Source organism: Eubalaena glacialis, chromosome 3 (genome assembly GCF_028564815.1).
Source record: "Eubalaena glacialis isolate mEubGla1 chromosome 3, mEubGla1.1.hap2.+ XY, whole genome shotgun sequence".
In the NCBI taxonomy this organism is placed as follows: domain Eukaryota; kingdom Metazoa; phylum Chordata; class Mammalia; order Artiodactyla; family Balaenidae; genus Eubalaena; species Eubalaena glacialis.
In genome coordinates this window covers 36,000,572-36,070,074 of record NC_083718.1, presented here as the reverse complement: position 1 = coordinate 36,070,074, position 69,503 = coordinate 36,000,572, and the positions used below count along the sequence as shown (strand labels likewise).

General features: G+C 48.5%; 3 protein-coding genes across 19 annotated transcripts in view; 2 read left to right on the top strand and 1 right to left on the bottom strand.

Annotated features, from left to right (window-relative positions):
- The window catches only part of TMEM183A (transmembrane protein 183A), a 13,477-nt gene extending 4,824 nt beyond the window's left edge, over nt 1–8,653 (top strand). Inside the window, exons 4-8 of one of the 8 annotated variants that reach the window (XR_009700456.1) lie at nt 1,134–1,293; nt 2,182–2,362; nt 4,091–4,251; nt 4,795–4,855; nt 6,464–6,487. Coding sequence is in view for 6 of the 8 variants with exons in the window: in XM_061185529.1 (XP_061041512.1) it covers nt 1,134–1,293; nt 2,182–2,362; nt 4,775–4,855; nt 6,464–6,619; nt 7,953–8,138 (764 nt within the window). In the remaining 2 variants the exon portion in view is untranslated. Of the gene's footprint in view, nt 1–1,133; nt 1,294–2,181; nt 2,363–4,087; nt 4,252–4,774; nt 4,856–6,463; nt 6,620–7,952 lie in introns of those variants that run through there. The other 7 variants (XM_061185530.1, XM_061185529.1, XM_061185534.1 and 4 more) reach the window with 7 other exon arrangements.
- Nucleotides 8,654–22,968: 14,315 nt separating this feature from the next.
- PPFIA4 (PTPRF interacting protein alpha 4) lies at nt 22,969–56,909 on the top strand. Of its 10 annotated transcripts, none has more exons than XM_061185521.1 (29): nt 22,969–23,202; nt 25,231–25,332; nt 25,723–25,887; nt 26,202–26,276; nt 26,508–26,597; nt 27,173–27,364; nt 27,664–27,810; nt 28,106–28,213; nt 30,089–30,172; nt 30,469–30,600; nt 30,968–31,030; nt 31,721–31,812; nt 33,692–33,800; nt 35,359–35,567; nt 37,070–37,310; nt 37,784–37,819; nt 38,037–38,170; nt 38,474–38,640; nt 40,512–40,605; nt 41,099–41,180; nt 41,713–41,913; nt 42,616–42,678; nt 43,278–43,304; nt 45,053–45,228; nt 48,713–48,810; nt 49,560–49,735; nt 52,520–52,588; nt 56,079–56,256; nt 56,860–56,909. In XM_061185521.1, exons 1-29 carry the CDS (start codon nt 22,969–22,971, stop codon nt 56,907–56,909), a joined length of 3,594 nt encoding a protein of 1,197 aa, XP_061041504.1. The 10 variants fall into 10 exon arrangements, with proteins under 10 accessions (XP_061041504.1, XP_061041502.1, XP_061041508.1 ...); XM_061185519.1 differs by having other exon boundaries at nt 28,079–28,213; XM_061185525.1 differs by lacking the exon at nt 28,106–28,213.
- A 7,820-nt stretch (nt 56,910–64,729) lies between these two features.
- MYOG (myogenin) lies at nt 64,730–66,789 on the bottom strand. The gene is made up of 3 exons (XM_061185518.1): nt 66,319–66,789; nt 65,465–65,546; nt 64,730–64,851 (listed from the first exon to the last, which is right to left on the bottom strand). Exons 1-3 carry the CDS (start codon nt 66,787–66,789, stop codon nt 64,730–64,732), a joined length of 675 nt encoding a protein of 224 aa, XP_061041501.1.
- Nucleotides 66,790–69,503: the final 2,714 nt, after the last annotated feature.

The window sequence follows — 69,503 nt, the reverse complement described above, 5'->3', positions numbered from 1 at the left end:
AATTCTGATAGTTGTTTGCCTTCTCTTTTAGAGAGAGATTTAATGTGGGAGAAGGGGGCCCCAAATGTGGTAGGCTGAGCCTTAAATAGTTACTGGAGATTTCAAGAAGCGTAAGAACCAGAAAAGACGATGTTGTTTTAGAAGCATTGGTCTCTGCTATGAAGAACCTAATGCAAGAACCTGATTGAGTCATAGAGCTGCAGGAAGCAGCTAGAAAAGCAGAGGCAGCTTCAGGGAGGTAGTTGTAGGGGCTTTTTGCTCCGGAAACAGAAAGAAGAAAGCTGTGTTTTGGATAGCTATATAACTAAGTCTCAGTTAAAGTTTACGGTTAGCCCAGATTCTGGTATCTCTGTGGAGTGTGAATTTTTATTTGAACCTGACATGTATTGTGGACCTCAGGGTCAAGAGAATTAACACTAATGAGGTCTGAAGGAGGAAGAGGTGGGGATACATCATCACAGGGTATCCTTGAATACTGGATGCTTGTGGCCAGAATTGTAGATCAAGCTGACAATGAAACAAGAAGAAACCAGAAGAAAAGAAACATATCTAAGGCAATTACTGAGTAATGAAATTACACTGTAACTTACTTGGTTTTTTAAGTTAGTTTGTACTTTGAGGTTTCTTCATACCATCTTAAAATCAGTTTTATTTTTTAAATGACTGAATTGAAGAAAATGTTTGGTGGATGGGAACTGCAAGGGAAATCAAGGGCAGAATTTATAGTGAAAAGCTGGACTTTGGAGAAAACTGGGTTCTGTTTACCTTGAATACTTGCAAGGTTCTGTTTTCTTATAGTAAAATGGACACAGTAATACTTTCCTTATTTCCACTGAAAAATTATTATAGTTGAATGATATAATGTATGCAAAGGTACTTTGAAAACTTCAAAATAGTATGTAAATAGTGGTTAAATAAAGGCCTTAAGAACAAGACCTATTCACTTGGGCAACAGGAAACAAAAGTTTTCAGCAGCTAGAATAAGCAGGAAATGATGAGTTTGAGAGGCTTCCTTGGGTCTATTTAAACCATTTTCTTAACTGTGCAAGCCCTGGGAGAATTGAAATGATTGGGGATCTTTATATGTGCATATAATAGAAGGTCAAAAGTTATAGTTCTTTTTTCTGTTTCAGAAGATCTGGATGGGGCTGGAGGAGAAGAGTATCCCATGGATATTTGGCTCTTGCTGGCCTCCTATATCCGTCCTGAGGACATTGTGAATTTTTCCCTGATTTGTAAGAATGCCTGGACTGTCACTTGCACTGCTGCCTTTTGGACCAGGTTGTACCGAAGGTGCGACCACAGAGAGCTCACTGTGTTAGCTGCGTTGCTTATTTCTTGTTGTTTTTGATTTGGAGCTACTCCCTGGATGGTGACCTCTTTTCACTTTCTCTACTGCATGCCTGGGCATGAACCTAGCTTTGAATTCCTTGAGCTACTCTTTAATTTAAAATTGATATTATTAATTCATCTGGTAATTGTCTTCCCTATGGTTACCCACTTTTCTTCAGCGGTTTATCTTAGCTAGAATTTTCAGAAGTTATAGATGCCCATCGGTTTATCTTTGCAACTGGATTTGTTGTTTCTTAGATTTGCTAGTCATCTTGAAGTATCATATAGTCTTTGTAGTTATGCTGCTCTGTGTATAGTTGTAGTGGTGAAGAGGGAGTGAATGATGTGATTAGTAAGAGGGCTAACTTTTGATGCTGGGTTAGAAGTGTAGTGAAGATTATAAACCGTCAGTAAGAATGTGGTGGAAGGGGATGGTGAGGTATCAGGGAGTAGAGAACTTTCTGAGACATGTGACAAGAGAACTTGGTGGATCTTCCCCAGTGCAGGTTCTTTTTGAGCAGCTGAAGTATATTGTACTGGTATAAAGTCAGAGACTTGCCCCTTTTTTAAAGTGAAATAGTGAGGATTTAAAATTTTTAAATGAATAGAGAAGTGCAGGATTACAAGGTATATATGAATTGGGTTTTGCATAGCAAAGACGCAAAAGTAGCTAAGAAGTGAAGGAGATAGTGATTTGTGTGTGTGTATGTGAGAGCACTAGGGACAAACTAACTACTGGCCAGTGGAATAGTATAGTAAAATTTGTACTGAGCCCAGGAGTCCTAGGAGACTGGCTTAGAGCAGAAGAGAGAGGTCACTTATTGGTAGGAGTAATGTGTCATGTTTTAGGCACTACACGCTGGATGCCTCTCTGCCTTTGCGCCTGCGACCAGAGTCAATGGAGAAGCTGCGCTGTCTCCGGGCATGTGTGATCCGATCTCTGTACCATATGTATGAGCCATTTGCTGCTCGAATCTCCAAGAATCCAGCCATTCCAGAAAGCACTCCTAGCACATTAAAGAATTCCAAAGTAAGTGACAATTAGTGTTGGGGTTTAACAAATGGACTCTTGTATAATGGGCCTGTTATCATGGCTTGTTTCCAGCTTCCTTGATGGGGTGGTCTAGGGCCGTAGGTACCAGGCTGCTAAGGGACTAATGTAAACGTTCAGGGCTCGTGGGTATCTCTTCTCCAAGACATTCCTGCTGTGCTGGGTTGGCTGATGTTATCTTTACCTTGAAGCTTTCTTGTGCTTTTAGCATATTCCTTATTCTCTTTATTTTAATTTATTTTCATGCCTTATACATTGGGTCACTTTAGATGGTTTAGATGGTTTGATGGTTTGGGCTAGGAAGAACACAACTCAAATGGTAGATGTAAACTATAATTCTTAAAAGGTGCTTTAAATCATGATACAAAGATATAAAACAACTTACTAATTTTCTTTTTCTAATGTGACCTTGACATCTGGATTTCCACTTTCTTGTTAACCTTAAAAGATTCTGGTGTAGACTTCTTCAGCATTTGCAAAGTGCCCACTATTGCCAGGCTCAGGGGTGGGTTGTTTCAGAGACTATAAGGTACTTCCGCTCATAGACTTTAGCCCTCTAAAATTCTTCCTGTGTTCTAGGCCATTCCTTATATCTTGGGATTTCCCCAGTAGTTTATATTTGTACATTGTATTCAAGGTCCTGGCATTCTTCTGATTTGTAAGTAGGTCTATAAGCCTTTGGTCCATTCTCTCCTTTTTTCTGCCATAATGAAATATCTAGTGAACACACCTTTGCCAAGCTAGACTAGTATAGCATATATGATTATTTAGGCAAGTTGATGTCTCGGCCTTTTTCTCATTCAACTAATACTGTTGTCTAAATTTTGTATCTTTTGAGTTTGTTAATAATTTTTATTACTCTGTTCCTACCCAAAGTCTGGTGTTCTATAGCACTTCCTATTCTCTTCTGTTTTGTTTTTATGCTTTGGATGTTACATAATGATTCTTTTCCCCTAGTTCAGCTCTAGTGTGATAACATTCTACCTGATACATATTGATTAAAAGGGTACTGTTGATTTCAAGATCATCATGGTTCCCCCCAGGGTTGCAGACTGAGGTGGTCAGGGCCATTGGCTGAGCCAATTTAATGTCACACTAGCTGATGGACTTAGGGCAGGATTAGAATGCTGGGTGAGTAGAATTTCATTCCTTCTCCTTGTAATATGAGTGGACAGTGTATCATTTCACATTTATAGTTTTTCTCCCCCAAAAAACATTTGATCGTATCAGGTGAGGTGGGGATCATCCCAAAGCTAACCATGCTAGGGGTGAGTCAATTGTTGGGAGCAGAGCAGCATTGGGCAAACTCCTCATGCTTGACACATCCTCGCGGCTCCAGTGCACAATGCAAGTGCTACTGCCTAAATCTAAAATACCCATGTCTTCATATTCTTATAATTGTATATTAAGTTTTTTAAGTGGACTAAAAAAGTGACTTTTAAGTGGCTAAAAGTCAAGGTGGTGATAACTAAGGTCTTAATCCAGACAGGAAGGCTAGGCCACCTGTCTGCTGCTTTTGTGCCTGTTGTTAGAGATCTTCTGAAGAGGATGTGGGACCTGCAGTGGCAGGTGTCCCATGCATGGCCTTGCTAGTATAACCACATCGCATGGCATTCAGGAAGTTGCCAGCATGCCTAAAGGAAGTTGTCCCGTGTTCCTGGACTCCACCTTTTCGTATTTGATTCTCCCTCTCTCTCTTTTCAGTAGCATAGCTTGTGTGGGACACTGGAGCCGTTGTGTTGGCAGCAGAAGTGTTTGCCCCTTAAAGCCAAGCCCATTATTTTTGATGGAACAGCAGGACGTACAGGGCATGTCTGAAGGGCAGGACAGCTGGCACGGCGGACGACCCACCCCTTATCCCCTGGGAGGTACTTAACTTCTTGTGTTAACCCTAGCTGTAGCCTGACTTTCCTTGAGGGGCTTACTCTAGACTGAATTCAGCTCACCTCTGTAGTTTCCATACCGGCTGTCTGCTCCCAGAAGGTCCTGAGTGGTTTGCTCCTATTACGTACAGGGCTGGCTGTCTCTGCCTGCCTTATGGCTTTGTTATCATCTTGTCTGGTGGCTACTGGCTGCCCTTATATTTTAATATAGAGGAGTGGCCTGCTGAATCAGATAATGCCCCAGTCTCTAGAGACCATGTTTCTGTCTTTAAAGATGAGAACAGTAGGGGTTGACCTCAATAGCATCTGAGGTTGACTTATATTGGTACCTCTTCTCTTTACTGAATAGTCTTGGGATTGTCTCTTTTCATGTTCCACCAGTGTCAAATTGTGGTGGTGGTGCGGGGGAGGTGGGGGTTTTTATCCGTGCCAAAGTAAAATCTCAGCATTGGGACCGTGGCTGGCTTTAGAGCTAGCAAACAGAAAGGTTATTTTTATTTTCTTACAGTGCTTACTTTTCTGGTGCAGAAAGATTGTTGGGAACAGACAGGAGCCAATGTGGGAATTCAACTTCAAGTTCAAAAAGCAGGTGTGTGCTTTTATCATCTCTGTTTTTCAGGTAATATCTTGCTCGAATTTTACTAGACATAAAATTGCCTCATTAAAATCAGATAATATATTTTAAAACATATAATGTCATGAAAAGAAAAGAAAGAACTATTTTATATGAAAGAGGCACAAAGATTTAATAGCTTAATGCAAAGAGTAAACCTTGAGTGGATCCTGGATTAATGAACAAAGAGCAATAAAAGACATTTTTGGTACAATTAAAGAAATTTGAGTATGCTCTGGATATTAGATTATATGAAATTATTCTTAATTTTCTTAGGTGTGATAATGTTATTGAGGTTATATATAAGTGTCTTTATTCATGTTGAATAAGGGTAGAATGCCAGTGTTACTTTCAAATGGCTTTGCCTCCCCCACCCCAAGAGTTCATGTGTTTTTTTTTTTAATATGTGAATATACATAAAATGAGAGCTGAGGTGGAGAGAAAACAAACGTGGCAAAATATCCAATGGTAAAGGGTATACAGGAGTTTATTGCATGGTTTTGTTAACTTTTCTATATATTTGAAGACTTTAAAAGTGGGGAAAAGGGAAAAACTTGTTATAACAATGTACTGAGGTTATTTGGCTAAGAATTTTCTTGTTTTTCAAAGCAAATGTATTTGTAAACAACAATAATTCATATGGTTTTATATCTGAGGCAGTTTGGGCAAGCCATGGGGAGAGGGACTGCCAAGAGTCTATTTATAAGAAGAGTAGATACTATTGCACCTTTGTCTCTGCCTTTTTCTTGGACTGTACCTGAGATCTTGGCTACAGTGAAGATCTGTTCTGCATGTCTTTACTTCTTGTCCTCAGCAGCCTCATTTCCTCCATCTGTCTCCCCTACTTAGTATCTCACTGAGGTAACACATTACAAATAAAATTATAGTTATCCCTCACTTGATGACAAGTGTGTTCCAGATAAGTTTGTATTTAAAGTAAATCATATTTTTACATTGATTTTTCAAAAACACGGTTCTAGGGACGAATTTTGGCTCTGATCATTTGCTTTTAGTAAGATGTCCACAGTCTATGATATCCATTAGATGTTGGTACAAAGTCCACCATAGCACCTTTCTGGGAGGGAACTGAGGAGCAGTCTTCGCAGTGTATACAAGCTAAGACCAGAACTGCTGCAGGAAAGTGAATGCTAAGATTTCCTCTAGCTCTGAGAGTTGTGACTCTTGTTTTATGATGCCTGGAATTAGATGGCCACTTCTGCTTCCATCCCTTTTTGTGCAGCAGATGTTCTTTGGAGTCTGACAAGTCACAAGGAATTTGTGATCTCGCAAACATTGGAGAGCCTCTGATAGAGCTATAAGTTTCCATTTCTTGCCAGATGGTAGGAAACACCATCTAAATGAAGCACCCACTGTCACATTTCTCATCCAAATGTGTTTCCATGTCTTTCAAAGGTCAGATTTTCCTTGATCTGTATAGAAACTGATATGTATATTAAAGAGAGAAGAGATAACAGAAAAATGGATCTCAGCAGCTTTAGTTAAGCCATAGCATTTTCATTGGTGGAGTCTTAGAACCATAAACATTTCCTCTAACCCATTAGAGTAATTCTTAATTCTCTTCAGTCCCCTAGATTAAAGAGCAAGTGTATGGGAGGATTGCAGCCTCCCATTCAGTACGAAGATGTTCATACCAACCCAGACCAGGACTGCTGCCTACTGCAGGTCACCACCCTCAATTTCATCTTTATTCCAATTGTCATGGGAATGATATTTACCCTGGTAAGTGGAGACAGGATGTCATCCTCAGCTCTTTCATAGACTCTCACTATACTTAGGGTTTGAAAGAAATTTGTAAATTTAACCATTGAGGAAGAAATCTTTGAAGAATAATTTTAAACAAAATCTGAAAGCAGACTTGTATACTAGGAACAGACATATTTGTGGAGAAGTTAATTATGTCTGAGAATATTTTACTTCTGTTTCCTTCTATATAGTGAACAATGTTTTTGCATCTCCTGTGTAGTGCTCATTAATGTTTGAGAAACATTATCCCGTTAAGGTTAATGATGAAGCTTATACATGAACACTGTATGTCAGGACCTGAGGCATGCATGTGGTATCATAAATGGAATATTAAAATGTAGGGTTACCAGCTCTGTCTTTTGTGTGATGCTCTGACTATTCAAGGTTTAGCTAAGAATTAGATTAGTAAACAACAAATATGCTTCTGGTGTATTTTCCATGTTTTTAACATTTTTAACTGGATTGGCAACTGGAGAGTTCATGTAATTTATCTTCTCTGTATTTTAGGCTTATGTTCAGAGATATGTTTCCCCCTCCACATTGAAAATAGCTTTATTCTTTTTTTAATGGTAAAATAAATAATTCATACTTCATGTGAAGAATTTAAATAATACATAAACACATTGAGACAGTGAAGGTGACTTAGACTTGTGCTATCCTATAATTGCAGTTAACTTTTGGGGAACTGTTCTTTAATGTATCTGTTAATATATATTCAATACATGTATACACCCACTCTCTTAAATAATTTTGTGTAATTGAGATTATGTCATATATCTGTTTTTATTGTAAGCACCTCTCATTAAGCCACATTAATGACTTATTTATATACTTATACTCCATATACTTCCTACTCGTAGAATTCTATACAGATTTACATATACATAAACATATTTAGAGATTTTGTGGTTTATTTTCCAAAACAATGTGATCAGATCAGTTTCATGCATCTTGCTTAACTTGCTCAACAATATCTCATCAGAATCCCTTCAAGTCATCTCTTATAGCTCTAATCCAGTTTTTTAAAATTGTCATTAAGGTAGTCTTTGTGCATGTATCCTAATTTGTTCAGCCATTTGAGAGGCTTTCTTTAGCACAGTTTAAATATATGAAGCTAAGAAAAACTTATAAAAATCACCCTTAATTTTTAATATCTTTGCAAAAAAAGATAGTATAGTGCTGTTGGTATAACTAAGAGATTATTTTGTGGCCTAGTTCATGTCAGTTGTCTAGATTGTCTCATTTTAGAGTGAGTCATAGGAAAACAAGGTTGTTTAATTTGAGTACTGAATTTATTTTTCCCTCCCAGTTTACTATCAATGTGAGCACGGACATGCGGCATCATCGAGTGAGACTGGTGTTCCAAGATTCTCCTGTCCATGGAGGTCGGAAATTGCGCAGTGAACAGGGTGTGCAAGTCATCCTGGACCCAGTGCACAGCGTTCGACTTTTTGACTGGTGGCATCCTCAGTATCCATTCTCCCTAAGAGCATAGATACTGCTTCCCATCACTGAGGGCAGCCCTGAGCTAGGCCAGTCCATTTGTAATCAGATTCCAGTTTGGAAGGGGCAGCTGGATTGTATATCTGGTCAGTAATGCACATGCTCTTCAGGTTTCTGGGGCTCCTGCTAGGGGAAGGAGAAGGATTGAATCAGGAGTAAAAACATTATGATTTATAAACATATTTTAATGTAAAATTTTGCATTTGAAAAGTGAAACCTGGCCCTATTTTCTGTGTTAAACCCCATTTGGTGCTACTGAGTTTGTTGTTCTTTATTCTTTTATCCCAGCCAAAGTGGATGATCTCGCTTTAGGGGAAAATTAAACTCTTAAATCTCCAAACAAGGAAATTTCAGCATTCCCTTATGGATCAGAGTAACCTTAGAGGCCTAAAATTGTTGCTACTGTTGCTTCCAATTTAGCTGCCCCTCAAATTCAAGTGAATATTTCCTCTTCTCCCTTTACCCCTCTCTAGAAATAAAGCAGGTGACAGGGTTTTCATAATCTTATGAGATTGACTTGTGTATCTTTCTTTAAAAATATTTGTCACATAAATATTTTTTTGCCAGTTTTGGATTTTAGGTATTTTTTTTGCATGAAGCTGATAGTAATGATAATTTTGTGCTACACTAGGAACTTTTCATAATATCTCTAGTTCTCACAATGCTGCAAGGTAGGTGATACTATTCCCATTCTCTGGCTGAAAAAGCTGAATCAGTGACTTACCCAAGGTCATACTATCCAATAAGTGGCAGAGCCAGAATTCTGACCCAGGTCCTTTTGCTGTGCCACAATTAAAAAGGTCAGTCTCATTATTCTTGTGGTAGATGGTGGCACAGGGGAGCAGGCAGAGTGTACATAGATAGAAAGAGTAAAAGGGTGAGTAAAAAGTTGATTGTGGTATACCTTATCCCTAATCAGCCTTAAAGGTATATAAGATTGATGAAAGAATCTTTTAAATATGTGTTTCCAAGTAAAATGTAAAACAAATCAAGACAGTTATTGCAGGAAGGATAGTGATATTTTCATTGAATTGTTAGGCATTTATTATGAAGGTCATTAAAAAATTGCATTCTCATATTGAAACCAGACTCCTGCACTATAAGAATTTAGTGACTCCTTTGCTCTGCTCTGCCCTGTGCTGCCTATGAGAGCTTGGCCTTTTATCCCTGCAGAAATGCTCATGTTCTCTTGGTGAGAGGACTTGCTTATAGCTTGTGTACTCTGAGAAGAGGATCATGTTTTTGTTTTGTTTCTGCTAACAAGATAAGTTTGCTGCTTGTCTCCTCCCACCTGCCCCCCACCCAAATTAGCTAGGGAGCTGGATATTAGCTAGAGGTGGGCATTACGACCATATTCTTTCAACATGAAGATCTCATGGGGGTAGTTATTATCATGAGCTTGACTGCTAAATTAGTGTGTTGTTTTTTCCTTACCATTCTCCCTACCCCCTGCTATTTAAAGAATATTCTTAGGAAGCATCTGCTTAATACAGCTGCTAACAGCTAACCTTACCCTGCACTGAGGGTGGTACTAAAGCTGTTCACACAGAAAGTGAGCCTGGGTCAGTGAAAACCAGAATTTGGGCAGTTAAATGATAAAAACAAAAAAACCCTGAACAATAAGCACCATCTCTACAATCAGAAGTTGCCTCTTTGAGGCAGGAGGAGAGAAGCACACAGTCCCTAGTTCCCTGAATTAAAGATGCCATGGAGCAGAAGGGAGTTGTCCTGGTGGATTTTGTGTCCCCCATTTAGGAGTTACTTTTAGAAGGGGAGTGAAATAAATTTGGCTTAATAATTGTGTTCTGACTGAACTTCCTAGTTTTTGTATGAAACTCCATGGTATGATGATATTGCCTCAGCTGTTCTTTTAGTATAAGATTGACAAACAGTTGGTAAAGTATGTTATCAAAGGTTATCATGGCTTCAGCCTTCCCTCTGCACTGACTGAGTTGCCTTTTCTAGGATGATTCCTGTTTTATTAGTGAAAGGATATGAAGTGTCTCAGGCATTTCCTTTTGATGAGAACCTGAAACTACCTGGAGAAGAGTTGGAACTTTCTGGACTGCTTTTGTAAAAACTGCTTTGTACTTGTCACTTCCTTAAATATGTACCTTGATTTTGCTCTAAGGGTCAGACAAGCAAAATATTTAGCTTCATTTCTTACCCCTCAAATAAATCAGAATTACTCAGATTTTCCTGCCTTCTACCAAAGATACAAGGAAACTAAGCCAAAAGGTGAATATATTGGGGGAAAGAAAAAAATTAATTAATTAATGGTTATATGTGCCACTGATCTCAACTACAGCATTTGTTGCTGATACAGAACATGTGTGTGTATAAGTCTGTACACATGGCATGTATATAAAAATCCTTCACACTTCTAGCAGTGTGTACTGGGTATTGTAAAGGGGCACTGTGATGATACTTCACAAACCAGATGGGAAAGATGCATTAATAGCCACAGGTGACAGGGTAAGGAGCAATTCAAGAAAATGTACAGATTTAACCAAAATTTGTCATGAATTTTGGCATTGAGACTGTCTTCATACTATGTATATATAATAGACAAACATTTCATTTTATAGTAAGTGTTAGCACAGCCAAATACCTGAATTCAGGCAAGCAACACAATTCACTGAAGTGCACCCTATGGAAATGTATCTGGATTAAGTTTCTCCACTTAAAAAATGGGTGCAACCAGAGTAAAAGTAGTAAATGGGCGCAAGGGAGTGTGAAAGGTGACACCATTGGCAAACAATTACAAGGCCAGTACTGAGGCCAAATTCGAGAGCAGGTGGTTAGAGACAAAGGTAAGTTCAAAGGGATATGTGCTGTACCTCACAGGGAAGGAGGCAGGACTCCGCTGGGCTCTGAAACTTTACTGGCGTTGGGTAAAAACCTCGGCTCTCCGCCACCTCGTAAGGGACCCTCCGGGCAGAACCAAGATGGCGCGCAGCATCAAAGAGGCTCCTGTGTCACGTGTGAGGGAGCGCCGGGGGCGGAGGCGTGGCCTCGAGGGAGTCGGTCAGGCCCCGCCCTTGAGGTGGGGCCAGGGACTGTCAGTAGAAGGAGGGGGTGGGACCTTGAGGAGGGGCGCCACGGCGCTGGTGGAGGCTGCATCTACGTCCGCGCCTGCTCGGCTCCCTAGGACGCGTCGGGCTCCCGGGGTCCGGGGTGGCTACTTGCTCGGATACGAGCTGCCCGGCCTTCAGTGATTGCAGGCAGGTGAGCGTCCAGAGCCCGGGTTGGGGAAGGATGCCTCTTTTTCCCACTTCCAGCTCCCCTCACAGTTTGGGGAGGGGGTCTCAGTCTAGCGGTTCTTGGGAAACAGCATCTTTTTACTCAAATGTGTCGTCTCCTTTAGACTTCGCTACTGCTTCTTCTGCCGCCCCTCACCAGCCTTTGCAGTGCCCTGTGCCCTTGGAGGTGAGAATGGGGGGGGACGATGCCCGATTTGCGGGGAGGGCGTGGAGTTCGCCTTCAGCTCCATCAGCTTGGGGGAGGGGGGGCTGAGTTGGCAACTCTCCCGGTGGGAACTGGATGGACTGCGCCCTCATTTCCCCTCCAGGAGAGTCAGAGAAGAAGCGCCTGGGCCAGGTCCGCTCCTTTGGCACAAGAGGTACTGAGGTCTTCGCTCTTCCCGGGGGTCTTATTCCTTCCCACGTTGCTCATATCACCCGTTCTTAATATTGCTAGCTCTCCATTCCTCGAACTGCCAGTCTCAGGCTGTGCCAGAGATGCCCCCGTCTCTGCAGTGCCAGGGCGGTGGGGTGGAAGGAGCGGCCAATCCGAGGTCTGGTGAAGGTGGGGTTGAGGGTGGGCGCAACCATAAAAGAGTGCTGGAATACAGATTCCTGAGCTGGGAGGGTGGGAGTGGGGAACTGACTTTCCACCACGCAGTAGGGATGTTTTCCCCGAACAGTTTGGTGGTGGGTGGGAAGAGAGAGGTCCGGTTGAAGGACTTGGAAACGAGGTGTGGCTGGGTTTTTTGTTTTGAGGAGGAGGGATTGAGGACAAGGTGCCACCAGGTGCTAATGTCACCTTTGAGGAGAGGTATGCTGGTAGAGGGGTCGGGGAATTGGGGCTGCTGTCCTATGTGGTGAGCAAGTGGTTAAGGAGGAGACTCTGCTTAGCATGGAGATGCCCTCCTGGCGGGAGCTTAAGGGGCTCCTCCAGTAGCCACGTTTCAGGTTCTTCCCCCAGTCTTCCCCGTTGGAACTGGTACCTAGTACTTTGTTTGACATCCAACAAACATTAATTGGGCACCTATTTTAATGCCAGACACCATGCTAGGTGCTAAGTCTTCTGAAGGCAATTTAGGGCTATGGAGCACCTGAAAGGTACACACTGTTAACAGCTCTGCACACCGCCAGCCCCCCCTCCCCCCCCCCCCCACCAGGCCCAATTTTGTTACATTGCTATTGGATTAGAAAAAGCCAGAGCCCTGTCCACATCCTTTCAAATAACTGTCTGAACTCGATTCCAACCCATCCACCCCCTACCACTATTAATCAGCAGGCAGTCCCAAGGAAAGCTACCTTAGCAAAAGGAACAGTTTGAATGATTTCCTTTGGCTATTTTCTAGGACTTTGTCCTGAGGTGTGAGGAGGCTGCCTGGGATAAAAGGTATCTCAAGATAAAAATGAGACAATGAATGGCACAATGGTTATCGGGGGCCAAGAATGCACTAGACACCCAGCACAATGGGAGACACCATCTCTGGAAGATAGAAGAGTGGGGGTGGGGGGATGTGAAAGGGAGATCTCGTCCAGTGGTATCTGGGCATGTGCAGCTGAGCACGTCATGATGCCAGAACTGTGGTATGTATAAGGAAGGTCTGGCAGATGTGTGCTAAGGAGGGATTGGAGGGGCAGGGCAGGGCAGGCAGCCAGGCTGCTGGGTCTCCTCTCTAGGAGATTGCTGAAATCTTAGAGCTGGAAAGAGCTGTCAGGGATTGCTTGTGGATCCTTTCAGAGAGAGCCTCTGAGGATAGCAGGGTGAGAGCTAGGGAGAGGAGCAGGGCCAGGGAGGTGGGGGCCAATGGGGCTTTAGGATATGGGGGAGATATCTGAGGTCTTTCTGTGCCAGGGATACTCTACTCTGGGGCTTTAGGCCCTTGGATGGGTTGACATAGAAACAACGTGTGGTTTCTGAGCGGTATGGAGTTGTGTGTGGTGTGTGTGTGCTGGAGAGGAGGAGTTGGTATGGAGCAGGGAGGACTGAGTGAAAACTGCCTCAGAGTCTAGGTCCCAGGTAGGGAATTGGGAGAAATGGAGGGGAGGGAGTGGGGTCAGAGGGAGGGGTGAGTGTGTACTGCAGCCACATGAAGTCACCATACGTCCCCCCTCTGGCCTGCTTGCTCACTGAGCTGTAATTAGCTCTGGAAGGCATGTGGTGCTGGCTCACAGGAGTGTGGCACTTGGGATGGCCAGCAGAGTAAAGAGTACTCAGAGAGGTGCTGGTGCTGGGCGAACTCTGAGAGGGGGTGTTTCTAGGGGACCTTTGCTGAATTGGGAGTGGCCTGTTAGGAACTGAGAATGTCATGGGGAAATAGCAGTGGGGGAAGGAGCTTTAAGCCAGGATAGTATGAAACTCCAGGGCTGGCAGAGCCTGAGGACTCCCCTCTTATCTTCTGGCCGCTGGCTCACCAGTCACACAAGAAGCATGATTGCTGCCCAGCTCATTGCTCTGCTTTCAGAGAGCATTGGGAGCTGCAGCCCCCCACCTCCCTCAAGTGTCTTCTGTTCCCCCAGGTGAAGTCAATTCTAATCCAGAGCAGCTTCTTGCCTGTCAGTCAGGGGCTGAGAGGCCTTGGCTGGGGTTGCTTCATTCTCAAAGAGCTGGAGGAGAAACTATCACCAGTTAATTCAATTGGTCATACTCCAAGTGGTGCTCAGTGCTGACCCCCAGGCTGTGCCAGAGACTGAATATTTGATCACATGCTACTCTGTATTGCTCCCAAATGATTACTTGTATATCTTATGTTCTTTCAAGTAGACTGTGAACTTCTTAAGGGTAAAGATTGTATCTTACTTGCCTTTTGTATCCATAACAATTCCTAGCTAAGTAAGTAAGCTACTACAGCATAGGAAATCTACTCACAGTAATCGTTGGATTGAATTAAAGAGGTCTGTCTTCAGATCCCCTGGGTTCAATGAAACCTCCTTGCAACTAGAAATATTTAACCAGGAGCAGAGGATCCTCTGGGGACCCAATACAGTGGTATTACATCAGAGGGAGAATTAGATTCTATAGGCAGTGAAGTGAAAATTCCTAAATCTCCCATAAAGCCATGGTATGTGGTTTAGGTTTATAATTCTGAATAATAATACTAATGTACAGATATAGTATATATTATAGAGTAATTATAAAAATACATAATGTATACAATGATTTAAAAGAGTATTTAAGTACAAGTATAATTTTGTAGTTAAGTGTCAGATGAAATAGCTGGTTTGCATTTAGAGGCCTTTATTGCTCACTTTGCCCAGCCAGCGGAATTTTATTTATTCTCATAAATTTATTCTCATAAATTAAATGCATGTCTGATGTGACTTCATGGCCACTGTCTTCAGATAGATAACTGTCATTTTAAAGGGGAGATAGGTTTCCATTTAATTTAAGAAAAACTTCCTTAGGACAATGAGGGATTCCTCATTTAGTAGTGAGCTCCTTATTCCTGAAGGATAATCAAGTAAAGACTGAACTGTCAGGGATGTTGTGGAAGGAGCTCCCTCCCAGGGTGGGAGGTTGGCCTGCGTGACATCAGAAAACCTTTCAAGCAGGGATCTGCAGTTCCAAGTACGGGCAGGGGTGGGCGTGGGCACTGGATGATAGAGGTTCTTGACAGCTACTACAGAAGAGAATTTTCCTGTGTTTGGCTTAGAGCAGGGGTCCCCAACCCCCAGGCCGCAGACAGGTACCAGTCCAAGGCCTGTTAGGAACCAGGCAGCACAGCAGGAGGTGAGTGGCGGGCCAGCGAGCGAACCTTCATCTGCCGCTTCCCGTCGCTCCCCATCTCTCACATTACCACCTGAACAATGCCCCCGCCAACACCGTCCGTGGAAAAATCGTCTTCTACGAAACCAGTCCCTGGTGCCAAAAAGGTTGCGGACCGCTGGCTTAGAGGATAGCTGCTGAGAGGAGGGCCTGGGAAGTGCAGCCAGGCCAGGAGCTTGGCATTGACTGTTCCATGAGGAGTGAGCATTCTGGGAGACTTAGGGGGTGACCACCGCCATCTCTAATGCACACGGAGCCCTGGGCTCGGGAGATTAGGCAGTGCAGCTCTGATGGATGGTGGTAAGTAGAAGGGTAGGCTGGGACCAGTTCCTTGACCTCAGCTCACACTAGGCCAGTTGTGGAGTACCCCAAAATTTTGGCCCTTGTTTGGGACAGAGCACATGGAACAAGTGGAATTTTCATTCCTTCATTATTATCCTCATCCTTCCCTCCTTTCCCTCTCATACATTCTCACAGAAATTCAGGACCACATATACACTTATACTCTTTCATGACCAGTGATACGCTTTCATGATCATGCACACACACAAAGCTCTCATGGCACCTGTGAGTTCTTATGAACATACATGATTTCATGACTCCCAGATGCATTCTCATGACTGCACACACACATGCATTCTCACGACCACAGTCGTATACCATCATGAGCCCTGACATACACTTATGACCACACACATCCACACACAATCTCACCGTTATACATACCCACTCATGCTCTCTCATGCACATGCGCTCAGGACCCCATTCTCATGACCATACTCTTACACACACACACATATGCTTCTCTTTCATGATTACACATTTACACCACAAATTCTCATGACTATGCACTTACACACTCTGTTGTGTGAATATATATGCCTTCCCCCACGTTCTCTCTGTGTCATAACCACATATAGCCCCCATACTTTTGTGACCACATACGCTTACACACTTTTTGTGGTGCCTACATTTCTCTGGGCAGTTCTGTGTACTCTGGACCTTTCACACCCCAGCACCTGGCAGCACTCCCTTCTGGTGTTCCTGATTACCCCTGAGCAGTTCTGTTTTCTGCTATGTGACAGCTCTCTAATCTGATGGGCTGACCTACTAATGCAGAAACTTCTGAGCAGTTTTTTGTGAACACCAGAGGACCCATATTCGTCCCACACAGACCTCTAGTTTGAAAGATTTTTATCCTCCAAATAAATGACATTTATTACTTTGTTTCTTCTTTTGCAAACATTATTTGAAGACATCTATAAGTGTTAATCAATGGCTCTGATTAACAGAAGATGGTTAGGGTTACTGTACTTAATGATGTAAGTTCAGCAAAAGCCAGGTCCTGCCTATCTTAGCTTTTGTAAATAAATGATCTCTACTAGACATTTAGAATGTGGGTCCCCAGTGTCACCTGTGTAGCCTTCCCAGGTTTTTTTCTCTGTTGCATTGATGTGCTGCCTCTCTGAGAGAACATGTATTTATTTTAGCAGAGGTCTCTGTAGACAATACTTACCAGGGATCTTCTAACCTCTTTTTAGGCTTGGAACCCTTTTATACAAATGAAACCTTAATCAGATGTCCAGTAAAATTGACAGACTTGGAGTTGATGAGATTAAAGAAAGGAAAGAGAGTTCAGAGCCCTTTGTGTCTGTCTCACCTCTTTCCCCTTTTTTCGTCCCGGGCTGCCCCAAAGGTACTCTATCATAAAGCCCAGTTTGCAAATCCCTGGCTTAATTTAAAGAGGTAGTTGTGATGGCTGTAATTTTGGTTATTTTAGAAGCGGAACTATTTTGGAGGTGCACAGAGACTTGCAGTCCTCCTTTCCCCACTAGCCTTTGACATTAGTCCTCCTGGGGTGGTGAGAATGCGAGTAACCATACGGCTAGGCATGCCCGGGGCAGCTGCAGTTTATATCTGTGTCCTGGTGTGGTTGTTAACAGTGCCTCCATTCACTATCCTGGTTTGGACAGAAAGTTGTTTGCTTACCCAAATGATAGGCCATGTCTTAGCAAGAGGTCGTTCATAACTAACTCCTGGGGAGCAGCTGGAGAGATGGGCTTCACAGATACGGGCCCAGAGGAACCTGTCAGATAGAGAGGCCTCTTCCTGAATCAACTGAATGTGCCGACATTCAGAAGTTGAGTATCTGGGCTGGCAGTCAGTGCTAACCTGTGCCTGGGTAGCATTTTATACTTTTCAGAACAGTTTCATGTCTCTTAACTCCTTTGACCCTCATGACACCCTGTAAGATCACTGTATCGTGTTGTGTGTTATGACCTTCATTTTCCAGATTTGGGAACCTGATGCCCAGAGAAAGTCTAACTGCTGGCCTTTTAGGGGCCCAGGTAACTGGATGATTTAGAAGTGATTTGTGGCCAGCAGTGAGAAACTGTCAATAAAGCTTTTCCAAGAGTGTTTTTCTCTTGGAAGGCTTACTGTAGCTAATATAGATTTTTAGTTTTCTTATTGTAATTGGAGTGGGCCCAGCCTTGAGGTGCTTCAGGAGCCTGGGGTGCTAAGAGTTAACACTTACTGTTTGCTGGACACTGATGTCAACACTTTGCATATGTTAACTCTAGTAATCCTCACATCAGCTATGTGAGGTGAATATTATTATCATCTCCATTTCACAGATGAAGAACTGAGGCTCAGAGAGATTAGGTATCTTTCCAGAGTCACATGTCAGTGGAGGAGCCAGCCCATCAACCTGCTCCAGAGTCTTCCTTTCAAGGCAGGAGTGGCCTCCATCTTTCTGTAAAGAAGCTTTAATTTTTCAGAGGGGAAGATAAATGAACCTATTCCCAAGCCTTGAGTCAGTATTTTCTATTTTAGAGTTCCCCTTCTTTAAAGTTGGTCAGAGATGCACTTCCCAGAATGACTCTGTCACATGTATCCATTCAGCTCCATGTATGTTAGGACCATGGTAAGTGTTGGAGCATCCAAAGATAATTAGGTTATGGTTCTCACCTTAGAGTCTTCAGATGAGTCTATGTTGCACAAACAGAGGGAAAGGCTGTGCTGGGTCAGTGGAAGAGCCAATCTTATGTATGGGGGGGAATCAGAAAAGGCTCCATGGAGAAAGTGGTATTTAAGATGAGCTTAGAAGGGTGATCAGGAGTTCCTTAGACTAACATGGAAAGGAAGACTGAGGCAGGCCAGGTGAGGTGCTAGAAGCTCATGAGCAATAGGTGGGCTCTGGGAGCATGACAGTGAGCAGAGCTAGGGAGTAGCAGGGGAGAAGGGGCTTGACTGGGCTTTGGAGAAGAGGATGAGTGAGGGCAAGTCTTCTTGGGATGTTGAGCTGGATAGGGAGAGGAACAAGGGAGGAGGAGAAGCTTCTGAATTAGAGGGAAAGAGAGGTGGGGAGCGAGACTTCATTCCACTGGGAGGATGGTATCTGAAAACCCCACAGGGTGAGGGGAGCTGAGGGCTCAGAAGAATGTGTTCTGTAGTTCCTGTGAGAATGTGGTATGGTATGGGGAACTCAGGCAGTCTCCTTACAACTCAGTATGGAGCCAGCTAGGCGGTAGAGGGAGAGAATTGGGTAGGTGGTAGATGAGGCTTTGGAGACAGGTCACTTCCAATGGGGAAGTGGCTGCCTCATGACCATGATGCCTGCTATGCAGAGGCCTTCGCTCAAGCTAGAGGAGGATCAGTGGAGGAGGGCCGAGGTGAGCTATCCCTAGGCTGCCATCTCCCTGGATGAAGGCGAGAAGGGCTGGGGCCCAAGTGCCTTGGCCTCTTGGAAGAAACACGACGCCTGAAGGAGTCATGTCCACTCCCTCTTCCTCCATCCCCTACCCCTCTTTGGAGTCAGACTGGAATTGAATCCTAGCTCTTCCTCTTACTAGCTGTATAGACTTGATTACATGACTTAAGTCCCAATTCTCACATCTGTGAAATGAGAAGAAGAATTGTGTCTTCCTTGCAAGGAATTGTGAGGATTAAAGTAAGTTAATATATGTCCACTGACAACACAGTGTCTGGCACATGGTAAATATTGAATAAATCATAGTTGCTATTGTAATTGTTATTATTTTCCTAGATGACCACTTCCCTCCCCATTTTCTCAGGTCTTCACCCTACCTCCAATTGGGTGGGTATCTGACCTTCCTCTTTTACCTCTTTACCTTGAAGCGCCCACTTTGTGTGGCTCATGGCCCACTTAGACTTGAGCACAGCTCCTGGAAGCTTTGCCCTGGCCCTTTGGCTTCTATGGGAGCTGGTAGCTTTGCCTTTGCTGAGCTGTCTCACCATGGTGGGGCCTGCCATCTGGCAGGGCAGTGGGGAGCCAGCCTGTCTGTGTGTGCGTGTGGCCAGCTAGAGCATCAGACCCAAGTGCCCATCCCTCCTGTTTGTTAGGAAAAGATGGGGGTGATTTTTGGGGAGCCAAAGAGGCCTCAGAGTCTGCCTCTTCTGTGTTTATAAGCCCAGAGGCCTGGTTTTCATCTGACCCCTCCCTCCTCACACACACATAAGCTCAGTCTGGAGCCCTTCTCTGTTGTGTCACAGCCTGCCCACACTCCTCACTGGCAAAACCCCTCACATACGTTTGCTTTGGGGGCTGGTAGCTTTCGCCTCTGAATCAGGACTTGTGAGTGTTACTTAGAAATTACGCAGGAGTTGAGGAGGCTTCTGTTAGGCTGAGATGATAATTGCGCTATTTAAAGATGGCCATGGAACCAGAAAGAGCCAGGCGTCCCGACGTGGCTGTCTTCAAGCTCCCTTCTGCTCACCATGCTTGTGCAGTTTGTGGGGACAGGGATAGGAAGTCCTGGACAGTCATCTCAGGGGCATCTGTCTGGCATACATCTCTGGCCTCATCTTCAACCTGCTCTACATGATGCCAGTTCACTAGGGGAAGTGGAGTCGCTACCTGGCTCTTGGTTTGGAAGGAGGCTGGGAAAGGGCTGATGGCACTGAAGCCAGCTTCTCAGTTACCAGAATGACTAGGAGGATTTGAGGAGGCCAAGTCAGACCAAATAGCCAGCACATCACTGTAGGCAGCCTGAGGTCCTATGTTTCCTTCCTGAGAACTTTCCAACCGCTTTCCTATAAGGAACAATAAAAAACCCACCCACAGGCCCACCTTTGCCCACTACTAAGGTAATTCATACTCCCCTACAGTTGTGGGGTGCTTTCTGCTTTTCCAAACTCTTTATCCATGATCTCATCCCTCTGAGGTGGACTAAATAAGGGTTGTGGCTTCTGTCTTACAGTAGAGGCCATGACAAGCCCAAGGTCACTCAGCTGGTCTGTGGCAGAACTGCAGCTCAGGTGTCCAGAGTCCCCGCTCTGGGCTCCTTCCTCTATATTACACTGCAGGCTGCCTGGAGATCTGTTGGATTGAGTCCCTGGGCTCCTGAGCACACTATACTCTTCTCCAAAAGACAGCCTCTGCCACAGGGACCCCCTTCCCCAGACTGGCCTTCTCTTCTGCTTCTCATTTCTTCTTGGGATGGGGGTAGGGGAGTGGGAAGAGATGAGGGTCTGGCTGTTGATGAGCTTGGAGAAGTATGATGGGGCCAATGTGGCCTTTAAACCTCACGGATTGGAGCTTTAGGGTGAAGTGGGTGGGAGAATCAGAGGACTTGCTGTTATTAGCATTAGTGAGATGGCACCTCTGGCAAGACTGGGGTAGCAGGCCCTCCTGTCTGCTCCCAGCTGCTCTGTGGGGCAGCGATGTTGGGGTAGGGTAGGGTGCAGACCAAGGTGCTACTTTTCACCTCTTGGAATCCTGCCCTTTACGGTGGCTGTGCGGCTTGGGGAATGGATCCCTGGATCAGAGTGTGTATCCAGTTTCTGTGTCTGGGAACATGTGTATGTCCTAAGTCTCCAAGTTCCTGTGTCTCCCTGTGTGCATGTGTGGGCACGCCCACATGCTGCCTGAACTACTGGGCCCTCTGGGAATGGCTGTGGGTATGAGCTTGGGAGTTCTCAAGCTGGCACTCTAACTTTTATCTTATCCAGGCCCAAGTTCCTCCCCAGCCTCACCTTGGCTATCCCCCATTTCTGGGGGAGGGGATAAGAGGATGACAGGGGGTTCAGGTAGAAGAGACTTGGCCCGTTTTTAGTTCCCCTGCTAGGTTCAACCCTGCCACAGGCCAGAGGTTCCCTGTGTCTGACTTTTCACCTCACACTGGGTCCAGATGCCGCCTGTCCTCTCCCTGACCCTCCCAGTCTGCCTATTGCCCAGTCTGCTACCTGAGGGGTGAACAGGAAGCTGTCCCTGTGTCTCCCAAATGGGGATGGGGTAGGGAAGGAAGGAAAGCACCATTTACAGGGCTTCTCTGAGTGTTCATCACTGTGCTGGGTGTCTCACATCCCATCTCTCATAAAACAGGAGCTCTGAAGACAGCTCCCTCTGAAAACTGATTAAGGTGGTAGCCTTCCAGCAGTGAGCAGGGAGGTTGGAACCTGAGGGCAGGCAGAAATCCCTAGCTGCATGCTGCCTTCCTCGGTTCACCTTCCTTTGCTCTGACCACTGGGCTTCCCTGTGCCAGGCTCAAGGCGTTACTGCCAGGCTGTGCACATGCTAACCACCCTAGCTGGTGACTTCTGACAGTGCCAGCATTGGGCAGTTACATGGAGGGAGAAGATTCCCAGACATGAGCAGGGGCCCCACATGGAAGCCCTGCCCTAGGAGAGTAACATCTCCCCCACCTACCAACATCAATCCTTTACATCATTCTGCCTCTGCTCCAACCCAGAGGTGGTAGGCCATGACTTCAGAATGGAAGCCTGCTGTCTGCCAGGTTTCAGGAGTAGGGGATGACTTGAGCCAGAGCCTCCTCCCTGAATGATGGACATGGAGCAGGTCAGGGCTGTCTGCCTGCCCCAGTGTCCAGCCTGTGCCTTTTCAAGGAGCCATGTTGTGCCAGTGGTCAGGGTAGGAGCTACTCTCTCCCTGTTTCCTATGAACTCAGTAGTCCATCCTGTATGGGACTCATACCCACTAAGAGCCCTTTAACCCCTTCTGTGCTTGCCTTGGCCTGAATGTGGGGGAGAAACCTATGGGGTGAGGCAGGGACCCTATTTCCTCTCCTCCCACTCTCAAAGCCCCAGGTCTCAGGAGGACTCTGGGCAGCCTTCCGGCTGCTCCCTTGCCGCTTACTGAATTATTTCTATATTTGGCCAGCAAGCCACATGGGTGGGGGAACCACTCCACTGCGGCTGCACTTCTGACAGCTGTGGGTGGGGGAAGCTGGTGACAGAGACTACAGCAGTGGGCATGTGCATTTCTTGGGAGAACTAAGGAAGGCACCATCTGAGTGAGTAAGCCCAGAGAAGGGGCACGTGCCAACTCCTCACCCTCTTCCCCCACGTTCTGGTCCAGGTTCCTGCCTCCTCTCCCCTCACCCACCTCCTGGATGCCCTTCTCTGCTCAGCTGTTTCTCACAGCAGTCTCTTCTCCAACAGACCACTGCCCTCCAGAAACGATGGTTGTCGCTGGACCCAGCTGGGACTCTGCCAGGCTCCAGTGCTCAGTCTAAGGAAAGGGCCCTCTTCCAGCCCTGCTCTCCCTGTCTGTCATGGCCACACTCAGCTGCTGCCTGCTTGCCTGGGGACATAGGGCATCCAGCCCCAGCGCTGAGAGGTTAAACCAGGCCCTCTCGCTCCATTTCACAGGGGCACTCTGGGCACCAGGCCCCTTTCAGACCGAGAGCAACTGATGCCATGGGAGAAGCCCCTGCCCATCTGTTCACTCACCTGGCACTGCCTGCTCTGAGACCCCTACACGGGTCACCCTGGAGGTGCCAACCCTGTGAACCCCTCCCCTGTGCCCTGACACTGAGAAGGCCCTGCCCACCCCCACCATGTGTGAAGTGATGCCCACAATCAACGAGGGGGACCCCCTGGGGCCTCCCCATGGAACGGATGCTGACGCCAACTTTGAGCAGCTGATGGTGAACATGCTGGATGAGCGGGAGAAGTTGCTAGAGTCCCTTCGGGAGAGTCAGGAGACTTTGGCGGTGACACAGAGCTGGCTACAGGATGCCCTGCATGAGCGAGACCAGCTCCAGCGCCACCTTAACTCTGCCCTTCCCCAGGTAAGGCCTGATAGTCTGCATCTCCCTCATCCCCTTCCCTCACCCAGCCTTTCAGAGCCCTCAACTTCTGGGCCCTCAGCTCTCTTCATCTATTAGCGTCTCAACAAAGGGAATTCACAGAGCATTTACTCTCCTTCACCTTGCTTCATAATACTTTTCCCTGTTACTCCCAAGCTCCTCAGGCTGAAATTGGCTCCACCTGGAGAAAAGGATGGACTTTGATGCAGGAAGAAAACCCAGCCTTAGTTGCCAACTGCAGTGAACCCATGCAGCCAGAAGGTGGCAGGCTGTACTGGAAAGACACCTCCACCTTGGCTGCTCCTCACCAGTGTCCTATTCTTGGAAGTGGTGGGTGGCGAACCACAGAGAATGGAGATGGGAGAAGCCTTAGAGGTTATCTAGTCCATCTCTCATTGCACAGATGAAAAAAACAAGAGACATCACATGGAAAATTATAGGCAGAGCTGTGATACCCCTCTTATTCTCCTCAATCAACATGACTACTAGCAATAATAGTCACCATTTATTGTGTTTTCTGTGTGCTAAGCACTTTGACTGGAATTTCCTTCACTAAATTCCACAGCGATGAAGTTAGTGCTGTTATCGCCATCATCTCTAATTTACAAATGATGAAGCTGAAACTTGAGGAGATTGGTAAACTGCTCATGGCCACCCTGCCTGTGGGGGTGCTGCAAGGGTTAGGGAGGCAGCCCTGAGGGGCCACACTGCTCAGGACTCAGCTCCAGGCCCTCTCCCCACGTGTGGGGAGAAGAACCAGAGTGGCTGAGTTTCCTACCCAGGGTCCAGAAGGGTTCGGGGGGCAGAGTCTTGTGATGCTTTGTAGATAGGAATATGGAGCCCCGGTAAGGAATTGGGGTGGGAGATGGGCCCATCCTACCCCACTGTGTTCGGAGCCCTGAACAAGCCCCAGGATGAAGGAGTCAGTCCCTGCCCCCAGGGAGCTCGTACACTAGAAAGGAGATAGACAAGAGCCCAAATGATAAGAAGAAAATGTGGAGGAAGAGAAGAGGGGGCCCCCAAAGGATTGTTAAAACAGTGTCAAGACCTAAAATAGCTGCCAGATAATTGATCCTCAGAGCAACACTTGAGGGAGGATTGTCTTTTGGATTAGAGGTTCAAAGGGGTTAGGTATCTTGTCCAAGGTCACAAACGGGCAGAGCTGAGATTTGATCTCAACCCCTCACTGGGAGCTTCATGAGGGCAGGGATTATGTCTTTCCTGTTACCGTGTTTCCAGTGACCAGCACAGGAGCTGGTACATGGTAGGTGCTCACAGTGCTGGTGTTCTTAACAGTTTTCAGAGGAGGGAGGAAGCCTTCCACTGGGAAGTCTGGAAAGGTCCCAAAGAGGTGTGTCCTTTGAGATGGGCTTTGAAAGATCAGGTGTTGACAGAAGATTGGGCTTTCAGGGGTGGGGGGAGCCCACTGAGCAAAGGTGTGGAATTAAGAAGTTTACTAGTGACTGTCAACAGCGGTTACCCAGGTTGACCAGGTCTTAGGGTTTATGGAAAGGAACTGTGAGAGAGAAGCTGGAAACCAGGATAAGAAGTTTGTGTAACAACATTGTGCTTTGGGAGATTACCCTGGCAGCAGTGTGTCAGAGGGGTTAGAGTTGGGGAGGGACGTTACTAATGCCAAACCGGAAGTGACACTCCCCTCCATCCACTTCTAAAGGGAAATGTCACTGGATTGTTGGAGAAACAGAAATACAAAATGGGAGGGAGGACATAATCAGGTTATATTGGTGGCTGGAGGGGGAAGGGGCTGCAGGGCTGACTTGGTGAGTTTCTCACTCTTATATCTAACTGTATTCCCTTGCACCCTACTACATACTTGGAATGCTTCCCCTCTGGAGAAGCACATGCTAGTAGTATGGATGGATAGGGATTTTTCTGGGGACAGTTGGTGGAAGTAAGGGACGAGTGAGAGGATCCCCCACTGACTTGGGCGTGCAGGATACTGCTTAGGTGGTGGATCCCCAAGCACTGAGGGGCCTTGGGGGTTTTCAGGAATTTGCCACCTTAACCCGGGAGCTGAGTATGTGTCGGGAGCAGCTTCTAGAGAGGGAGGAAGAGATATCAGAGCTGAAAGCAGAGCGGAATAACACGAGGGTAAGTGGGGTGACCTGGCGTGTGTTTGTGCTTTGGGGGTGGGGGGTATGACCAAGGGAGCAGGCATGGCCAGGGCCAGCACATCCCCAGCCCTATCCTAACCTCCTCCTGCCTTATATTCTGGGGTGATAGTCAGTTTGTTCAACCATCAGTGCTAGGCTTTTCACCTCTAGTTCGGGGTCATGGGAAAGGTCGGGGTCTTGGGAGAGAGGCTAGGGCAGGTATTCAGTTGGGGCAGCAGCTGTTTACCCACATGGAAGTATTTCACCATTCTAACAATGGTACACATGGCAGTACTCGTGTCTGCTGGGTGTTCATGTGGACCCTGCTTATAGCCCCTGGGGCATAGGCTCACAGCCCTTCCTCTTGCCCTCCCCTTCTCTCTGCCAGTTGCTTCTGGAACATCTGGAGTGCCTAGTGTCCCGTCATGAGCGGTCACTGAGGATGACTGTGGTGAAGCGTCAGGCTCAGTCACCTTCAGGGGTTTCCAGTGAGGTGGAGGTGCTGAAGGCTCTCAAGTCACTGTTTGAGCACCACAAGGCCCTGGATGAGAAGGTACCTAGGCTGGCCCACAGCCTGCCTCCACCCCCAATCCAGCCAGGCTTCCCCAGAGCCTCCGTGCATCCCTTCTCTGAGATTTCTGAATCCTGTGTTTAGGGAAAACTGCCGTCTAGCTTCGTAACTGGCTCCCTCCTACCATTAATCCAATTTCCAGGTCCTCCTATTAGGTTCCCTCTTAGAAGTTTGCCTCTTGGCAGGTCCTTCTCTTTGCCTTATGCTCAGTGGTGGTAGACCAAGCCCAGCCTTCTCCAGCTTGAGTCCAGTGGGGTCCCTGTTTCTTTCTTCATCTCCCCTTTTATCTTGGACAGGTGCGAGAGCGGCTCCGGGTGGCCCTGGAGAGAGTGACCACCTTGGAAGAGCAGTTGGCGGGTGCCCACCAGCAGGTAAGCTGCTTGCCCTCCCTCCATCTGTAGACTACAGCTCCTGGAAGCCAAGGCTGGTTTACCCCTTTTCCCCACTCTGTTCCTCATCAGATTTCTCCCCTCTGTCTTAACTGGAGACTGTTAGCCAACAGGAGACATCTCTCTCTAGGAGGTGGGAGACTTGGAAGGGTCTGGAATATATAGGAGGTTCTCTTCTCTTTGACTCACTGCCCTGGGGACTGTGCCCTACAGGTGTCTGCCCTACAGCAGGAGGCAGGGGTTCAGGATGGAGTGGCAGAAGAGGAGGGGACTGTGGAACTGGGACCGAAATGCCTGTGGAAGGTGGGTCATGGGGAGCTGCATAGAGGGGACATGTCTTACCCCAGACAGGAGGTGGGGGCCCTGCCCTGCCTTAGTGCAGTAGAGCAACTGCTTGAATTAAATTTGGAGCTTTCGCCAATGTTACCATCTCTCTTTCCTGCTTTCCCCTACCCCATCTGCAAAGCAATCTACAGATTTTTGTTTTAGTGCCCAGTACATACACTGCTAAGCATATAATGTGTTTGTCCACTTGAATTGTTAGGTGCCATGTACCTAAGAGATCACTTTTCTTTCTGAGCCTCTGTTCCCCTAGTCATGCCCCTTTCTAGGTTACAAGAGGCTGAAATAGCAGGTAAAACTAGAAATGATTATTTTTCAAGAGATACACAGGAGAGTGAGAGTGTTCGGTCATTGTCTGGAATGAGCTTCTGGAGCCCAGAGGAAGAAGGGTGTACCTGGAGGTGTGCTCTAAAATTGAGGGCAGAGCTGTGATCTGCTCTGGTTGTGCTGTCCCTCTTCCCACCTCCCCAGGGCAGGGCAGGGGAATGGGATGCCCAAGGCTCTGATGACTGACTGATAGTTCACTGTCTCTGGAGCATGACGCGGGCCAGGTAGAAGAGCTGCAGGAGCTCCTGGAGAAGCAGAACTTTGAGTTGAGCCAGGCCCGGGAGCGACTGGTCACCCTGACAGCAACTGTGGCCGAACTTGAGGAGGACCTGGGCACGGCCCGCCGGGACCTTATCAAGTCGGAGGAGCTGAGCAGCAAACATCAGCGGGACCTCCGGGAAGTGAGCAAGGGCCTGGGCCTGACCCTATCTTTCTGGGTGCAGGTATTTGGCACTCAGGAAGGTAGCTGCTGGATGTCCTGGGTGTAGAGGGAGAGCCAGGCAAGGGCTGAGGAGTGTTAGACTGAACACTTGGTAGGGTCCAATGTGGGGAGGAGTGGTGGGAGGGATGGATCAAGGTCAGAAACTGATAAGGTAATGTGGAAGAGATATAGCCAGCCAGATTTGGTGGGGAGGTGCGGACAGGATGAGGGCAGGAAAAAGATGGTGACCTTCATCTCATCCTCTCCTGTACCGCTCAGGCTCTAGCCCAGAAGGAGGACATGGAGGAGCGAATAACCACACTGGAGAAGCGCTACCTGGCTGCTCAGCGTGAGGCTACATCGATTCATGACCTCAACGACAAACTGGAGAATGAGCTGGCCAATAAGGAGTCCCTGCACCGCCAGGTAACTCCTGCAGATGGGGTTGGGGGACACTGTACTTGACCCTGGAGGTCCTAATGATCGTGCTGGAACCTCCCCTTGGTGGCCCAGGAGACCTGAGGTGCTGGTCACCTTGGGAAAGGGAAAGTCAGGTATCTCTGGGTAGCCAAGAATCAAGATTGCCCCCTGCTGCTTCTGACCTATCACTTGCTCTCTACTGAGGATGGGCCAGGGGGTGGGGGAAGCTTCAGTGCTCCCTCTTGACTCTTCTCCCCACCCCTCACTTTGCTAGTGTGAGGAGAAAGCCCAACATCTGCAGGAGCTGCTTGAGGTAGCAGAGCAGAAACTGCAGCAGACGATGCGCAAGGCTGAGACGCTGCCAGAGGTGGAGGCTGAGCTGGCCCAGAGAATTGCAGCCCTCACCAAGGCAAGTGGGCCAAGGGCCTGGGAATCTTCCTCTGTTCCCTGCTTCCTGAGCTCTTATGTAGCCAGGCAGTGAATGGAGAGAGTGGGAGGCACGTTGGGCTGGGGGCCAGGAAACTGCTTCTCATTGCATGACTCCAGGAAACACACTTTGTTGTGTCTGTCAGATGGAAGAGTAATCCCTGCCCTCATCACCCCACAGGGATGTGACAGTCCCATAAGAAGGGATGTAAGAGTATTTTAATAAGTAGAAGAAACTGTGCTGATGCAAAATATTTTTATTATCATTTATACCATTGTAGTTAATACTTCCTTTTGGGGGGCTCTGAAGTGGAAAAAATAGGACTTTCATTTCTGGAAAGGTAAAATCTGAGAGGAAATATGATCAAAGTTTATACGTCTCTGAATGGGGTGGGAGTTTAGGCTGAGCATATCTTTTTTTTTTTTTTTTTTTTGTCAAATTGAAGCATTCTAGATCTAGGAACCATCCCTAGCTGTTTGAAGGCTTCAGCTTTTGGACAAATAAAAGGGAATATAATTTTACCCAATGGATAGTTAACTTCATGGAGGTATGCAGGCTGAAAACATCCTAGGTCTGGAAGAGCTATGTAAATGCATGGACATCTACATGTGGTGGCTTAATCAAGAGAATTTAGGAGTGTTTACAGTGGGTCGGAGGCTTTCAGGGGTGCCTCATGTGGGATCACCATAGCTACCCACTCAAGCAATGGAGAGAAGAAAACCAATATTTAGTAAGCATCAGACCCCAGAGCCTCTGGAGGATAGAGGCTGGCCATTGTGCCAGTGTGGCAGCTTGGGGGCTCTGGGGATGGAACCTGCAGCCTGGCTGTACCTCGGTAGACTCAGGACCACGTTTGCTTCTGCCACTGACTTGCTCTGTGACCTGGGAAAAGTCACTCCCTCCCTAATTGGGTGTCTGTGTCATTATCTCTGTGATGATGTCATCATCTCTATAATGATGGGGTTGAATTTGGTCATCTCTAAGGCCTTTCAGGCCCCTAGGAATGAAGGGCAGAGTTTAAAGTGCAGCAGAAGACATTATGTGTGGGATGCTGAACAGTCAGGTTTAGTAACTCTCAAAACTGACAAGAAAGGATGGACTGAAGTGATTAATATGTTCAAGGGAGTCATAGTAGAAGGGCTTTAAGGAGGGATTTCCTGACTGTAAGATGTGTGATTGTCTGGAATACCTTGTCAGAAGAGGCAGTGGGGTCTCCATCTCTGAAGATGCATGAATGGAAGGGGAGACCACTCCACTCAGGCTGGTTTAATAACAAAGGTAATCACCATGGCTAACATTTGTTGAGTGCTTATTGTGTCCTAAGTGTTTGCCATGGATTATCACCTTTAGTCCTTGCAATGGGCATAGGTGCTGTTACTACAACTGAGGAGATAAAGGCTCAATAGAGGTTCAGTAACTTGCCCAAGGTCACACAGCTGGGAAGGGAGGGAGCCAGGATCTGAACCAGTCTGGTTTGAGTCCATGCTCTTAAGGGCAATTCCATCTATCTGGAGGCATAGAGATTTATGGTCGCTCATACTTTCGAGTGGAGTTTTTTTCTGGAAGCGTAGGGAGAATTTAGCCTCTTGAGCTGCCAGCTCCGGGATGTTTCAAGGCTAGCCCTGAGCAGGAAGGAGAGGGTGTGGGTGGGGGGAAAGCGGCAGGGTTGGGGTACTTGGGAAGAAAGGCAATGGTGGTGGCAATTATGCTCCAGGATGGTAAGTGGAGAGCTTGGCTTCATTGGTCCCTGAGGCCCTGATTCCCAAGGGCCGCTCTGGCACCTGGATGCATGGGATACAAGGTCTGAGCAGGAAGGCAGATGATCTTCAGGCTGCACTGACCCATTCCTCCCTCCAGGCTGAAGAGCGGCATGGCAACATTGAGGAGCACCTGTGGCAGCTGGAGGGACAGCTGCAGGAAAAGAACCAAGAGCTGGCAAGGGTGAGCTTACTGGGCCAGACTCTCGAGCCTCCTCTCAACCCCAGGGCGGCATCCCAGGATGGTCTGTGGATAGGGAAAGGAGGAAGAGTGAGAGCTAGGGAAGGACCTGGCTAGGGACAGAGACAGAGCCACAGACGGGTGGGAGGAGGTGATCAGGAAAGCTGCAGACAGGGGCCCCCAGAGGGTAAGAAGGGGACAGATGAGTGGGCTGGAACCACAGCAGGAATGAGTGGCTCCCTGGGATTGCAGTGAGATGGCCCTGGGGTGGCTTGGTGCAAGGTGGTCTGGTTATGCAGGTGCGCCAGCGGGAGAAGATGAACGAGGACCACAACAAGCGACTGTCAGACACCGTGGACCGACTGCTTAGCGAGTCGAATGAGCGCCTGCAGCTCCACCTCAAGGAGCGCATAGCGGCCCTGGAGGAGAAGGTGCTGTGGGTGGCGGGTCTGGATGGGCAGGGCTGCCCGGAAGGACAGCGCTGGCGGAAAGGGGCGGGGTGGGTAAAGGTGTGGGTGGAGCCAGGCGAGCAGGAATGGTTGGGATGTGAGAGCTTAGTCAGGAGCGGGGCGGGGGGGTGAGGGGCTGGGCGAGGCGGGGACTGCGGAGGGGTGTGGAGTGGAGTTAGGCTGAAGAGGAGCAGCCTGGGCTGGGGGTGGGGCGGTCTGGCAAGGAGAGGTAGGGCTGGGAGAGCAGACCGGAAGGCAGATCTTGCTGGAAGGGGAAGGCCTGAGCCGGAGTAGAGGAGCCGGGGTGGAGGGGAAGGGGGCTTCTTGGCTCACAGCTGTTCTCCCCCAGAACACACTGATCCAAGAGCTGGAGAGTTCCCAGCGGCAGATTGAAGAGCAACACCATCACAAGGTACCCAGCTGCTGGCCAGCCCTGCCAGCCTGGGAGGGCTGAGCTTGCTGTGAGGAAAGAACAGGACTGTGTTTCAAGCAGCTGCCCTGAAACCCAGCACTGTGCTAGCCAGTTTGTTAGTCCATGTACACGCATTATTTCACTAACCCTCCCTAAAGCCTATCATAGTAGATGCGTCACCACCACCCACCTGTAAAGAAGAAACTTAGCCGTAAGCATAGGGCAGAGAGTGGGTAGCAGAGAGGCAGGACACAGTGAAGGACTCGACAAAAGGATTTGGTGGGGCCTCAAACCTGGTGAAGCTCTTGCTTTCTGGTGATTTGGGGCAGATTAGCCACTATCCCTATGCTAGCAATGTCTGTGAAGTCTGGGAGTTCACTGAGGGCCCCTCTGCTGCCCAGCCTTATTTGTCATGCATTTGATTGTTAGTGAGGGCTCAGCAGGCCTGTTCTGGTAGAGTCCTTCCAGACAGACCTCTCTTCTGGCCCTGCCCCTGCCAACCCTTCTACTCACTTTCCAGTTGGACCTCTTCTCTTTTGGTGTCATCTGTGGGCTTGGCCTTTGGTCCCTGGCTTTGGACTTTGCAGTGCATTCTTCTGCTTCTCCCCAACTCTGCTGTTCTCTTTGTCCTTCTCTCCTCTCTCTTCCCCTCCCTCGCCCCTACCCCCACCATGGCTCTGCCTGGCACAGGGCCGCCTGTCTGAAGAGATTGAGAAGCTGCGCCAAGAGGTGGACCAGCTGAAGGGTCGAGGAGGGCCATTTGTGGATGGCATCCACTCCAGGTACTGGAGCTCAGGAGGCTGAGCGTGCTGTGATGGAGTCCTGGACGGACCTAGATGGACCCTGGGGGAGGAGACTTCCTCCCACAAAATACCGCCCAGGACTTCAGGGTCCTCCTCATATTCAGGGTGGGACACTGAGGCTTCGAGAACTTTGTAAAGTCATCCAGCTCCCTTGGGCAGTTTAGAAGGGAGCACCTGTCCTCTGAGGGATGCTGAGAGGCAAGTAAAGCACAGGATGATCCTTCCCCACTGCCATGAGACACAGAGCATGATTCCTGCTTCCTTGACAGAGGGCACGCCCTTGAGAGGGGTCTGCTGAGTTACATGCTCACCCATGTCCCACAGGGCCTGCTCACAGGGAGTATCTGGGTTCACTCTAGTTACTTTGAGACACCTTATTTAGGGCTCTGAACCTAATGCTTAAATTAGGCCCATGTTTTAGGGAACTTCTGGATTTTTCTGCATATTTTGTGAAGCATTTGGCAGTGAACTCAGACCTCAAGTCTGCCCTCAGTTCTTTGCCCAGAGAGGCAGGCTGACGATCGAGGAGACTGAAGTAGATGGTGCCACTCAAGGTTCATGGCTCCTGGATATTTTCTGTCGAAACCAAAGTCTCTTAGATCAGAACACATAAGGTTCCCTATGGTCATGCTCTTGTTATATCAGGGAAATAGGGATCAGCTTCTTTGAAGAGAGGTTAAAGGAAAAGTGTACGTGTATATGTGCAGAGGGGTAGGGCTTAAATTAGGGAAAGAGATGTTGAACTTGAAGAAGAGAAGCCTGTGGGTTTCTGGGGTGTTAGAGATTTGGGTATCAATTTCAAGTTTGTTAGGAATTATTGTATAGGAGTGTGGAGAGAAGCAGGGAATAGAGACAGAAAATGGTAGTTGGAATTCCTCATACTTCTCCCTTCCTGTAGGTTGCTCAGAAGAGACCAACTCCCTACGCCAATTAAAAAGGCATAGCCCAGAGTACACCAAGCTATTTGGCACTGCTTGCTTTCCTTAATGGTTGGAAATTCTTGGCTTTGACTATAGAAGTACTGGCCCCATCATGGAATTGGGACTGAGTTGCAGGGGAAAGGGGGTGATAAGCAGAAACTCCCCTATCCCTCCAGATACCTTGTGTAATCTGTTGTAGGCTCACCCTGTTCCTTTGCTCTGGGCTCCCTCAAGTTCTAAACTGGGAAGGCATAGGAAAGAAATGTCAGTAGGGGAGGCTCCAGATATTCCAGAGGATCGTTACTGTGATCCTAAAATTTCAGGGTTGGGATAGACCCTTGGGGCAATCAAAATGCTTTCTCTAGCCCATGTCTCTGATACAGTGTCAGGGCCTCCTGAAGCTTCCTGGGGATAGGGAGTATGCCTGGCTTGAATTTTGGCCAGGGACTTAGTCCAGAGGAAGACCAGAGGTAGTTGCTAGGGAGAAGACCAAGAAACAAAGAAAGACGCTCAGAGTTCAAAGGACTTTTAGAGATCATCCCTTCCAACTTCTCTTGGTGCCATGATCCCTCCCACACATGCTTGTCAGATGGCCAGAGAGTCTCCACCTGAATACCTCTCTGAGGGGAGTTCAGCTTTTTTAAAGCTACCAGTTGCATCATAAGCCAACTCTTGCTATTTGAAGGTGCCTCCTGTGTTAAGTCTAAAGCTGCCTCCCTAGAACTTTCTCCCCTGGATCATACTGATCCCTGGAGCACCAGAGAATAAACCTAATCTCTTGCTTACGTGGCAGCCCTTAAGTCATTAACAAAAGCTCATGTCCTGCTAAGACTTCTCTTTTCCAAGCTAAAGATCCCTTAACTCTTTGGGCCCAGTGGGTGTAAACTGGGGCTGTCAGTCCTCAGGGCTTGTCTTTTCTCCCCCATCCGCCACTCAAGGGCGCACATAGGCAGTGCAGCAGATGTGCGGTTCTCCCTGAGCACAACCTCCCACGCACCTCAAGGTCTGCATCGTTGCTACTCAGCACTGCGGGAAGAGTCTGCCAAGGTGAGGGGGTGGAGGGGTGAGTGTGGATGGGTCTACCCTGGGGAGTTTGGGGTCAGTTCAGCCACGTGCCTTGCTCCAGTTTCACAGACGGCTGGTGTGTGATGCAAATCCTCCCCCTACCCTCCCCCGTGTCAACGACAGCTGCAGCCTTGGGGTTGGGGCCATCACTGCAACAGCTGTGTCTCGCCTCGACCTCCTGGTGGGCAAGAGGTAGAGGCTGGTGGGTGGTCAGCTAGTCCCTGAGGCCCCACTGAGGCCTGTGCATGTGTACCTGGGTGTGCAGGCACGTATTTCTAGTGGTTGGGGTGGGGGATGCAGGGGCAAGATGGAATTGGCAAGCTTTCTGGAACAAAAGCTGTGGTTTATGGGTAGATGAGAGAGGATGACAGGTTAACTGGCCTTGGGACGGCACCTGAAGTTTTCTGAGAAGCATGTAGTTCATGTGGAGTCTGCCTAGGGAGATTTAGAGGGAACAGGAAAGATTAGGGGCAGAAAAGGACTGACTTCAATCTTTTGGGGAAGTCTGATTCCTCCCTGGCCCCATAATTGTTAACCATGCTCTGTCTCGAGCCCAGATCCTCTACATGCTCTAGGGCACTAGAAGATATAGGTGGAGAGAGAGGGAACTCCTAGTCTGATGGCAGAAGATTCATCTCTGCCATTAGGAAACCCCTAGTGTGAGGGGGGAGTTGAAGTCTGAAGTCATCTCTTTTTCTCTCTCCCCTCTCTCCCTTTCCTCTGTTTATAAGAACACAGCAGCTGCCCAGGACCTCAGTCTAAAGGCTGCAGGAGTGGGAAAAGAGCCCTAAGGGGATCTTGGGGGTTTGGGTCATACAGGATGGGGTTAGAGATGGCCTCTTTCCTTTTCTTCCGCTGCTCTTCTCACACTCCCAGCCCAGTTCTGTGCTCTTTCTGCTTCTGGACCTTTGTCTACCGAAGGGGTTTGTAGAATGATTTCTGAGAAGCTACCTCCTCTGAGGGTTGATCAGAGGGTCCTGTAATGTGCTGAAACTCTGAGACACAAGACAGTCAGGCCTGCTTGGCTTTTTCTCGTTCCCTATATCTAGTCACCTTTTGTGTGAGTAGAAACAGATAGCCTTTACATAATGCTTACTTGGTGCCAGACCCTGTGCTAAGTGCCTTACATGTATTTCCTAATTTAATCCTCAGCTACCTATGAAGTAGGTACTATTACTATTCCCACTTTACAGATGAAGAAACTGAGGCACAGAGAGGTGAAACAACTCTCTCATAGCTTGTATTTGGTGGAGCCAGGATTCAAAGCAAGGCAGTATCTGGAATCTGTTCCTAACCATTCTGCTATCTGGCTCCTTGAGTTTGAGTAGTATTTCTTAGACTTTAACATACAAGTAAGTTACCCAGGGATTTTGTTAAAATGCAGATCCTGAATTAGTAGGTCTGGGATGGGGCCAGAGATTTAGCATATCTAACAAGCTCGTAGGAGATGCCAGTGCTGCTGGTATAGGTGGGGAGGGTCCTGCCCCTTAGTCATCTGGTGTGTCTTATTACTACTCCTCTACTCTCCTTCTCTGCTAAGGACTGGGAGCCATCTCCACTGCCTGGGGTGCTGGTCCCCACAGCCACCCCTGCCTTTGACAGTGACCCTGAGATCTCTGATGTGGATGAGGATGAGCCAGGGGGTCTGGTGGGCTCCATGGACGTTGTCTCCCCCAGCAGCCACTCAGACGCGCAGACCCTGGCCATGATGCTGCAGGAGCAGCTGGATGCTATCAACGAGGAGATCAGGTTGGGGCAGGGGTGGAGGGCCTGGGAGGTTCCTTGAAGGACAGAGGCTCTTTGTGTTTGGTCACTGCAAGAGAGATTCTACATGTGTTTGCTTGTCTCTTACAGCTGCACCTTAGAGTGCCACAGTTTAGGGACCCTGTGTGGAGCATCAGGCAAGGTTCTGGCCCAGTGCTGGACAGAGAGGGGTAGGACCTCAGATTGACTTCTTAGGCTTCATTTTTCTCTCCCAGGTCTATGGAGACTGTGTTCCTGAAGCTCCTGAAGCTAAACATAATCACTAAGAGTGTAGTTCCCACATACTGAGGCCAACTCAGGGTGAGAGCTTTTGTCAGTCTAATCACAGTCACTGGAGGAGACAGCATTATCTCCATTTTATGGACAAGGAAACAAACCAGAGAGATTAAGTGATTTGCCCAAAGCGATGCAGTAAGTGGCAGAGCCAGGATTCAAACTCCGGTCTAAACTCAGTGCACTGTGTCATGCCTCCGGTTCCTAATGAGGCATCAAACAGAAACCATTCGCAGGGAATGTTATGAAGACCTGCACTTTACCCTGCCTTTGTAGAGAGTTTATTAATGTTCGTGACAAACAGCAAGGGAAAATCCAAACCAGAGAACATCAGAGCTTTACAGGGCTGTAGGGGTCATCTGGTTCAATGGTTCCCACTCTTTTGGATTTCACAGACCAGCTAAGAAGAAAACACTAGACACACACACACACACACACACACACACACACACACAGAAAGAGAAGGGTACTAACATAGGACTGCCAACTTTCATTCTGCAAAATGAAACATTAAAGATAATTACCATTTCCTATCACAACCATTCTACAAAAGAAACGATATTTTAACATCCCTAAAGTTGGAAAGACATGCTCTGAGAATAAAGATAGGTCCTGCTCCTAAAGAATAGTTGGCATCTTTACATTAGTTGTGTGTGTGTGTGTGTGTGAGAGTGTGTACATGTGTGTGAGTGTGCATACACACATTCCTCTCTGAGTGCCCCCTTCATACACATAACATTATCACTATTATTCTAACTTTTCCATGGAACAGGGAAAGCTCCATCAGGGATCAGTATCAATTAAAGGTCCTGTGTTTGAAAAATACTGACCTAGACCATTCCTGACATTGGGTACATTGGGAAACTGAGGCCCTATAGATAGTGGTAGGTCAAGAATTCTGACTTCCAGGAAGGTTAATATTCCACTGACTAAATTGCCTCCTTTCCCAGCAACTGCTTTTGTTAAATTAGGGAATTTTGTTACATTAGGCCAGTTAACAAGAAAGAGAGAAAATTGTCTAAGCTGCAGTGGGATAGAACCAACTCTGCCCACAAGGCCTTGTATGTCCCTGCAATGCCGAAAACAATGGGGCACACCTGGCCATTGCCTTCTACCTGGGGTCACTGGGTGGTGACTGCAGGCAGTGCCCACATCTGCCTCCTGCTGGTCCTCTCTGGGGCTAATCATGAGATCTGGTTTTGCCTGCCTCCCAGGATGATCCAGGAAGAGAAGGAGTCCACAGAGCTCCGTGCTGAGGAGATTGAGACACGAGTGACTAGTGGCAGCATGGAGGCCCTAAACCTGACCCAGCTGCGCAAACGTGGTTCCATCCCCACCTCTCTGACTGCCCTGTCCCTGGCCAGTGCATCCCCTCCATTCAGCGGCCGCTCCACACCTAAGCTTACTTCCCGCAGTGCTACCCAGGACCTGGACCGAATGGGGGTCATGACCTTGGTGAGAGTCTTGGGGCAGTTGATGAACAACCTTGTCATCACTGGGCTTGGCCAAGGGGAGTTGACAAGGCACAGGAGGGCTCACTCTCTCTCATTTGGGCCCCAGCATCTTCTTCTCATGATGTGTGCAGACCCTGGCATACCAGGTCACCAGCATGTCCTTCTGGGTCTGGAAAGGGCTATGTAGTATCTTCCTTACCCTCTCCCTTGGATAATGCTTAAGAAACTCACCCAATGCCCATACCTCTTTCTCTCTTCCAGAGGTAGCCCTGATTTATTTTTTCAAGCCAGTTTTTTGTTGTTGTTTTGTTTTGTTTTGTTTTGTTTTGTTTTGTTTTGCTGTGATATTCTCTTCAGGCCTGTGTGAGGCACTGAATCCTATCTTCTCATCCTAAGACCACTGGGCTCCCCTTGGGGTAGACTTTCAAGCATCCAAAGGGTGAGTCCAAGCTCACCCTTCACTCTCTCTTCCAGCCCAGTGACTTAAGAAAGCATAGGAGGAAGCTGCTGGTGAGTGCTGCCTGATGACCCAGGTACTAATAGGTTAATTCTCCCAGGCCTTTCCCTTTTGGCTTCTCCCCACTGGGCCCTTGAGTCTGAGTCTGAACTCTGAGAGGCCCCTAGGGCCTCCCCTCTGCTTTTCTCCATGCTCCTCTGCCTGTCTGGGCTGGGTAGGCAGGCCCCAGATCTCTCCCTATATCCCCTGACGGCTTCACTGTCTGTTCAGTCACCAGTGTCTCGGGAAGAGAACCGAGAGGATAAAGCCACCATAAAATGTGAGACTTCTCCTCCTTCCTCACCCAGGACGCTGCAGCTAGAGAAGCTTGGCCACCCAGCCCTGAGCCAGGAAGAAGGCAAGAGGTAAATGGAGCAGACCCCATATCGAGCTTCTCCATTCCCAAGTTTATCTCGTCCCTCTCTCTGCCTCTGAACAGGCTACATCTCACTTGTCCCAGGTGTCTGAACATCTCACTTGTCTTTGAAACACCATCAGGGAAGGACAGTCCCATGTCTCCTTTGGTCACGTGCTCTGATCATATCCCCTTAACCCTCCCAACTCTGACACTTACTGTAAGTTCTTCCTGAAGTCTAACTTCCATCTCTCATGCTGTAATTTAAGTATGTTTCTTCTCATTCCACCCCCTCCTGGCTGTCATCCTGTAGTGCTTTGGAGGATCCAGGCAGCAACCCCAGCAGCAGCAACAGCAGCCAGGACTCCTTGCACAAGGGCGCCAAGCGCAAGGGCATCAAATCATCCATCGGCCGCCTGTTTGGGAAGAAGGAGAAAGGCAGGCTGATCCAGCTGAGCCAGGACGGAGCCACGGGCCATGGTCTCTGTCTCCTAGTAAATGGGTGCGAGTAGAGGGCAGAAGCAGGAGGGTATCCTTGGATCCAGTCTTCTCTGCCTGCCTCCCAGGGACCAGTGGGCAGAAGCCACAGACACAGAGATTCAGCTCCGGAGAAGAAGTTTTCTGTTAGAGCTATTTCACAGCGGGAAGGGCTACCTCATGAGGTGGTAGCTTCTGCCACGAGAAGTGTCAGGCATCAGTATCAGGCTGTTTATTCAGTATGCTGTAGAAGGGGTTCCTGTATTCAGTGTGAGGTTGGACCTCTGAGGTTTCTTCCAATCTGGAGGTTTTCTGAGGTACTGTGCTCAGGACCTTCAGGAGAAATTTCTTAGTTCTTTCTCTAAGAGAGTCAGTTCTTAATTCCTAGTACATCTTGCCTCCAGGACTCAAAATATCACAATGCCTAATCATGACTTTGTAGACATTATAGTCAAGTAAGTGCTTGGGCAAGGGTAGCATTATTAACACCTCTATGATGATATAAAGTTCCAGTGTGTGCTTGGTGTGTGGTAGGTACACAATAAATGTTAGCTGTCTTCCTCTCCCTTCCCCTATTCCTTCTTCCCTTTCTTCCTTTCCCTCCCTTCCTCCTTCTCTTTCCCTCATCTATTCAGTTATTTGTTCAATAGACATGTATTGAGTAACTACTGTAAACAAGGCTTAGTATTAGGTATCAGAGCAATAGTGCATTCCTTCAAGGAGCTCAGTTTCTAATGAAAAGGAAAAAATAAAGAGATGATTCTAAAACAATATTAAGATAGCAATATGCTCTGGGTGCTTCTGGAACTCAGAGGTCAGCCATGGAGTGGTGGGAGCGACAGGAGCAGCTTTCTCTGCTGGGCAACACCTGGGCAGAAGCTTGAAGGCTAAGTGGGAATTAGCCAAGCCAAGAAGAGGTGTGTGTGTGTGTGTGTGAGGGGAAGAGGCGGGGGGTAGGGGGGGGTCTGAGAAAGGCAAAGATTCATGGGTGTGAGAGTTTTGTAAGCAGTTGAGTTTATTCAGAGTGGGGAGGGAAGTGGGTGGGGGGAGCAGAAGAGGTGAGTTTAGACTCTAGGTTGGGACCAGCTCATAAGGGCCTTGCAAAATATATTGTGGAGCCAGCCACAGATGGGAGGGGGCAGGGCTGAGAAGGTCTGGTCAGTGGAAGAGGCATCTCGTGTTGAAGCCTTATGATTTCCTATGTTCCCCACACCACATTGGCACCTAAACCTAAGACAGCATCCCAGATTGGCTTCTGGATTACCAACACCCTCTGTCCTCTGTGCACTTGTGAGGAGTGACCAGGGCTTAAATGAATTGTAAAATGCTGCCCCTGCCATGAACTCTAGCATCAGTTCAGGAGATCTTTAACAGAAGAGGACAGAGCTATGCATGTTCCCTTTTGCGATTTGTGCAAGTGAGTGGCCCTGAGAAAGAGGCCCAGACACATCTCTGAACGTGCCTCTTTCCCCACCCTCAACCCAGGTCAGGATAATTCTGTCTGAGCTTCGAAGCCCACTCTGGCTCTCTGGGTTTCCTTTTCCCCTTGGTTTGGAGGAGGGACAAGTTCTGGCTAGGATTCTGCTGCCGTTAGGGTGGAACAACTTCCATCCATCTGGCTGAAAAACACCTCCAGGGCTGAGGTTCCCAGGGGAAGGCTCTCTGGGCTTGGGGTGACCCACTCGATGCCGCTGTGGGACTGCGTGGTTGTAGGGATGTCGTGTGGAGGCTCCAAGAATAATGGGTTGTCCCATCAGACCCTCGGGTTGTCACATGCTGAGGAGCCTCCTGCTGGTCTGCTCCCCAGTCCTGGCCCAGGCCAAGGGAGGAGAAGCAGAGAGGGCCTAGCTGATATGCCATCTCTTCCCTTCTAGTTCTGCTAACAGACTCTGAGCTCGGTCTGCAGGAGCCCATGGTACCTACCAAGCTGGGGACCCAGGCAGAAAAGGACCGGCGGCTGAAGAAGAAGTAAGAGCCACTGGCCAGGCTCTGCCAGGGTGGGGTCCAACCCCTCACCCACTGTCTTTTCCCTGGACTGCCATGGGACTGAGCTCAGGCAGCCAGAGCCCAGCAAGGCCCTTTCTGGACTGAGTTGGCCTGGTCTAAGTGGGCACAGCAGGGTTTGGGAGGTTGTTCTTAGGATGACCTGAGTGAGAAAGAGACAAGGGTGCTGTGGGAGAGTGACCCAGCACCTGGGGCTCTCTGGCAGAGCAGAGTAGAATGTCTGTGTTTCAGGCCATGTGCAAACAAAGCGAGAGCCCTCACCTCGGGGAATGGAGAGGTGTTGCTGCTTCATGTCGTGGTGTCACACTGCTTCAGGAATAGAGCAGGGGTGGCAGTCCAATGGTCGGGAGAAGGGGTAGTGGGAGTCCAACTCTTGGCACAGCCCATGGTCCCTGGGAGTAAGCATGGTTGAGAAAGAAGGAAGGACTAGTGAGTCTGTTGTTCCTCTTCCTGCAAGACACCAGCTGCTTGAAGATGCCCGCAGAAAAGGAATGCCCTTTGCCCAGTGGGACGGCCCTACTGTGGTCTCCTGGCTAGAGGTAAACCTGGGCAAAGGGAGTCTAAGTCTACTCAGGGGTCTGGTGGGAAGGGTGTGTGGATTGGGACAAGGACTCCTTGAGCAAAGGGGTGGTATTCCTAGAGTTTTCCCAGCATGTTTCTCCCTTGCCAAGTGCACAGTGCCATACCTAGCACTTAGCCAGAATCGATGCTATATACTGATGCCTCTCGAGTAGCTAAGTCTGGATAAGGGGAATTAATCTTCACTGAGCCATTAAGACTTACACAGGTGGTTTCATTCTTCCTATAGGTGCCCCCAGGAGCTAATCACCCATGCAATGTTGGTAAAATCCCTTCACCTTCCCAGGCCTCAGATTTTTCATCTGTAAAATGGGAAAAAGAGGCATTTGATGATGGTCATCTCCACATTTCTAAATTCCTCTGCTCTTCATTTGCTGTTCTGAGACCATGGATGAGGCCTGGCCCTTGCCTCTCAGTATTGCCAAACTTTTGCGGTGGAGCCCAGATCTTGGGAAAGGGGCTGAATTTACCCTCTGTGCCCCATATCTGCAGCTCTGGGTGGGGATGCCTGCTTGGTATGTGGCAGCCTGCCGGGCCAACGTCAAGAGTGGTGCCATCATGTCAGCCCTCTCGGACACAGAGATCCAGCGGGAAATTGGCATCAGCAATGCCCTGCACCGGCTCAAGCTCCGGCTGGCTATCCAGGAGATGGTGTCGCTGACCAGCCCCTCTGCCCCGCCCACCTCCAGGACTGTGAGTGGCCTCTCCCTCACCCAGGACATTTTCAGAAGCCCCAAAATAGTGTTTACAAAGTCTCATATTGGTCATTGGGAAGATGGCAGCATTTGAGTCCTGCCCTTTACTTCCCATCCCCACAAAGGGTTCCACCCGGTCTCCAAGAGGAGGTAACACTGTTGCTAGCAGAATCCCAGCAGGCCTAGTTCCCTGCCTCCCACGTACCACCCATGAGCTCCATCTTCCCATACCTACTCTGCCGGTAATTTTAGATCTTTGGGCAGAGTTTCCAAAGACAGGACTTCTGGGTTCTGTGTTTTTGACAGATTGGGGTAGCAGAGGGAGTAGGGCATTTGTAAATTCTGGTCCTCCAACCTCTCCACAAGAATGTAAACCTCTCCATGGACCCCCAGGGTAAAATCTTTCACTGTAGTCCATCTCTGTGATTGGGGTCAGCCCTTATTCCAGATTCACACCATTTATTCATATTCGTTCAGGAAACATTTGTTTGGTACTTCTATGTGCCAGGCACTGTGCGAAGCAGTGCAGATACGGTAATAAAACAGAGTTGCTCAGAGCTAGACAATGTGCAGAATTCTGGGCTGGGCCTGTGGGAGGACTCAGGGGAAGGGAGCTATGTCTTGTCCTTAGGGCTCCCAGCCTGATAGGGAGCCTAGGAGCTTACACGCAGGATCAGCTAGGTCTCCTCTCTGCCTACAGTCTTCTGGGAATGTCTGGGTCACCCATGAAGAGATGGAAACTCTGGCAACATCCACTAAAACAGTGAGTCTGGCCCTGGGCCCTGGGCCTGGGGTTAGGGCTGATGACTTGCATGAGGATGAGGGAAAGGTTGTGGGAAGTCAAAGGGGCTTGTAGCTGATCTAATACGAGATTGGTATCCCTGATGTGTGATGGAGTTCTGTTCTCAGGGTGGTGGGTTGGTGGGAAAGAAGTGAGAATGGAAACAGTTTGTGTGTGGGGGGGTGTGGTCTATTCCAGGGGGTCACAAGTTCACCCTGGGCTACTGGTATAGTCCAGTGAAGAAGAGCAGGGCTTGGGAGCATTTTGCCCTGCTATCGGCATGAAGCCACAGAGTCCTTACCCTTGTGCTTGATCCTTGGTGGAGGAACAGGGAGGGTTGGGAGGACCTGGCACCTTGCCTGACTGTGTTTCTGCCACACACACATTTGATCCCCCCTCACTGCAAACACAGGCACGTGCACCAGCCTTCTGTGCTCTCTTAACCTTTCCAACAAGCTTTCCCTAGTCACCCATCCAGCTACTGGGGTGTCTGCTCCTCCTTCTTGATGGGACCTTGGGTGGAGGCTGCCAGGTTTCTTGACTTTGCCTGTTTCCCCCTGACATGCTGCACTCATTCCTAGGACAGTGAGGAGGGCAGCTGGGCTCAGGTAAGACCCCCTCCCCTTGTCCAGAACCAACTCTCAGCAGTTTGGGGTAGTGTTCTCGCAGCAGGTTCGCTCCCCTGCAGGACTCTCTGAGCCCCAGTCTTTTAGGTCCCTCTTCACACAAAGAGTCCTGGGCACAGGTTCTCTCCTCCGCTGAAGCCACCTGCCTCCATCCTTCTTCATTCCCCTTTAGCTACTTCTGGTTTTTCACTATGGCAGGTGAGGAGCCTTGGAGGGCTGTGCCCCCAGCATGCCTGCCTCTTCCCCTCAGTTCGACCCTCTTCCCCTCAGTTCGACCCTCTTCCCAGGAGTAATGAGACTTAGATTAGTATGAATCCTCTTCCTCTTCCTGTCCCTCTCAGGGGTACCCCTGGTGAGCTGAGCAAAGGGCTTTCATTCATTCACTTGGTGAGCAAGGATTTATTGAGCAGCTACTAGGTGTTAGGCCTTTCTATGCCCTCTGGATACAGAAGTGAGCAAACTTAGCCCTCATGGGGCTTATATTCTAGGGGAGAAACAGACAGTAAACAAACAAATAAATGGACAATATATCAGATAGATGTAAGTGCCACGAATAAAAATGAAGCACGTAGCACTGTTTATCCTTGTTGGGCAACCCCATCAACAGGAGACTGGACAGATCAGTTATAGTATATTCTCACAGTAAAACACTATTTAGCAAAGGGAATGGATGACTCAGACATATAGTGTAAAGTGAAAAGTGTAAGTCCCAAAAGATTTTCTATTAAAACTCAAAAACAAGCAAATTTAATCATATTATTTAGAGAAATATACCTTGGTGACTATAAGAACATTTTTTCAAGCAGGGGCATCATGGACAGAAAACTCAGCATGGTCGTTACCTCTAGAGGGGCAGTAGGGCATAAGATGGGGAAGAAGAACATAAGGATGGATGCAACAGTGTGGATAACATGGATGGTGTCCAAGGATGTTAACTTCGTTTTTATGCTTAGTAATGAACATACGCTACATATGTTTTATATGTATCAATCGTTTTATTTTAAAAGATAACAAAATAAAATTTTCAATTCTAAAAAAATCAAGTTGGGTAAGGAAAGAGAGTGATGGAGGGTTACCATTAAAATTCGTTCTAAGGATAGATGGTTAGGGAGGTCCCTGCCCTCAAGGCAGGAGGCAACGACTAAGTGGAGCAGGCCTCTCAGAACCAGACTGGGTGGGAGGTGGGGCGCACAGTGTGTGGTAGGGTGGGGAGGCGGCACACGAAGGACCTAGAGAATCTCTGGAGAGACAACCAAGCCTTAGAGAAGAGTGCTGGCAGGTGCAGTTCACCTTACTTCATTTTTTAAATATCTTTAGCCAAACGTAACTCCCTGTGGACCGTGTGAGGCCAGTTTCCCAAGTGAGACTGGCTTTCTTTGTCACTCTGCAGGCCCTCTGTAATGCAGCCTATCCCCTGGGCTCAGCAGGCTTGAGGCTGACTGAAAATCAGGAAGGCAAGTCTGCCTTACAGCACCACAAATGCATTTCAGAGTCGATGGGAAGGATTTCCTATGATTTGCTGCCTAGGTGGTTGCTTCTGTTCATTAGTGTAGATAACTGATAAGTGAGTGGGAATATATCATTTCAGGATCTTAAAAAGCTCCATTTAAAATCCCCACCTCCCGCCTCTACCAGCCCCTCAGTGAAAGTAAGCTGAAATTTTATTGAACGGCTAGCTGCAACCTGCTGGCAATGCCTTTGCCCCCAGCCTCCTCCATCTTGTTCTCCAGACCCTGGCCTATGGGGACATGAACCACGAGTGGATTGGGAACCAGTGGCTGCCCAGCCTGGGGCTCCCCCAGTACCGCAGCTACTTCATGGAGTGCCTTGTGGACGCTCGCATGCTGGATCACCTCACCAAGAAGGACCTGCGGGTCCATCTGAAGATGGTGGACAGCTTCCACCGGTGAGCCAGGCTGGAACCCAGGGCCACCTCCCTACACAGGTCTCCCCCAACTCTGGGGGTCTGTCTCCAAGAATAGAGGTGCTTCCATCTCTTTCTTTGCCTGTTCTGGGTGGTAACAGGTCTCCCTTTGGGGAAAGCCAAATCTTTGTCTCCCCTGCAGTTTGAGGGTTTAGTCCTCTCATCTCCAACCCTTAAGACACAGTCATTTCTCTTTAGCTTCATTTGGAAAATTTTCCCCCTAGATATGAATTTTATTTCTTGTCATTGAGCTTGCTGAATTCTCTACATTTACCCTGAGAAGACTCACACTGAACCCAGCATCTATTTTAGGTGTCTAATTCCTTACAAGATGAGAGGAAAGTTCTTTCTGGATGCTTGCCCTGCCAACATCCCAGATCTGAGCCTCTCAGTTTTAAACACACATCCTTTTGTACAGGAAGTCATCCAGTGTTCTCCTCCTCTTTGTTGAAAAGATCTTCTGTGCAAAAGTATCTGCAGTGGAGGTCACAAACTGGTAGCCTGAGGGCAGAATTTGGCTCACACATGTAATTTGTTTGGCCTACATTGTATTTTTAAAATTATGACCGTAGCTGCCAATATTTAAACACTAGGAAATGTTAAACAAAATTCTGGATGTCTGGCTTCTCTTGAAAAAGAGAAAGCTCTATGGGCACATCCCAGCATGGAAACAACCAGCTGGAGCTAGGGAGGCAGCCCTCCTAAGACATAGGTTTTCGGTAATGGTTCCAGGAGTTGATAGTTTTTAGGAAGTCCTTTTTAACATTCAACTTCAAATCACACAGGCTGCTATTTGAGCCAGGTCTTTTATCTTGAGTAGTTAATGTGACAAAGGGTGGAGCTAGGAGTGTGTGGCATTTCAAGGTTCTTTTAGGGCTCTGCAGGTGTCCCTTGGTGTCTCCAACTCATAAACAACAGAAAGTTATATTTGGAAGGGATCTAGTTAGCCTCCATATTTTATGGGTGAGGAAACTGAGGCATGGGAAGGAGCAGCGGCCCGAGGTCACTCAGGGATGCTAGCAAAATGCAAGTCTCCTGACTGAAATCCAGTTCTCTTGCCACCACATTGCAGAGCCGCCTATGCTGGAACCCCCAGCTGTGTCTGTCCTGAGCACCACCCCTCCCTCACCACCGGGGCTGAAAGGGAATTTTTTGTTTCTGTCAATCTGGGAGGCTGCCAGGCCTAGCTGCACCTGTTCCCTCCTCAGTGACTGATAGGGCTGGGGAGAGAAGGGCCATTCCCCACCAAACTGAGATGTGCCTCGGCTGCTAGAGGATCAGGCAGCCCAACCCTATACAGCATTACGGAAGTCCTCCCCCGACCCTTTGCCCATGAGAGACTCTCAGCCTATACACACGGTTCCAGATTTAGCTCTAAATCTTGGGTACTTCACAGTTTCTAAAACATTTCCACATTCCTTACCTCAATTAGGTATATAACTGCTTTTTTTTCCACTTAATATTTCATAAGCATGTTCTTATATCTTTAAAAATTCTTTTAAATCATACTTTTTTAACGATGAGAAAGAGTTATTTAAAAACTCTCCTTTCACAGATGGGGAAAACAAGTCCAATAGAGACTGAGTGTCACCAGGTCACTCAGCCAAGTGGTTACAGAATGGGGCCAGCATCCTTCTTTCTTGACACCCAACTCCGAGCTCTTTTCCTTAGACCATAGTGTTCTATTGAGCAGGTTTCCATGAGAATCTCCTATTTTGATAGGAGAAAAAGCACACACAATAATTAGTAATGTCCTCCCAAAAGTGGTACCATTACTGAATGCCTCTGATGTTCAAGAGCTGGTCTACGCCCTTTCATACAGGATCACCTTTAATGCTCACAGTAACTCTGCAGGAGAGGTATGACCCCCATCTCACATATGCTGAGTGCCACTCAACTGGGAAGTGGCACAGCTGGCATTCAGATCCAGGTTGATCTGACTTTAAGGCCTTTATATTTTTGCTAAGCTGTGCAACAGCTTTGAAAGTCATAGGAACTGAACTGAAAATTATAGTAAGTGAGATTGAAATTAGAGGCATTTCCAGTTAGGAGGTATGTGTGCATCTGCCCCCTCCAGGGGACCAAGGCTTAAACCAGTGGCCTTGAGCCAGATCCCTTAGAAGTGGTGTCTCTGAGCTATAAGGGTTTGTTCTAGGCAGATGGGCTACCTGGGTAGAACTGAGGGGAGAGAAGTAGGGAGCAATCAAGCATAATTTAATCTCACAAAGCAATGGCCTCAATGATAGAGTCAAAAGTATTTGGAATTGGGAGAGACCTTCTATTCTATTCCTCCACTTTGTAGATGACAAAACCCAGAGAGGCTGAATGACAGAGTAGTGTTCAAGTTTAAAGAAGAACACTACAGGGAAAGCTGCCCAAGATGGAATGAGCTGCATCAAGAGGTAGTGAGTTCCCTGTCACCAGAGGTGTTTAGGCACAGGTGTTCATAATACTCAAAAGGATGTTACAGAGGTGACTCCTGCATTAGTTGGGGGGGAGCTTGGACTGATAGTGTGTGGGGTCCCTTCTAACCTACAGATTCTTTGGTTCGTGGCCTGGCTTAGTAATTATTTATTGAGTGCTTACTATGCACCTGGTACAGTTTAAAGTACTTTTAGTACTTTATGTGAATTATTTCACATCATTCATTTAGCATTTATGGTGTTTACATTTGTGGAATGTGTCAGGCACCATCCTAGGGGTTTGAGATACATCAGTGAACAAAACAAACCTCCTTGCCCTCGTGGAGCTTACATTGTAACTGGGAGAGACAAACAAGGAATTATAAATATATAGAATGTTAATAGATAAAAGGTGGTAGAAAAAAAAATTAGACCAGAGTAAGGGGGATTGGTGGTGCTGGTGATGTTGCAGTTTTAAATCAGGTGGACAAGGTAACTACTGAATTTAAAATATAACATTTGAGCAAAAACTTAAAGGAGACAAGGGGGTAAGCCATGTAGCAGACTCGGGGGCAGGGAGGGGGTGTGTTCCAGGCAGAAGGAGCAGCCACTGCAAAGGCCCCAAGGCACATAGGCCAAGCATTCCTGCCATGTTTGAGGAACAGCAGGGCTATCAGTATAGGGGCAGATCATGTATCACATTGTAGGCCATTGTAATGACTCTGAGTGAAATGGGGACACGAAAGAATATCTGTAGGGTTCTTTGTCATTCCAGTGCCTGGAGAGGGAGGGACATGTTGCTATCATTCAAAGAACTTTCCTTTGTCAATCAGGCCCACACCCTGGCTGAGAGGGAGGACTTGGGGTAGGCAGAGAGAGGGAAGTGGCCTTGGGATGGATTATGTCTAAGCCCTGGAGGAAGGAGGAGAAGGAGCAGGCTGGGATGCTCTCTGTGCTGGAGGATATAGGTCTTGATGGGCTGTGGTTGGTGCTGGATATGGGGCAGATGTGGTAGAAACGTGGCCCCACTGAGGCTCTGGCTCAGGGGGGCTGTGTCCCTGCAGAACCAGTCTTCAGTATGGCATCATGTGTCTGAAGAGGCTGAATTATGACCGGAAGGAGCTGGAGAAGAGGCGGGAAGAAAGCCAGCATGAGATCAAGGGTAAGCTTGTCAGGCTCAATGGAGCCTCCTCTGAAAGTTGTGGTGGGAGTGGCCTTGGGGGAGCAGGGATCTGCCTCACTGATCCCTGCCTTGGGCTGAGTGAAGGGAGGAGACGCATTCTGTGCCACAGGGAAGCTCCAAATCTAACAGGGAAGACACAGCCCTTAGGGAGCAGGGAGCTCCCAGTCTGATGAGGGAGACACAATCCATGCCCAAAGGATGCTGCCATCTGGTGGAGGAAAAATAGCCCCTGCCCAATCAGCTGCAACATCCCCCTCCCCAACACATTAGACAATGGCCACCAACTAGACAAATGCAATGATCCCCTTGGGATAGTGCTATAGACTGGTGTGAGAAAGTGCTCGTGGAACTTGGTGATCTGGGTGGGGCTGGACAGGAAAGAAAGGCAAGTCTTAGAAGAGACCTTGAAGGTAGAAAGAATAAGAAGAGGGCCATTCCCGCCTGGGGGCAGGGGATGACTGGTACAGGGGCTCTGGGGAGAAAGCCTATTAGCCTGAGCCTGAGTCTTGCAGTGGCAAGAATGGAGTGGTATGGGGCTGGTTCTCCAAGAGCCCAGGTGCCAGGGAGGACAGAAAGAAGATGTGGAAAGTTGAGGGGGGTAGGGGTGGGTAGGAGCCAAGAGAACAGGGTGGACTGGGGCTCTGGGTCTAGGGACCTCTATTTCTGTCCCTGGAGGGGCCTTGGCCAAACCTGTCTCTTTCTACTCCTTTTCTTCCCCTGCCCTCCAGATGTGCTGGTCTGGACCAACGACCAGGTGGTTCATTGGGTCCAGTCTATTGGGCTCCGGGACTATGCAGGAAACCTGCATGAGAGTGGTGTGCATGGTGCTCTGCTGGCCCTGGACGAGAACTTCGACCACAACGCGTTGGCCCTGGTCCTTCAGATACCCACGCAGAATACCCAGGTAGGCTGTAAGTCTCAATCAGTCTGATCTTGGTCATCAGTCTCAATCTTGGTCTCTCCCTTTCCTCCACTCTCTTGCTCTCTCTCCCTCTGATATGCACAAGTTTATGGATTGGTGGGAGGGCTTTTTGGAGGCCTGTTCTAGAGGGGATCACAAATGTCCTCAAACCTCCAAGTGGTCCCTATGCATAACCAAGCCCCCAGGAAACAAGTGCCCTTCACATACAGAGCACATTCAGCACAGGCCTGGAATACTGTGTTAATCCCCACACTGCAGTGGGCACCCCCATCTCCTCCCAGCCCCATCTTTACAGCTGACACTTTTCCTCTACTTGCTTCTCTGACCTGACTATTCATAGAAGAAAACTAGCCCTGGGGCCCACAAGGACCAGAGAACCCATATCCCCTTTGTTTCCCTCCCCCCCCCCCAGGGATCTGTTCCTGGGTCCCTAGGTTTTAGAAAGCTAAATATACCAAATAACACAGCCCAGAGCTTCTCCATGCCAGGGCTTTGTCTCCCTGTCAACAGCTCAAAAGATTAGACATCTCCTTCCATTACATTTGATAATTATTATGGAGCTGTCATCTAAGAATATATCTAAATTCTCTTGAACCTATTTATATGTTTGGCTTTTTTAACTTCCTGTGGGTAATGGACTCTAGAATTACTACCTGTTGTGTAAAGTACTTCCTAATTTTATTTGTCCTAAATGTACCCACAGTGGGCTCCCCCGGGGAAGAGAATTGCCTCATCCTAATTGTCTACGATTTAGTATGGATATTTGTATTTGACTATTTCTCACCTTCTGTGATTTCATAAACTCTGATTGTGTTGCCTCTGGGTCCAAGCCTTTGTCTCTCCAGACAGAGTGGTCTTAATTCTTTTAGCCTTTCCTCATATAGACTTGTCTCCATGCCCTGATCATTTTAGCTGCCCTTGTCTGGACTGTTTGCAGCTGTCAGATCTCTTGAAATTCAGCCACCAGAGCTGCACAAGCTATTCTGGGAGCAGATGAGTTTTCGCTTGTGTGAGGATAGGGCTGAGTTGTCTTATAATTGTGGGTGAAGTGTTGGCCTTTTAGGGGTGATGGCAGCACACAGGGCCAGGGCGTCCTACAGTCTCTTTGCAATGACCCATCCCAACCAGTCAGAATGGATAGCACAGATTCCCCTCGTTCTCTAGGAAGAGCTGAGATTTCCCCCTAGCTGCAATTTTTCTTTTTTTCTTTTTTTAATCAAGGAGTCATTTTTAATTGTATTTATTTATTTATTTATGGCTGCGTGGCATGTGGGCTCAGTAATTGTGGCTCATGGGCCCTACAGTGCAGGCTCAGTAGTTGTGGCACACGGGCTTAGTTGCTCCATGGCATGTGGGATCTTCCCGGACCAGAGATTGAACCCATGTCCCCTGCGTTGGCAGGCAGATTCTTAACCACTGAGCCACCAGGGAAATCCCAATGCAATTTTTCTATGCTTGCCAATCTCCAACCCCAGCAGCTGCTTTCTTGCCCACTCATACAACTTTGTGAAATGTTTCTGAAGTTTGTAAATGTCATAGTCACCTTTCACTACCCAGAGGAACAGTGTCATCTGGATACTTGAAAATTAACTATGCTTCTCCTTTCTGATCACTTAAAAAATATTATGTTCCCAATACCAACAAAGACTGTCCCCACAGAATTCTATGGTTAATATTATCTACCCAGAAATGGGCTTGTTTTTCTTTCATTTCCTATCTCTAAATACATTTGTGGACAGCAGTACATCTGTAAACAGTAGCAGGGCTACTGTCTGTTGCTCTCTAACCATTCTTATTTTTCTGACCCATTCATTTAGCTTAGCTATTAGGGGAAGTAGGATCTGACCCAATATGGAATCCTTCATTAAAAATGGTTCAGAAGGGCTTCCCTGGTGGGGCAGTGGTTGAGAATCTGCCTGCCAATGCAGGGGACGCGGATTCGAGCCCTGGTCTAGGAAGATCCCACATGCTGCGGAGCAACTGGGCCCCTGAGCCACAATTACTGAGCCTGCGCGTCTGGAGCCTGTGCTCCGAAACAAGAGAGGCCGTGATAGTGAGAGGCCCGCGCACCGCGATGAAGAGTGGCCCCCGCTTGCCACAACTAGAGAAAGCCCTCGCACAGAAACGAAGACCCAACACAGCCATAAATAAATTAATTAATTAATTTTAAAAAAATGGTTCAGAATATCTGGTGGTAGTTTTGAAAATTTTCTTGTTTCTGGCATTTCTCAAATCTCCTAGTGAGAAATAGCTGGGAGGCCTAGAGAAGGCCTTTATGCCCCACTCAGCCCAAGGGCCACCAATATCCATGACTGAGCAGTTTTCCTAAGTTAAATTTTTGATGTGGAACTTTATAAAATACATTTATATAATCTAAATAAGTTAAATCTTCATTATCCATGGTCTACATGCTTATTTACCCCTCCAGAAAGATAGTATGGCATGATATTCCCCATAGAGACAAACTGTGGGGGTTTTTTCCCCAGTAGGTGAAGTCTGTCCATCCACATGTTCTATGATCCTACTTTTTAAAAAATTATAGTTTTCTAATTTGCTCCATATGAAAAAAATCGTAAGGTTAACATTTTGACTTCTCAGAGGACACCGAGGTTAGCTCAAAGGAGTGGCATCAAGGGCTAATGGGTTAAATGCACTGAAAACCCCATCTCTGCCCTTGGACCCCCTAGGAAACAGGTGAAAGATGGCATTAGAGGTCATTAACCATAGCCCCTCCCTTCTCTCCCTCTTTCACCCTGTGGACTCCAGGCACGCCAGGTGATGGAGAGAGAGTTCAACAACCTGTTGGCCTTGGGCACAGACCGGAAGCTGGATGATGTGAGTACCTGGCTGTGAACTGGGGGCCTTGAGGATCTGGTCACTGTTGGTTTGTTGGAGTTCATGAGTTCTGCTTTCCTTGGGCTAATGATTGGTGGGGTGGCCTAAGGGAGGAGAGCCATAGAGGATGGGGATGATATCAGGGGGTTGGGGAGGCAGGGACAGGCCTAGCAATAGGCCTGGAGAAGTCTCTATGACACTCCTTCTGGGTACCTCTAGCCTCTTCCAACTCTGTGCCCCAAACCTCCTAACCACACAAGATCAGAGGTTTCCCCCAAAGGTCATCTCTTTGGGATCATACCTTTTTCTTTATCTCTTAGACACCCTCTCTTCAGTGCTGTGAGCACAGCATATCTCCAGCCTGCTAAGTTTCCCACCCATCCAATAGTGTGGTTGTTTGGAGGTAGACATTATTCTGAGGTCATTAAATGACAGGTTTGCTCACATGTTCCTCAGTGCAGTTTGACACAGCTAAACACATGGCTCAGGCTTCTATCATCCCAGCTTCCTTTCTAGTTTTACTCTTACGCCCCAGGTCACTGAAGAAACAGTCCCTTCCAACTGGGTTTCATCAGGCCTTCTCCTTGAGTTTAGGTTGGACTATGTCTTGGAAGACTCCGAAGTTCTGGCCATAATGCTCCTGTTAGAGATGCCTCCTAAAACATACGTGTTTCCTGAGGGCACAGCCCCCTCCCCAGCCCCTGCCTCCTCTCCCCTCCCTCCTCCCTACTCACTTTCCTACCATTAACCTTGCCTGCCTTCGCTGTCAGGTTTGCCTTAGCTGCCTTGGTTCCAACCAAGTTTAAAAAGAGCCCAGACTGTTTATTTTTAGCTTCTCCATCTTCAATCAGATCTGTTTCTGATCCCCATTTTCTCTGCAGCACCCCTACCCCTACCAATGCCTCTGTTTAGACTTCTGGGCCTCCTTGTGGGACACCATTAGTGTTATCTACTTATCAATTAGTCTCTTCTTAGTTGGGTTTAACAGGGCTAAAACCCACCTTTGTGGAATGACTACTGCACCTCGGTAGATAGGACACACTCAGAAACATACAGAATTTGTGGAGGGGTGTTTTCTTCACAGAGGTACCTTGAAATTTGGATTGTGTTATTTACACACACACACACATATATTACATACATATTACATATGTATATGTGTGTGTGTATTCCAGTCAAGGAGAGAAACTGCCAGACCCCACCAGATGTCTCCACTCTGAGATCTGAATCTTCCCAATGCCCCTGCAAGGTGGACCCTCCTACTTATTCCCCACACACTAGGTTTTAAGCTTTCGTTGATACAGCTTTCCCATATATCTTTGGATGGTGCTTTCTAATTTAGAAAACTCTTTACTCCTTCAATCCTTACAAAAATATTCTTTGAATGCCTACTCTGGGCCAGGCATTGGGCAAGGCATGGTGGTGCAGTGAGGACAGACATCTTATTTTATGCTAACAATCATCATGTGAGATAGGTTATCATGCCATCTTACAGATGAGGAATTGAAGCTCAAAGAGGTAACTTACTTGCTGTCACAGATAACTTACCTGCAGTCACAGGCTGACATGTGGCAGAGCCAGACTGGAGCAAAAGTGTATCTGATTCCTGTGTTCTTTTTCCTACCTCCTGCTGCCTCCTAAAAGTGGAGATAGCTGGCCTATCAGGCTTCAGGCACTGGGGTGGAGTTATTGAGTAGGTGATATCATCTTGGCAATGTAGTGGGCTTTCTGGGATGCAGCTAGGTGTGGGGCTGGAGAGAACTGACTCTTTAAAAGGAAGCTTAAGTAGAAGGCCAGGTCCTAGGAATAAGGTGAGATTTGGGGGTGGGGGGAGTGGCAGGTGGGAGGTTGGAGATCCAAGAGACTGCCTCCTGTCCAGCCATCCAGCACATCATCAGCAACCTTGAGCTGTCTCTTGCAACGGTTTCCTTTGACAATTCTGGTTCTCAGTTTCCCCTCTCAAGCTTCAAGGCCCTGGAGGGCTATATCCAGTTCTCCCATGCATGGATGTCAGGACTCAAGGGAAATGAGGAGATGAGGAACACAAAGAACATCTGACTATTAGGGGACAGGGGAGAAAAACAGAAACAAGTCCTTAGGGTTGGCTGAAGATAGAAATGGAGAGAGAGAGAGCATGCAGAAGAGAAGGGTCTCTAGATTAGGTTAAAGATAGGATCATGGCGAAGACAGAAATGATGAGGAAAGTTACTGATAAACTCAGGGATGGGATGCCTGCATAGGGAGCCAGCTGCCATTTAGCAAATATTTATTGAGTGCCTACTGTGTTCCCAGGCACTACTCAGGTCTGCGGATATATTGGTTGGAACAAAAAGGATCAAAATCTCTGTCCCATGAAGCATAGAATTTGAAAGGGGTAGGGTGGGGGGAGGAAGAGAGGGAGAGAAAGGAATTGATGAAATAATCTCACAAGTACATTTAAAAATGCTATGATGAATGCTATGACAGAGATACGTGGTGCTAAGAACTGATGGGGGCATTTGGCCTACTCAGGGCACAAACAACAAACCCTAATGGGGTTGGGAGAGGTTGTTTAGGTGAGAACTGGTGGGTTAGTGTCTCTTATTCCTGCTGCTAGCACTCTACCTGCACCAGTTCCAAGAACACAAGCGTTGAGGGGGATTAGGCATGGCTGCCAAGCAGGATGGTTGTAAGCTGTGAAGGGTGGGGTGGGAGGCTTGTGCAGAGGGACATCCTGTAGAGTTACGGCTCTGGGTGCCCTCTGGCAGAGATAGTTATTTTGGAGACTTGGCTGGCCTGGGTGAGAGGGCAGATAGCAGGAGCCTTTGGAGGAACCTGCCTCTGTCTGGCCATCTGCCTGACCCATCACTGTCAATGGGTCAATGTTCTCCCCTGATCCCCTCAGGGATAGGCAGCCTGAGAAATATGTAGGGCAGATAATGTTATTCCTTTTTTACATTTACAGATAAGGAAACTGAAGCTCAGAGAGGTTACTTGCTCAGGGTCACATAGCTAGTATTGATAAAATGGAAGCCAGGTCTCCTAACTCCTGACCCAGCGCTGCTTCAGCACACCGGTGCTGCAGCCGTACGGAGGCCCCAGAAAGGCAGGGAGGAGTGAATGGAGGCTGGCTGGTGACTACTTCCCATGGATGAGGCTGAGAGGAGGAATACTTTAAAGGTCAATGGGCATCCCAAGCCCAGTTTGAGATGATTGGGGTGGGCAGAGAAACCGAGTTCAACTGCAGGATGCCACATCCGAACAGGGGGACCCCACCCCGCCTAGAGACAGGGAACTTCAGAGTGGCAAGGGCTCCCCGGAGTCATACACTTTGCCCCATTCACTTTACACTAGGAAAAGCTGAGGGCCTAAAAGCGGACGTGACCTTGCTCCCTTCTTTCCGAAGGGAAAGGTACCCCTAGAACCAGCCATTGACTGTCCTACCCCAGGCAGGGAGTGAGGGTGGCAGTTCCAACGTAGCCCTGGTCCTCTGCGTGTCCCCACGGTGCAGGGGGAGGACAAGGTGTTCCGCCGCACGCCCTCCTGGAGGAAACGCTTCCGGCCGCGGGACCACCACGGCAGCGCCATGCTCAGCGCCTCTCACGAAACGCTCCCGGTAGGCTTCCGCGTGTCCACCCTGGGGCCATTGAAGCCTCCACCGGCCCCGCCAAAGAAGATCATGCCTGAAGGTGAGTGGCAGGCTAGCTGGGCATGGCCGCGGCCCAGCAGGACCTAGGTGCCCGGGCGGCGGAGTGGGGCGGGCGCTGGCGCTCAGGCGAGGCCGAGGCGGGCGCGCAGCTCCCGCGCCGGCGCTGCACTAACTAATGGCCGCCGCGGGCAGGCGCGGCCGGGAAGGCCCCACGGGCGAGCTGTGCGCGCAGTAACCCGCCGCTCTGTGTTCTCCCGCGGCTGCCGACTCCTCCCAGCCGGGACGGCGGGGGCGCAGAGACTGGAGACCTCCACGGTTCGGACCTACTCCTGCTGACCCCGCCTCCCGCCCCGGGTCTGACGGGGCTGTGCCCGTGGCTCGGGGTAAGTGGGCCAGGCCATGGTCACGGGCGCTCTTCGGCCCGCCCTCCGCCCGCACAAGGCCTCCCCGCGCCTGTCCCTGGCCTCTGGCCGGCCGTGCCGCTCCAGCCCTGCTCGCGCCCACTGCCCGGCTTGCCCTTCCTGCTTTCTCTGGCCTTGGGCGCTTGGAGCTTGCAAGCACGCCGCAGATAGCTTGCAACCCGTCTCTCAGGGACTCACTGCCAACTCACCGCGCAATGCCTGTCTCTTTCTCTCTCTTTTAGCTCACTCTCACTATCTCTACGGACACATGCTCTCCGCCTTCCGGGACTAGCTACAGCCCCCAAGGCCAGCTTTCTCCTGCTTGGTTTCACAGGCTCGGAGAGCCCTTAACCCTCCTGCTCGGTCCCCTTACTCCACGGCTCCTAGTCTCATATCTCAGAATATACTCTCTACCCCCTAGCCATCCCACTACCCCAAGTCCAACGTGTGTCCCTTGTAAGGCTCTCTGGGATGTGTCTGGGTTTCCTGGTGGTGTGGAGGCAACCAGGTTGTGGGTCTGCGGGAGGGAGAGGAAGGCAGCCCAAGATGGATGGACTCCACCTTCTCTCTTCTGCATCTAGCTGGTCTGGACTGCAAACTCCACCAGAGACCAGGACACGCGTCAAGGGCTGGGGATGGCCCTTCCACGAAAATGGCACTTCAGACTGCCTTGCTTGGGTTATTTGGCTTTCTGGTTTCTGTCCACCTCTTGGTTGTACTAGATGGTCTACATCTGCTTTTGGCACCCTCGCCATTATCCCTCCCCCAACTCATCTGCATAGCTGCAGCTCCTGCCTCATCTCCAGGACCTCCTTGGGGGCTGGGAAGGGCTGTAGAAGGCCCCATTCTTCCTCAGGATGATGAACCTGGGAAGAGGGAAGGCTAGGGTGGAGATTCTAGGCCCTGGTTTAAGTTGAATCCCAAACACCAAGCATAAGGATGGGAAAACTCAGCCCTCCTGCCCAGTGAGAGGTGCAGGCAGGTTAGCTAGAGGGAGAGCCAATGGCCTGTCGTAGCCTTAAGCCCCAATGGCAGCGGGAATGCCTCCTGCCCCAACTGTAGGGTAGAGCTGCTGCTGGGCTGGGGGGAGGGGGAATTGTGCGGATCTTAGCTCTGGATCAAGCTAACCTTGCACTGCCAGCTATGCACCCAATATTCCTTCCTTTTCTGTCCCCCTTTGCCCCACTTCTTTGATAATCCCAGCCCCATAAGAATATACCTAATGGGTGGATTGAGTATATACATTGACCTTAAAGTCTGGTTTGGGAAAAAGGTAATCTGAGGCTTCCTTCCTCTGATCTCCTAGGAAGAAAATAAAGCTTCCCCTCTAGTGAATCATGTCCTAGGTCCAGGAAATCCAGTGTTGGTGAAGACTGTCATTCTCCTGCTTGTCCCCAAACCTCTACCCCTTGTTCAGGGCTCTTTTGGTGTGCAGGGACTGCTTCGTCCAGAAATTCCCGAGACCTGCGCAGTTTCAGTTGCTTTCCCCAGTAGCACGGCAGCATCCAGGGCTGAGGGATACAGGTCCCACTTTGGTAGGAATGTTATTTCCAAGAAATCCCTCTTCTTAACCCATGTACTCATCCTGCCAAAGTGCCTGGAAGTGTTTGGGACCCAAGTTCAGGGTGAGCTGATGGAACCTAAGGTTTCATCCAAGTGAAAGGAGAGGAAAAGTGCCTGAAGCATGTTTCCTGGAGAGGAGCCAGTGAAGTGCCACCCTGCAGGTGGCTGAGCAGCTGGTTTGCAAGCTGATGACTTGGATTCTGAGTGGTGGCTAGGCTAGCAGATGCGATGATGGGTCAGAGCACCCTGTCCAGAAGGAGTGCTGGAGCCTGGGGCAGTACCAGGCTTACAGGTTTCTGCTGCTTTTCAGTAGAGGAGAGGCCCAACAGTGGTGGGGCTGGGTGGGCTCCCATGGATATGGGCAAGACATCCAACTTCCCTTGCTCTCCCTCATTGTTCCCTGCCCTTCCTCTCTGTCAGGCCACTGGGAATGGAGCTGGAGGAGTTCTTGAGCAGAAAATAAGTTGGATGGAGAGAAAGAGCTCCTATCCCTGGTTAATGGATGTTAAGATTATGGAGAAACCCCAGATTCCTAAGATTGGTGAAGCTGGAGACCACAAGGCCATCTGACTCCTTCAGGGAACTCTGATAGGCTAGCATAGTGGGAAATTCAGCCCCAGCCTCTCCTCTACAACTCAACCCTATCTTAATTAGTCATGTCGTAAGGCAGCAGCTGGCAGGACCCAGGTCTGTTCGGGGCATCTTGGGATTATTGCAGGGAGGTGATGCATACAGTGATGGAAGGCTCTTGTCTTGGTGTATCCCTTGCCTCACAGTCAATATACTTTTTATCTGGGGAGTCACTTGTGACCCATACCCCCTCACCAGCCTCCTGTATCTTGTCAGGTCCCTTCTCAGTACCGTACTGCTGGCACAGTGCATCAGGAATGGGTGTATGGGTGTGTATGAGTGTGAGTGTGTGTGTGTACATACCAATAAATAACCTGGTTTTGAGACAACGTACAAATGGCTTTGGTCTTTTTTTTTTTTAACTTTGAGCTTACCTGATACATCTAGCTTATTCCACAGTCCTAAGGGCTGCTGTAATCTGGAAAGTAAATATCAGAGTTTTTAAAACTTGTAGTCAGTCAGTAACCTTCTGTTTACTTACATAACAATGGGTTGATAGGTTAGTGTTTGAGCTACTTGTGCCAAGGGAGTATAGGAAAAGGAGTGAGGAGTCCTGACTGCTGGGATTGATTTATTTCTTTTTCTTCCTCTGTACACACCTGCTTCACTATCCTCATAGACTTTCATACTGATGCAAGAGTTACTGCTGCTAAACACCCATTAGTCATATCACGCTGCTGTTTGCTTTTGTAGCAGCTCCACTGCTACCACTGAGGTCCAACTCCTCGGTGTAGGACAAGAGGCCATCATGACTTGTTCCAGTGCCCTCTCCTCCCAACAGTCTTGAGTCCACGTAACTCAGAAATGTTGTGTCTACCCAGGCCCATCACCAGAAGGCAGCACAGAATACTTCTTTCCTTGCCTTTGCAGCTGTGAACCTTCCAGACCCACTTCAAGCATCACCTGGGAGGCATTGCCTGCCTCTCCTCAGAAGAATTAGATAACCAGCAACCTTTTGTGCCCCTGGCACTCTGTGCACACTGTGATGCTGCCTAGTCATTGTCCTCTCTTTGTCTGTTTCCCACTGGGCTGTGGGGAAGCTCCTTTAGGTCAATCTCATCGATCTCTGTGTCCCTAGATGTATATACTTGAATGAATAGATGAACCAACCTTATCTCAGAGGGGTTTTATAAGGATTATTATTAAATAAAGCTAAAAATTATTGAGAACTGTTGTGTGCCAGGCACTGTTCTAAGCATGCTAAATGTATTAGCTCATTAAATCCTCCCAACCCTGTGATGTATCATCATCACCATTTTGCAGAACAGGAAATTCTAAAGCTGAGACCATGCAGCTGGTAAGATATAGATGTACAGATATTTGTTAAAACTTCTGGCCCAGTTCCAGGAGTGCTTAACAGATATTACTTGCTTCTCTTTTAAGTGAGCCCAAGACCCTGCCCTGAAGTTAAGCCTCTCGTAGCTCCCTTTCTCAAACTCTTACATCTGTACCACTCATGCGGTACTTGGCTCCTGTGATTTTCATGGAGCCTTGTTTCTTCTGTTCATCTGAATGGTGAACTCCCTGAGGGCAGCATAATCCACCATCCAGCCTTGTATCCTCTCCAAGGCTAACTGACCCACTGATGATACAGGATGGCAGAGTCCATGGGCACAGATGGCAGGATGGGAGCAAGACAAGGCAACTTGTGACTCAGGGAGGCCAAACAGGCAAGGAAAGATGCTGGCCTAGTGCCTACAAGCCTCTGGGGGTCCCCTCCCACCCTCTCAATGATCAAAGGTAAGAGTTGACCAGCCTTGGTGACCAGCTGGCTACAGGAGTGAGATCTGAAGGAATCCAGGAAAACTACAGTTTCCCAGAGTTGCCATCTACTGGGGTGGGGAATGTAGAGCGAACAGGCTTATGTGAAAATGTGAGCTTGATATTGGACATGCTGCATTTGAGATGAGACCCCAACATCATGTTTCTGTCAGCATTTGTAAAAAAGAAAGAAGACTCTAGGTTTCTTTCCTAGAACACTTTCCTTTGCCTTCCTTAGGAATGGTCCCAGCAGAGTGAGAGGCACAGAATCTGGATCAGGTGGTTGCCTGTGGCTGAGGGGTGAGGGACAGCCAGAATTGCTGTGGGGTTTGGGGATCCCATTTGGGCCTAGGTGGTGCCTCCTTAGCCAAGATCCTAGCCCAATTCACAGCCTTCAGTTCTTTCTGAGCTTTAGCTCACCTCCAGGCATCTCTGCCCTAGCCTGGAGCCCAGAAACCAGGAATTCAGACAAGTCCAGGGGACGTGACATGGTGGGTCTTATCCAAGAAACAGATACCTGAGCTGAGGGGGCTCCTCTTCTCTCACCCTCCATTTTACCCCCTTTACCTCCCTCTCCAGTTGGTCCAACCACTTACTGTACCTGCAGCACTTAAAAAGGTTTTTCACTCTGCCAAATAGGTTACTTTGAGAAGTTAGATACCTAAGGATGTTTATTGGAGTGCAGCAAATAGTACTTTAAGCATTCTGCAATTCACACTAATTATCTAAACACTCCAAGAAGTTCCTCTCTACACACTGACAATTGGTATGTCAATTTCAAATCTTATCTTTTTATTCTAGCAGATTCCCTAAAGTCCATTATTAGGCAACATTTGTTTAACTTTGATTTATTGCATGTGCTTCCACTGGAGACCAGATTTAAGCTAATTTCCCCAAAGAACTATCACTCATTACTCATTAATTGGAGTCTTATCTGTAATTCAGTTGTGAAGGTCAAGCATTAGTTAATTTAAGAAAGTCCCTGTGTTTTGATGACAAATGTTTCTTCTGTGAAAATAATGAGTGAGGCTGGGCTCCAGTTTGGCAAAGTTTGCCATTCACACAGGTGAAGTTCTAGCAAATTGTTTCTTCCTGGTGGGAGGCTTAAGGACTTAAAGACTGAAAAAGAAATAAGCAGACAATGACTACACCTGACAATGGTCAGGAACAATCGACCTTAATAGCCATTGCTTAGAACTGTTCATTCGTAACAGATTATGAATATGAACCTCAGATTCCAATTGACATGATAACTGAAGAGGAATAAACTTTAAAAATATATCCAGCAACCCGAGAGCCTATCAGTTCCTTAGTAGAGATGAGTGCCTTTCTCTTGGCCAGACCAAGCCCACAGTAAGAAAGAGGGCAACTGAAGGCAGCTGGCTTGTATCTACCCTAGGAGCTTGGGAGGTACCAGGGGCAGAGGAAATGAACCTGAGGGAAGAAGATCCCCCTTGAATGGGTAGTTCAGTATTATTGGTGCATAATAAGGGAGTGAGTATAGATTGGAGAGCCAAGATGTTGCACCCACACATGTTACTCTCCTCATCTCCAAGGGCAGTGAGCCAGGGAGAGCTAAGAGTTGTGGCAGTGACCTAGGTATTCCTCTCCAGCCTTTCCAAGAAGGTAAAACTGTGTCAACTGAAGAAAAATGCACAACCTAAAAGTTGCAAGATATGTTTTACTCAGGGAACTTACTGAGGACTATAGCCCAGGAGACAGCCTCTCAGATAACTCTGAGGAACCGTTCTGAAGAGTTAAGGGAGAAGCCAGGATATACTGGAGTTTTTGCTGAAAAAAAAAATGTAGTCAAATGTCAAAGATTACTGCTAATCACAAAAAACAGGCATATCAAGTTAATGATTTTAGTGCTTTTCTATGTATGGGAAGATGCAAGAGTCCAGGCTCATTGAAATTATTCCTTAGGTATGCATCTTAACAATCTAGGGCCAGTATCTGAAGCACATAATGCTTCCTGTTTTTTCTCCATCCTGGATTCCCCTCGGGGAGTACCTTGCCACTACAGTGGATGATAGTTTGATGGCAGGCAACATTTGTTGTTTACTAGAATGGCAGGCAACATTCCCTGTCCACAGCTGTAAACACAATGACATAAACCCAAGAAGAAAATCCCACAAACGGGGACAGATTAGGCCAGTTTATGATTCCCAACAGGCCCAGCCCTGACTGGTTTGGGATGAGCAGGCCCTGGGGGGAGACCCTCCCTTCTGCACCCTCACCTGAGTTCTGTGAGCCTACTCCACCTTTTGCTTAAATGGAGTTTCTGGAGAAACCTCTGGGAGCAGTGTGTTGACTCCCCTCTCCAGGAGCAAGTCAAGAGGACAGGTGTGGTAGGCCCAGCTGAGCCCAGAGCAAGTGCAGAATGGGCATCAGGGCCTGGTTGATAAAACTGGGTTAAGTGTTTTATAAAGGGCCCTGAAGAATTGAATGCAGGCTGGAATGTACCACACTCTGAATCCCCTGACTTCTGTAATGATTCTAAAACTTATAATTTGCAATAAATCAGACACACTTAGCGTGAAGCAGTTGGAATTAATAAAGGCTTTAGTCCATTCAAATTCTAGCTCCTGATGCCTTCTCAGTTAATATTATGTGATCTCTATCCAAATTCTTTCTCCTCAATTCTTCACCCACCTTCTCCCCCTCAGGAAGCCAGTCTTTGGAAAATAGCATCCCATATGAAGAGAGCCCCAGCTTTGTTTCCTTTGTAAGCCCCTTCCCCTACCCCCAGCAGAATTGCCTTCATCCTCTGAGCTGTAGACAGGGACCAGAATCTCTTGCAGCCTGGAGGAATGGAAGGGTGTGGTGAGGGGACATGCTAGTTGGCCTGGAAGAAAGTGAGAGTGTCTGACCCTAATCACCCTGATTGAATTACCTCCCACTTCCTCACAGGACTCCTGCTAATGTGGCACCAGAGGAGAGGCAGGGATTAGAGAGGGGAAACCCACAAATTCCAGCTCTACACCCCTGTCTGCAGGCTGTGGTCTGAGTGCTAGGCATATGAGCATGCTCAGTTAATTGGAAGGGAATGGACCTATTGGGATATAAGATGGAGTGCAGTAGACTGTGAACAGTGTCTATGAATTAGAGTGCAACAGAATGCTCAACGGAATTTCCTGCATGTCCCACAAGGATTTCTGTAGAATCTTGTCTTCGCCCAGCCAATGGACCAGACCTGGCTTCCTTTGTAATGGTAAAAAGAGCAGGGATCCCAGCGCCTAGTGACCACCAGCAACATGGTGCCTCTGACGCTTTTGGAGCCCCATCTGCTCCACAAGCCCTGGCCCTGCCACGTGTCTGGACCACTGAGGTGGGAGAGGCTATAACGTTAGTCATCTCCTCCCTCTATATCATCACAGACACTCTTCTAGCACCCAGTCTTTATTCATTTTTTAAAAAAGAAATCCAAATAAGTTAGCAAAAAAAAAAAAAAAAATACAAAACAATGGCAAAACCACACGATGCTTAGTTAACAAAATAAATCACCCCAGGGGTCCCTGCCCACCCCCCCCCCACCTGTCCCTGGCAACTTCAGCACAGAGACCTTGGTCAGATGGCAGCTTTACAAACAACACACAAAACAAAACAAAACATAAAACCATTGGAAGGTTCCCAGCATTCACTGCAAAAGCTTGGCCCCCCAGTGACTTGGGAACAGAGGATTGTTCCTCTCCCTTCTCTCAATTCAGGGCAGGCCCAGCCTAACCCTGGCATAGGAAGAGACAACAACAGGAGATGTGCATAGTTTGTCCAGGTCAGGACACTGTCTTCGTCTCTCAAAGTGTATCTTTTCAGGGGCTGGAATTGGAGGCTGCATTATGATCAAAGGGGAGCTCCTGAGTTGCCCCCTGAGCCAGGGGGCTTACACAAGGGGGCACTCTGGTCCCCTGCTTTATCTCCCTGGAAACAGAACTGCTCTCTACTCTAAGGAGTTAGCTAAATGAGAGCATCCATTCCCTCTCTGGGTGGTGGGTTAACCTTATATGGATGAGGAGGGGGATAGTCTGGCATTTGGCAGCCCCAAGGCTGGCTTCCTGGCATCAGGACAGCCTGGCTTAGGAGAGCCCTGCTGCAGAAGTGGTGGCGTCTTTGGCCAGCTTGGGGGGCTCTCATGGTTGCCCATTTTGGCAGACAATCTCAATTGGGCATGGTTTCATCTGGGAAGGCCACAGCGACATCCTCCACTGTGATGCTGTCCACGATGGAGGTGAGGGAGTGCAGATTGTGGGCATCCGTAGGGTCAGCTGTGAGCAGATGATCTGTAAGGAGAAGGTAGGAAGATGTTACCTGGGTGATAAAAGTGTCTTAAGACCCAAGACAGGGCCTGAGCCCTTTGGAGTGGCACGGGTTTTCCTGGACAGATGGGTGAGAAAAGCTCAGGGTCCTACTCCCCAGCCCATGCCTTTCCTAGTGCTATGTGCACGTGTGTGTGCGTATGTGTGTGTGAACGCCAGTGTGTCCTCTCTGATATCCCCTGGTGGGGTTAGAATTTGGAAGCAGTTATTCCGAAGTAGAGCCAGAATGGTGTATCCTGGGAGACTAGAACTGCCCTTTGCTGGCCCAGTTTTGCAGCACTGACTCAGCAATTCCCAGGGACCCTTGGGGCAGGGACATTGTCCTCTCCGTGGGGAAGGTCATCTACCAGGCACCAGCTGGGGAGTTGCAGGAGGCCTAGACAACTCCTTAGCTGGTCAAGGCTTCAGGGAGGCACATGGCCTTCTAGCCCACCATTTGGGGCCCTGGATTCAAAAGGTCCCTAGAGAGGCCAAGGGAAGAGGACTAGAGCAGGGAGTAAGATAAGAGGGGAGAACTGGGTTTAGAGATAGCCTGTGGGATTTGAGTCAAAGTAACCAGGGTCCTGGTCTCACTTACCCCCTGGGTTGGGGCCAAACTCCAGTGCACTGCCCCACTCTGGACTGCAGGAGGCACTATGGGAGCTGCATTCACTGGGCACCTGCAAGACAGGGCGAAGGCCCAAGGTCAGGGCACCGCCATTCTTGGTGGTGTCTCTTTGTCCAGTCCCAATGGGCAGAAGTACCTGTAGTGGAGTTGGAGGGTGGGCCACAAGCTGCAGCCCTCCAGCCTGGCCCACCCCCTGTTCCAGAATCTTCAAAATCACCTCCTTTCATGCCTTTCTCTGGCCACAGAGCCCCTGATTCAGGGCCATTCCTAGCATCCATCCTGCGTGGTGATTCTGCCCTCATAGGACACCCAGCCTAAGGGGGTCTGTGGTTTTCTTGACCCTGGGATAAGGGTGAAGGAGGCAGAATGTCTGGCCCAACCAGGGCCACTTTTGTGCAGGCCTGTTGGGGTTCCATGAGAGACTGAGTGGGTTTGCTCTCTGCTCAGCCATACCCAGGAGGGGGTCCGGTGAGGGGCAAAGCAGTCTTCTCAGGTACACTTGGCCTTGCCTTTTAGGCCCTGTCTTCCCCCTCATCCAGCTGACTCTGGACTTGCTCCTGGATCCCTCCTTCAGTCCTGTTCCATCCCCCTCCACATGCTTCTTCTCTCCACTGCCTTTATCTTGTCTGGAAAGGACACAGAGACACAGGAGGTCAGCTGGGCAGCCCAGCTCTAACAAAGGAAGGCATCCTGCAGCCTCCTAAGACCCTGTCTGGCTCCTGCTCTAGCCATCTGACTGAGCCCCACTGCGGGGTCCTCCAAGGCTGTCCAGGTGCCTCCTGTCCCCCCTCCCCCTGGGGCAGGTGGGTGGGATGGCCACTTACCCCTGGTTGGGGTCCGACCCCACCTCGGTAGCGGAGATCGCGCTCCTCCTGGTTGAGGGAGCTGAGCAGGGCCTGCAGGCGCTCGATGTACTGGATGGCACTGCGCAGGATCTCCACCTTGGGCAGCCGCTGGTTGGGGTTGAGCAGGGTGCTCCTCTTCAGGGCCTCAAAGGCCTCATTCACCTTCTTGAGCCTGCGCTTCTCCCTCAGCGTGGCTGCCCGCCGCCGGTCCACAGACACCGACTTCCTCTTGCACACCTTACACGCCCACGGCAGGCACTGGCCTGGGCAGTGCTCGGGGGTCCCTAGCCCCTTGTCTTCGAGGGGCACTCGGGCCTCGGGGCTCAGGCTGAGCTCAGTCCGCTCATAGCCCGGTGGCTCAAAGCCCTGGAGGTGGACGGGCAGGTAGTTTTCCCCGTCATAGAAGTGGGGTTCCTGGTAGAAGTAGGGGGATGTCTCATACAGCTCCATGGGGTCAGAAAAGACTTGTTCCTGCCACCAGCCCCCAAGCTCCTGCAGCCCCTCACGCCAACTGCTGGGTGCCATTTAAACCCTCCCCGCTGGCATGGAACCAGAGATAAATATAGCCAACGCCACAGAAACCTGAGCCCCCCTCTAAGCTGTTGCTGCACATCAAGACGTTTTCAGTGGATTAGATGTGATTCCCCTTCCCTCTCCCCCTGCACACCCCCACCCCTGCCCCCAGCCAGCCTACCCCCAGCCGGCTCTTGTGCACGGGTAGGGAGGCCGTAGGGTGTAATTTGACTAGTTTTCATTTCTCAACAGCCTCCATGGGGGCTGGGGAGGTGGGGGAGGACACACATTCTCCTCTCATCTGCTCCTTTCAATTACTCCTAGCTGGGCGGCCTGCCTGCTTCTAGTCCCAAAGAAGCGGGATGGGGGTGGAGGGAGGAGTAAGGAAGGGGTAGGTTTAGGCTGGAAGGGGCCTTAAGAAGTCAACTTAATTCATCCCCCTGCTTCCTCACAACACCTTACCCAGACTATATCAGTCAGATGAAACTCTTAGAAAGATTCCCCTCCCAGAGGGTGAGAGTGCTTTAAATTTGGGGCATGTATTGATACTCAATGTCTGAGGTAACAAGGATTGGCTGATGGATTCAACTTCCGGGTTTTCAAAGAAGCTTTGACATCATATGTCGCTTAAGTCTCATGTGATTGGGGATAAATTGAGGCAAAAGGAATTTTTTGGTCTTATTTTTCCTTTTTGGTATGTGTCAGTGGAAGTTTTCTCTTTAATACAGCTGGCCAGGGTCAGAGCAGAGATTAGAACTTACGGTCTACACATCTCCACCTTCCCCACAGAGGCAAGGTCAAGATCTATTAAGCCCTCTGTCTCCTCCCTTTCTCACTCTGAATCACTTATCTGTCCTCCTATGTCACCTCTTCAACTTTCTTTCCTGCCCCATTTAGACACCAGGATTTTCCTGGCTCCTTACTGTGGGTGGGGTAGAAAGGAGAGAAAGCAGAGACCTCCAAACTCAGTTTAAATATGCCCTCTCCTTGACCACTTGGCTTGGTTGTTCTGGTCTTCCCTTCTGAGCCATCAGCTTTATATATATCATGCAGATCTCAAATATCAGGTGGAGGAGAGACTACTTAATCTTCGGGCTTCTCAGTCCACGGACATCTCTCAGCAGAAGCTTTGGGGTCTGAGAGGACAGTGGTCCCAATATAGTAGGCGGACCTCAGAAATCAGCAGTGAACAAGGCTCAATCTTGGGACTGAAGGATTACAGGGATGCTCAAGGCAGGGTCTCTACCCTTGAGGACCTTACCATCTAGTAGACCCTGCTGGTCACCTGGTTCTACCCAACCCCTGATGCCCGAATCCCCTTCCCAGGTGGCCATTGTCCAACATCTGTTGTCCTCACAAGGCAGCCCATTCCACTGATGTGCAGGGAGGCCTTCTGGGTTTTGAACTGCAATCTGCTCCCTCTACTATCTTCTATCCTGTGGTCCCAGTTTTTTCCCTAGGACACTCTGGACTAAGTCTGATTCCTCCTCCTAAGACAGATGAGGCTGATGTTATAAGTTCCAACCAGTGGCAAAGATAACAAGAAGAAGAGGAACTGTGCTAGGGACTCAGGGAAGACTTCACAGGGAAGGTGAGATCTGAATGGAGCTTGAAAAACCCAGCTTTCCTCCCTCTCATTGTCTGTGGTGAGGAGCCAGGAAAATGCTGGTGTCCTTTTGGGGTAAGGAACAGAGATGAGGAGGGGACATAACTAGACAATTTTTTTAAAAACCCAAGCATTTTGAGGGGGAGCAGCAAGATCTTAATTTGGTTTTTGGCCTTACCACTGTGATACAAAGTGGCAACCTTGGGGCTGTGAGTTGTAAACCTTGCTTTGACTCTGACCAGATAGGCTGAAGAAGAATCTCTATTTCTAACATACATCCCATCAAGAAAAGAAAAAATAAAAGAAAACCCTTGTCTCAGTTTACACTCTAATCCTCTGAGCGCTGAGAAAAAAAGTGATGTTGAAATTACTATAGAAACCCAGAAATTGCACTATTTTGTCCTTTTGGGATCCAGTCTGCCTCACCCCTAAACAATGTGCCCACATCCTCAAAAATGGAAGCAGGAGAACTGGGCTTGTTCTGTGATTATTTCTAGGATCTTAATCTCTGGTTGGTGAGTGTGGACGCTGTGTGAATGTTAAATTACAATGCAAGAGAGAGCTATTTTAATTCAGCAGTAAACATGGGGGCCACGACCGATTGTAAATGAGTGGCTTCATCAAATGAGTGTTGAAGTTTACAGAAAATCAAAATCACCGAAGGCTGGAAGGGGAGGAGAGCCCTGGGCTGGGTCTTGGAGAAAAGGTAGGATTTGGATGAGAAGAGGAGAGGAGGGTGAAGGGAGCATTGGGTAGATGGGTTTGTATGGAGCTCAAGGTTCAGGTAAGTGGATGATTGGACAAGCCTGCAAAGACGAGAGGAGGCCCACCTAGGCAGAATGGAGGGACTTGAAATCTGAGGCAAGGAGATGGCACAGAAGACCATGACAATGACCCAGGAGTGAAGTGCTGAAGACCTGAACAAGCCACTCAGAGGCAAGAGGATGTATTCAACTGGGAGAGGATGTATGTTTCAGCTGGTAAAGGATGGTACATGCGTATTATAGGGGAGTGGTTGTATTGATGAAAGGGCACCTGGCACATG

Coding starts and splice junctions, on each gene's coding strand:
- PPFIA4 (XM_061185519.1), top strand. CDS start 22,969: ATGTGTGAAGTGATGCCCACAATCAACGAGGGGGACCCCCTGGGGCCT. Junction 31,813..33,691: donor GTGGATGGCATCCACTCCAG/GTACTGGAGCTC, acceptor CCGCCACTCAAG/GGCGCACATAGGCAGTGCAG. Junction 45,229..48,712: donor ATGGTGGACAGCTTCCACCG/GTGAGCCAGGCT, acceptor GTGTCCCTGCAG/AACCAGTCTTCAGTATGGCA.
- MYOG (XM_061185518.1), bottom strand. CDS start 66,789: ATGGAGCTGTATGAGACATCCCCCTACTTCTACCAGGAACCCCACTTC. Junction 65,547..66,318: donor GGGTCGGACCCCAACCAGGG/GTAAGTGGCCAT, acceptor CCTGTCTTGCAG/GTGCCCAGTGAATGCAGCTC. Junction 64,852..65,464: donor GTTTGGCCCCAACCCAGGGG/GTAAGTGAGACC, acceptor TTCTCCTTACAG/ATCATCTGCTCACAGCTGAC.